The sequence below is a fragment of the Neovison vison genome, chromosome 11 (genome assembly GCF_020171115.1).
Source record: "Neovison vison isolate M4711 chromosome 11, ASM_NN_V1, whole genome shotgun sequence".
Lineage (NCBI taxonomy): Eukaryota > Metazoa > Chordata > Mammalia > Carnivora > Mustelidae > Neogale > Neogale vison.
Genome location: NC_058101.1, coordinates 194,121,420 through 194,193,508, shown reverse-complemented (window position 1 = coordinate 194,193,508; position 72,089 = coordinate 194,121,420). Strand labels below are relative to the sequence as shown.

At 39.6% G+C, this 72,089-nt stretch overlaps 1 protein-coding gene across 2 annotated transcripts; it reads right to left on the bottom strand.

The window, feature by feature from the left end:
* Positions 1–37,538: 37,538 nt before the first annotated feature.
* ERI1 (exoribonuclease 1) lies at positions 37,539–65,167 on the bottom strand. 2 transcript variants are annotated; one of them, XM_044225543.1, is made up of 7 exons: positions 64,918–65,167; positions 60,146–60,324; positions 56,410–56,620; positions 52,722–52,805; positions 51,305–51,414; positions 49,252–49,366; positions 37,539–39,800 (listed from the first exon to the last, which is right to left on the bottom strand). In XM_044225543.1, the coding sequence occupies exons 1-7, from the start codon at positions 65,023–65,025 to the stop codon at positions 39,558–39,560; spliced, it is 1,050 nt and encodes a 349-aa protein (XP_044081478.1). In that variant the 5' UTR covers positions 65,026–65,167; the 3' UTR covers positions 37,539–39,557. The 2 variants fall into 2 exon arrangements, with proteins under 2 accessions (XP_044081478.1, XP_044081479.1); XM_044225544.1 differs by lacking the exon at positions 64,918–65,167 and adding an exon at positions 62,531–62,751.
* Positions 65,168–72,089: the final 6,922 nt, after the last annotated feature.

Sequence of the window (72,089 nt, the reverse complement as noted above, 5' to 3'; positions counted from 1 at the left end):
CTCAACGCCTTAATGCCTGTAGCTCTCTCCCTGAGCAAATTTCTTCCTCATTTTTAACTCTAGAAACTCAGAAACATTAATTAAGGGTCTATTGTGCATAGAGTGACCTAAGTAGTCCTTTTTTTTTTTTTTAAGATTTTATTTATTCACATGAGAGAGAGAGCACAATCAGGGGGAGAGACAGAGGGAGAGGGAGAAGCAGACTCCCTGTGGAGCTGGGAGCCCAAGTTGGAGCTGGATCCCACAACCCTGAGATCACGACCTGAGCCAAAATCAGGAGTCAGTTGCTTGACCAACTTGAGCCACCCAAGCACCCTGACAAGTGTGATTTCTAAGTGTGAACCCAAAAAGTTTTGGGATTTCTGAGATGTTTGCTGGCTCTTCCATGCAGCTGCTGAAGTGTTTGCCAATCCCAATGAATTCTGCATTCATTGACCTCATTCTGCAATTAGAAGTTATGAGGAGAAGATCAGAGCTGAGAAAAGTATATGAAAAGAAGAAATAAGTGGTTAATAAGCACATGAGGCAAGAGTGTTTAACTTCCAGAATAATTGAAGAAATATATATTAAAGCAGTAAGATCATTTTTCAACTATCATATTAGCAAAAGTTTTTAAAATTATAATACTCAGTGCTGGCAAAGGAGCAGAGAAAAATGTACTTTTAGACATTGCCCTTTAGAAAATAGAGCCCCTCTGGAAAATTATTTGGCAAATGTGTCAAAAGCCTTAAAATATTCAGGAATTAATTTGAATAATTTTATCCTAAATGTGGAAAAAACTTTATGAGCAAAGATTTTATTACAGCTGTATTTACAAAAGCAAAATTTGGAGGCAACCTAAATGACCCCCAATAAGAAAATGATTAAGTAAACTACACATGGCTCATCAACTCCATTCCATTTTTAAAGAATCATTAATACTTTAACAATGTGGAAAAGTCCTAATGTGATACTACATAACCTCACCCACCCCAGTCAATTAGGGAAAAAATATGGGAAAGAGGCAGGTGAAATATGGACAGAGCTGGTCTGGGTCCCAGGTTGTCTGACCCCATCCCTCGAATCCCACCCCCTCAAAGATTGATGGGGATTTCCGCTCTCCTGCACCTGAGGATTGTAGTTTCAATGTCTAGAAACCCTATAATTCCAAATTCTTATTCACAATCTGCCCTTGCAGCTCCGGGCACCCTAGCTCCTCCGAGGCTCCATTGTTGCCAAGACACATTATGAATTAGGGCCCCCGGGGTGAACTCACTCCAAATACATAAAAAATAAATACAACCAAATAGATAAGAATAGAAGAGTAAAAGAGATAAACACATGTATTTGTAGAAGAGTAAAGGTGAATCCTATTAAAAAAGTAAATCAGAATCAGGACTAACTGGGCATATAATGGTACATCTTGATGGGCATCATTTGGCCCTCGGAACGGCTAATGGGAGTCGGCCACACAGATATTTCAGTCACGGGCTATCGTGAGCACACTACAAAATGGCCTTACCACATCCATTCGTATTACCTCGGATACATCTAATCCCATGGTATTGTTTTTACTCAGGAAGATAATTGGATCCACTCTGAAATGTTTGGGTAGAATGTGTCACAGACGGGATCAGCTACATTTGTGAACATGACAACGGAAGTGTAATTACACCAGGTGGCCCACTGGGCCTTCAATGCCACTTGGTGTTGCTTACTCACCGATTGCGCATATATTTAAGAATAGAACGTCACTTTTCCCAAACTAATGGTGTTCTAGATTCTTTTGGTGGCAAGAGACCGAAACCTGACTCAAATTTGCTTAGACGAGATTTATTTTTTAAAAAGGTGGGGGAGGGGTAGCTCACAGAAGAAAAAGAACTCTTTGTTCGACCATGAATGGAAAAGACAAAAAACAAAAAATTTCTGGGACTCCAGACGTGAGAACCATGCCTCCAACACCATCAGGTCTGTGTCTCTTTGTCTTTCACTGTCTCTCTCTTGTCTCTGCTCCCCTCCTCAAATATTTCTTACTTTTCTATGTCAGCTTTCTCTCCTGTTGCTTTGCTTCTTCTCTGACACTGGTAACAGCTTTGCAACCAGAGGGGGAAAGGGTCTTCCCCCTCTTAAGACTTCAGTAAGAAATATCCAAGGCTCGGGTGCCTGGGTGACTCCGTTGGTTAAGCCTCTGATTCTTGGTTTTGGCTCAGGTCATGACCTTGGGGTTGTGGGATCCAGCCTTGTGTGGGATTCTGGGCCCTGAGCTTAGTGCAGAGTCGGCTTGAGAGTCTCTCTACCCCCTACTCAGGTTCACTCTCTTTCTCTCTCTTAAAATCAATCAATCAATCAATCCTTAACAAGAAAAAGTAGGAAGGAAGGGAAGGAAAGGAACAGGAGGGGAAGGGAAAGGAGGGGGAGGGGAGGGCTGGGGAAGGGGAGGAAGGGAGGGGAGGGGAAGGGAGGCAAGGCAAGACCCAAGGTTCCCACTTAGATTCACACTCATATTCTTTTTTTTTTTTTTTTTTTTTTTTTTTTATTCATTCATTTGACAGAGACACAGTGAGAGAGGGAACACAAGCAGGGGAAGTGAGAGAGGGAGAAGCAGGCCTCCTGCCAAGCAGGGAACCTGATGTGGGGTTCGATCCCAGGACCCTGGGATTGTGACCTGAGCAGATGCTTAATGACTGAGCCCCCAGGCGCCCCATCACATTCAGATTCTTACTCTTTAATCAATTGTTATAGTTGGGGAGATGGATGGAGAGGGGGGTCACACAAGCAGAAACAATTAAAATTTGTAACATTTATTCAAATTTACTATATGCCAGGCATCTAACCCTTTATTTAGCAAACATTTATAAAGCATTCAGTATGTGCCCTGTTTTGGATACATTATACATATTAACCACTTAATCCTCACAACAACCCTTCCCCCGATGCTGTATTTTTCCCATTTTATAGGTGAGCCACCTGCCGCATAAGAGCTAAGAAAGGGGTCCCAGGCCACATGATTAGGAAGTGGTGGAGCTGGAATATGAAGCCAAGCGGTCTGGTTCCTGAGTTTTTGCTTTCAACCACGCCGCCCTACAGTCTCTCCACTGCACAGGGTTTAACCTACACGAGGTGAATAGTAAAGTTATCGCCATTTTACAAAGGGAGAAATGAGACACAGGACATGTCCATTAAGTGATTGCTCAGAATTCACAGCCGTAGTGTCTGAGCCCAAAGCCCAGGCTTTGGACCGTTCTGCTGCGTTGCAGAGTCGGGGGGTGAGGCCTGGGTGTCTGGAGAAGAGGGAGAGGTTTAAGGAGACAGTGTATCCACTGCATTTAGTCAACTGTGCAGAGCCAGTCAGGCTGAGAAATCCTTACTAGCCCCACCCTAACCTCATAAGCCAGCCAGGCGTGCTCAGCAGGAGAAAGCTGTGGTCAAGGCCAGGTAGAGGTCAAGGTCAAGGAAGAGGAAGCCAAGAGCCAAGCGAGAAAGCCAGGCCTGGAATAAGGGTCTGAGGAAAGCTTCTACAGTGTCAGCCTGGGACACTGACCCTTCTCTGTGAGGGTACAAAGTCAAAGAGTACAGAAGGTTGCATTCAGGAAACAGCTGGAATTCTTCTAGAATTCCTACAGCACTGCTATGTCCTTGCCCTAGAAAGTCACAGGACTGTGTCAACTTAGATTTCCTCAGAAATGCCTTGACTGAGCTATGATTCCATGTCATGCTCTTAGCTTTTATCAAGCATTCAGTTAAGTAATGTCCTTTTAAGGAACATTTCATGGTCTTCAGAAAACCTGCAACTGAATACATTGTTCTCACTTTATGTAATGAGCTTAACATTCTGCCCATGGTTCAGAGTCAGAGAAATATTGGTCTCTCCAGGCAAACGTGTGCTTATTTTTATCAGGCAATAGGAGTTATATAGTACAACATGTTTGCCATTTTGCACGGGGGGGGGGGGGCCCTGGGAACCATAAGTTAATTTTTATGCTTCATTGTTCCAACATCATCCTGGGTTCTTGGATGCGTCCTAATGAATTCTGCTTTCCCTTTTCCTCTTGAACCATCTTGGTGGTGGGGTTGTTGTTGTTGTTGCTGTTTTACTTTTTCATTGTGAGGTAGAGCATACATACAAAGGAGTGTACAAAACAAAAGCATACAGCATAATGATTATCTCAAAATAAATACCCATATTAAGCACCACCCAGCTCAATTAACAGGAATTGCCAGTGCCCCAAAAGCCCTTCCATCTTCCTCCCAAACACCCCCTCGCCACCCACCTGCTCTCCTCCTCCTCCTCCTCCTTCTTCCTTGTTCTGGCTGCTTCAGTTCTCTTTATATTCCCTTATCTAACCCCGGTGTATTCCTCGGTACTGTGGTTTAGGGCTGCACTTATTATTTTCACCTTACCTGAACGGAATCACGCACTAGGCGGTCTTCTGCGACTGGCTAAATTTCATTCACTGGCACATCTGAGTAGATCTACAACCCATGTCATTGTTTCTATTGGTAGTTAAATCATTTTCATGTCTGTATAGCCTGCCATCATGTGACTAGACCACAATTTATTTATCTATTTTCCTATTGATCGGCATTTTTAAAATTACCATTATTTCCCTTGATTGTTAATGTGGCTGAGCACCTCTCTGTATGTTTAGGAGTCATTTGGAAATCCTTTTTTGAGCCATCTTTCTGAAACAAAGAGACAGATTCTCACGTGAACCTCTAGAAGGGACTCGGCCCTGCCAACACCTTGAGTTTAGCTCAGCAAGACCTATTTTTGACTTCTGACTTCCAGAACTGGGAGGCAATACATTTAGGTTGTCTCAAGCCACTAAGTGTGTGGCGATTTGTTACAGTGGCCACAGGAGCCTAAATATGCCAGGAAAAGGAAGATGACCACTTTGATAATTAAAATAGTTTACATGAAAAAAATTAAAAATAAAATAGTTTATATGAAATAACCTGATGATATTTTTGCCTTATGAAGAAATTACAGTATTGCCCATGTTCCATACTATATATCCTTACACTTAAAATAGAAAAGTGATTTTTAAAGTTGAAGTAGAATAGGCATGCAGGGATAAGTACAGATCTTAAAAGTATAATTTGATGAGTTTTGACAAATGCATACATCTGTAGATCCAAGTACAGAACATTTCCACTCCTCCAGAAATGTCTCGTGTCCCTCTCTCTTCATTTCCCAACACCTCCCTGCCCCCACCATCCAGGCAGCCACTGATCTGACTTCTATTCCCATGGGTTAGTTTTGTCTCTTCTAGAACTTTATATAAAAGAATCATACAATATCTACTCTGCTGCGTCTGGAAAGAATATTGAGTGTGAACTTTAAGACTCCAGCACAAACTCTGGTTCTTGCACCAGTTCTCTGAACTTGACCAAGTGTCAGCCTTTCACGGCTGAGTTTCCATTTAGAATTTAAACTGCCCACCTCAGAACTGCTAAGATCACAGGATATCATCTGATAAAAATGCATTGTTGTTTCTTAAATGGTATGTACTTGCACAGTTATTCCCAACTCAGAACAGAAATTGGAGGTTAACAATCTTTGGGTAATGGAATAATAAGGGATTTTTAAAAATTTCCTTAACATTTTTTATATTTCTCAAGTTTGTACATTAACCCACATTCCTTTTAAAATAAAAATGTTATTTTAAAATACTAGCACAAGAGTGTTTATCAGCTCTGATTTCATATCATACATTGTTTTTTTGTTAGATTTTTATTTTAAAATTCTGATTCAATTAATAATTCTGATCTTCAACTATGTATTGGTACAATTCGTGGTAGAGTTTTATTCATTCCTACACAGGAAACACCAGAAAGTAAGATAATAAGGATCCTATCACCTATTTTCTCATTTTATAAATCTAAGGAAAGCCTGAGACAGCAGGAAATACATTGCTGCAACACTGCACTTAAGAATCAGCCATATCGGGGCACCTGGGTGGCTCAGTGGATTAAAGCCTCTGCCTTTGGCTCAGGTCATGATCTCAGGGTCCTGGGATCAAGCCAGGGGCTCTACACTCAGCAGGGAGCCTGCTTCCCTTCCTCTCCCTCTCTCTCTGCCTGCCTCTCTGCCTACTTGTGATCTCTGTCTGTCAAATAAATAAATAAAATCCTAAAAAAAAAAAAAAAAAAAGAATCAGCCATATCATTCCTACAGCATGTCTGACTATTCAGATGTAAAATCCAGGGACAAGGTCTCTGACCTATTCTTGTCTGCTTCTCCAAACAAGCCAGCACATAGCAGGTGCTCAAAGAATACCTGCTGGATACCTTTCTTTTCCCCATCAATTACGTCACGCTACTAACTTGGTCATCCTGTTATCAGCTAGCCCAAAATGTTCATGCTCTGATTTGCCAGAACTTTACAGCACCCTCCATTTCTCTACTTACCAAATACAATGTAGAATTACTTTTAGACAGGAGTACGAATCCCTTAGTTTTTATAAAAATGATTTAGCTTCGAAAATTGCATAAATATCTAAATAATAATGATACCAAAGATCAACTATTTTATTACAACTTAGTTCTTCATAATTTATTTATTTAAATTCAATTAGCCAACATATAGTGTATCATTAGTTTAGGTTTTTTTTTTCCCCAAGATTTTATTTATTTATTTGAGATCAACAGAGTGAGAGAGAGCATGGGAATAGAGAAGGTCAGAGGGAGAAGCAAACTCTCCATGGAGCTGGGAGCCCGATGTGGGACTCCATCCCAGGACTCCAGGATCATGACCTGAGCCAAAGGCAGTCACTTAACCAACTAAGCCACCCAGGTGCCCACATCATTAGTTTCGGATGCAGTGCTCATTGATTCATTATTGCGTATAGCTCCCAGTGTTCATCACATCATGTGCCCTACTTTATGCCCATCACCCGGTTACCCCACCCCACCACCGCCCTCCCCTTCTGCAACTCTCAGTTTATTTCCCAGAGTGAAGGGTCTCTCATGGTTTGTCTCCTTCTCTGATTTCTTCTTGTTCAGTTTTCCCTCCCTTCTCCTATGCTCTTCTGTGCTATTTCTTATATTCCATATATGAGTGAAACCATATGGTAACTGTCTTTCTCTGACTGACTTATTTCACTTCACGTAATCCCCTCTAGTTCCATCCTTATCGATGTAGATGGTAGGTGTTCATTCTTTCTGATGGCTAAGTAATATTCCATTGTATATATGAACCACAACTTTCTCCATTTGTTGGATAAAGATGTTAATAAAGATGTTGAAGGACACCTCAGCTCCTTCCAATGGCCATTGTGGCCATTGCTGCTATGAACACTGGGGTGCAGGTGCCCCTTCTTTCCACTACATCTGTATCTTTGGGGTAAATACCCAGTAGTGCAATTGCTGGGTCATAGGGTAACTCTATTTTTAATTTCTTGAGAAAACTCCATTCTGTTTTCTACAGTGTAAGAGGGTTTCCTTCCTACCAACAGTGTAAGAGGGTTCCCCTTTCTCCATGTCCTCGCTAACATTTGTTGTTTCCGGTCTTGTTAATTTTAGCCATTCTCACTGGTGGAGTATCTCATTGTGGTTTTGATTTGTGATTTCCCTGTATTCTTCATAACTTATTGAGTGCTATTGCAGATGATTCATCATGGATGTAGGACTGCCAAATGACAGACTTGCCAGAGGCTGCAGCCAGTGGGTGGGTTAGGAGGGAGGACGAGAGATGATGTATATTCGGTACCAAGAGGGAAAGACTTCCTGGAATAGCCAGTCTCTATAGTCCTTCCCATTGCCATTGCAAAGAGAGGAAGAAAGCGAAGAAAGAGACAACAATCTTGAAGGAAGTGTAATAGGGACAGTATTTGGAATCACAGGCACCCACCCCGAGGACAAGTTTAAGTTTTATAATGTCACAGATTGGTGTAGCAGCGTATGCAAAGTGAGGTCAAAACGATAACGGTGAACATTTATTAAGTGTTTACTATGCGCTAGGCACTATTTAACTACTTCATAAGCAATAGTTCTTTTATTTCTCACTACGATCCTATGAGATCAAGGATGTGGTGCCCCCCCCCAACTTACTTAGTGGCATGCATAGCATGGTATCAGGGCGCATGCTCTCAATCATTACACTCACTCCATAACCATGACTAGAAAAACAACTGCATTTACAGTTTGAATTGTAAATAATTCCAGTTAAAATGACAAAAACTTCTCATGAATTAATGAAGGACCTTTGAGAAAAAGAAGTGATCATTTGAACAGGCACCCAGGGAGGATGTGTAACTACGTGGGACATTTGAGAAGATCAAAATACACAAACTTGGGACAACAGAAGTAGTTCTAGGCAGGACAGGAAGGAGACATTTCCCCGAGTCACGCTTCTTAAAATTACTCCCAGTTCCCTGTCAGAAAGTAAGAGTACCAGAGCTAAGGTCTTATCTCTCTGTTTGAAGTAAAAATTTAGCAGATAATATGCAGTTCACTCCATAGTCCAAATTCTGTTCCTTTCAATCCTTCCTGCTGTCATTTTAGAGTCCCAGATAAAGAATCTATTTCCGAGGCTTAGTGAGGTTCAGTACCAGAACCATGTCAACCAGCCGGAAGAAATGAGCTCACTTCAAGAATGACACCTTAAAGCTTATTTCCACCTGAGTGTGCAACTGTGAATCACTTTTGCACAATCATCATTGCTCCTCTTTGATCGCACAAGAGGAGAACAATAAGAAAGATACTATTATAATCCTCCTTTAGTAAAGAAGGAAGAAAGAGGCCCTGAGATGCGAAGGGGTAGGCCTAAGTCCACACACTTAGCAAGTCCTACATGGAAGACTAGAATCTAGGCCTCTTCAGGCCGTCTCTAATCCTGACCCATGTTAGTGATAACTGCCCAGATTTATTAACAAGCCACGAACCTGACTGATTTGGCCTACTCTCTGATGAGTTATCCGTGAGCAGAGGAATGTTCCCAAAGTGGACTGAGATAAGAACTAGAGCTCCGAGAACAGACTTAGAAAATGGAGTCATCATCTTCTAACAAATGCCCTGTTTTAGCACTGAGAATGTACCAGGCAGCATGCAAAATTCTTTATAGATATTACCTCATCTATCCCCAAAATATCCCTGCGAGGGATGTATTATTAGCTCTATTTTACAGATAAGGGATCTGAAGGTTAAACAGATTAACTGACCAAGGGGACTGTTAGAATCCTGTGTGACGGGCCGTTGTGTTCTCCTAGCCAAGTGAGCCAACAGACAGGAACACCAGGCCTGCCCTTAGCACAGGGGCTGACCCGAGTCTCCCCGTTGGTCCTCCACTCTTCCCTCCCTCCTTACCTGCTGGCTCTGAACAATGGGGCTCTTTCTCTGGGGACGTCTTCCTGGTGCAGGAAATACCATCAGGCCTCTGAGAGACTAGTGTCCTGATACTTTTGCGATATTCTCCTCCCTCAATTCAGAAGCATCTGAATAAGCCAAAAAGAGGGTTTACTCCCCTTGCAGGAATGTTTACTGGGACTCATGGTGGGGCAAAAAAAAAATTAAGAAAAATAATGCTTTCATGCGAAAACTTTAACACTCAAGATCAATGCCCAAAATTCCATTTTAAATAAAGATAGGAGGGCGCCTGGGTGGCTCAGTGGGTTAAGCCGCTGCCTTCGGCTCAGGTCATGATCTCAGGGTCCTGGGATCGAGTCCCGCATCGGGCTCTCTGCTCAGCAGGGAGCCTGCTTCTGCCTCTCTCTCTCTCTCTGCCTGTCCCTCTGCCTACTTGTGATCTCTCTCTGTCAAATAAATAAATAAAATCTTAAAAAAAAAAAAAGTTCTAAAAAAATAAATAAATAAATAAATAAATAAAGATAGGAGATCCAACCCTAAACTTACTTGCACCACTTCCTCCAACCCTCATTCCCCACGCCACCCCAGCCCCATCGCAGTCCTGTTGGATCCTGTCTGTATTGAAATTCTTGACCTTTTGTTCACCATGGATATTTTCTGCACGGATTTTTGTTTTTAAAAATATGCCACTAAAACATTCCTTATCTTGATAACAGATGAGTTTTTTGGTTTTGTTCTGAGTCCCCTTAAATTTTGTGCTCAAGGCCTCATCCTCCTCAGCTTGTCCTGATCCTGGACTGAGAACATAAAAGTGGAATCACAGACAGTGGGCCCTGCTCTCCAGTTTACGGTTTCTCCATCCTTCCTAGTCTCCTCTACGCGGTCGCTACCCTCGGTGTCAGCCCCATCAAGTAAGGGAGCACGGAGTGCACTCAAGTTCACAGTGGGCTGTACAGAAGGAGAAAACAAGTCTTCCCTCTGCCTTGCTCCAGAGCTAGAGTTTTACAGTGTTTCTTTCTACTTCTTAAAGGACACTTTTTATACCATCAGCTGAGTAATCTGCCCTGAGGGAAATTCCTATCTCTGATACTCTCAAATCAGTGTTGACAATAATTAAAATAATTTTAATTATTGGATTCCTATCACTGTTTCTTTAAGGCAGTGGCTCTCAATCTTTAAAAACAGATCCCTATGTCCAGGCTGCTCCCCAGATCCATTAAATCAGTATCTCCAGGGGCGAGAGCCTGGCATTCGCCGTCTTTAGAGCTTCCTGGGAGATTCTAATGTGCCGGCAAGGTTGAGAATGACCGCTCTGGCCAAAGGCTCACTTTTTTTATTTTCCTCCCTCTGATGGTTTTTTCCCCGAGGTTTATCCCAGGGGCAGTTTCAGTCAAGGCTCCAAGGTCTGAGGAAGCTAGATGCAATTCCTGGCTTTCCCACGGCGTAGCTCTGTGACCTTGGACAAGACCTTTTTTGTTTCCTCAGCTATGCTCTGGAGATAGTAACAGAATCTACCCCTCGGACTTGTTGGACGGAATGGAGCTGCGGCATCTGAAACAGGCAGCAGTGTCTGCGGTGCATGTGGCTACGTGCCCTCACGCGCCCACACGCTGGGGATGAGCTCTCAGTACTATTAGCTCCACAGCCGGCCTGCAGACAGGGCGGGAAGCCCAGCGAGTACACAGACAAAGGCAGAACTGCTCTGTTGGGAGACCAGGGCGGGAAGGACACTCAGACCCCACTCTCTTCTTCCAGTGTGTTGTGAACCGCTGATTCTGGGACGAAACTTGAAGACCACCAGCATGGCGTGTAACGACACTTTGAACCCAATTTTTCTCCGTTGGGGTGGCTTTTTTTTTTTTTTTTGCCTCAGAACGGTGCTGGCCCATTTCTGATCTCATTTTCAGTGGCAGGCATCCGCCGGCTGGGTTCTGGGGCTGCTCTCAGGCTGGAGGCCCTGGAAGCGCAGGGCTGCTTGGCCCAAGGGACTTTCCCAGCCTCAGGCTGACGAGTGAGCGATATTCCCAGTCCCCTGGCTGGGTGAACGTCTCTGGTTTTTAGGTATGTGGTGGTGGCCAGTAGGGCTGAACGTGATTCCTGTTAGAGAGGAGAGGAGCAGCGAAGCGCCCGGCGCAGGGACACTCTCATGGAGCCCGGGCTTGGCAAGGCCGACTCTCTCTGGGAAAGAGTAGGGGCCTGTTTTCCCGTTTGAGAACAGCCACGCTCTATTTGTGTGTGCGTGCATTTTATGCTCTATTTGTGTGTGCGTGCATTTTTATGCATTATTTATTTGACAGAGAAATCACTAGTAGGCAGAGAGGCAGGCAGAGAAAGGGGGAAGCAGTCTCCCTGCGGAGCAGAGAGCCCATGTGGGACTCCATCCCAGAACCCTGAGATCATGACCTGAGCCGAAGGCAGAGGCTTAACCCCACTGAGCCACCCAGGCGCCCCGCTCTCTTTGTTTCTTAGGCAGTGTTGATTGTTTGAACCCACCCGGGTTGGTTTCAGAGACCGGGCCGGGTTCAGAGACCTCTGCCAGCCGCAGGCTGATTTGGAGAGGCGGAGGCAGAAGGTACAGACTGGGGTCGTTGTAACTGAGGTTGGCTCTGCCTCAGCGATCATCTGGGGCCCCAAATTTCCTTTTCCCTTAGGGAGGCCCATCTGGGCCTTACTTGTTCATGTGCTTTCCGCCACTACCTTTCATTTCTTCTAATCAATGCAGTGTCTTTTTCTTTTTCTCGTAAAGGAGTACGCCTTGTACCAAGGTAATCACTGAATAAGCTACTCTATAGTAAGAGGGTTTTGTTTTTTCCTCCCCTGAGCCCATTTCCAGACACATTCGGGAAGAAAGTTGAGATTTCATACCATGGCATGTTTGAAGTGGGCGCTTTGATTGTTCTCCTATCCGAGAAGTGATTTTCGTCGGACTGGTAGTTGGGCTCTTCAGCTGCAAGTAACAGAAACCAACTTGAGTTGACTTTAGCCCGAGAGGGGAATTTATTCCAGCATAAAGGAACACCTCATAGAAGCAAAGACAGAGGGTGCCAGGCTTCAGGAAGCCAGGGGGAATGGAAAGCTGCCAGCACACTTCTGCTCCATCTCGTCTCCAAAGCTCTGAGTGTTTGCAGCTCCTGTCTCTCTGCAGACCGGTTTTGACCACCTCTGCGTACAAGCAGAAATGCTGCTGTCCCTGAGCACGGCGCTCATCACTTCCATGCAAAATGTGCCCAAAGTGACTCGTGGCTTGCAGTACCGATTCTCAGGAAGGGTGACTGGTCAGATTCTATCAGCTCTGGTCAAAGGACAGATAACCCAGGGGCTGTCTTCTCAACCAACATTCCCAGATCCGGCCGATGACTAGGGTTCCTGGTGGGAGACTTTTTTTTTTCCCCCTACAGACTCAGGCTCCACTGTGAACCCGTTCACTGTAGAACCTGTAGGTGTAGCGCCTGGGACTCTGCATTAAAAATTCCTCAAGCAATTCTGATGATAAATTAGATTGAGAGCCACTGGGACGGAACTCTCTGGTATCTATTAATCTTTCTACAAAGGTCTAATGAAAGACTGCCTTTTAAGATAGCTGCTGTTTGTTGGAGGCTAGGGAGAGCAATTCATTTCGGTGCGAATATACGTGAGTGGGATGGGGAACTCCCTACCCTACAAGCGCTTGCTGCAGAACAAGTCTAGTGGAAATCTGAGAAGACAGCTCAGGGCTGGATCTGGTATCACCATTTTTAAAGGCTTTGTGGTCAGGACTTTGAGACAAAATTTCAAGTACCCTTCTGACCAGGGATAATCTGGGTCAGCGATAGCCAAGCCTGTGATGCAGCTACCATGGTCAGTGTGAGAGTCCGAACCAGGTTTAAAACCTAGGACTTTATGCTAGGGGGCAAAAATAGAACTCCGTTGGGAACAAACACCATCCTAGGGAATCAAGTTGGTTTTTGGTCCCCATGTCTTTGTTTCTTACAACATGCTCTCTCTGCAGCTTGATGAACTATTACCTCTTCTCTTTTTAAATGTCTATTGCTTTGTTCTTTAAGATTTCACTTGTGTTTCCTCTTAGAGGAAGTCTTCTTGGCTCATAATCTCTTTATCTTGGATTCTGCTCCTCTAAGATCTTCTATGTACCATGATCATAGCATGGACTATAGCCGGGTAACTTCTCCATCACCTCCACTTCATGGGTAAATTTACTGCTAAATCACGGGTAACTAAATCTACTACTAAATCTACTTCTCTGGGGGTTGGTGTAAACCAGCCTGTACTGAACGGATGTAGCCATGTGTCTGCTGATCTGGCCCCTGGCTTCCCTTCTGTCCCTCGCATGTCCCTTATTTGAACAGTCAGAGCCGCCAATCTCAATGCCATTCCAGGTTCCGGAATCACTCATCCCTTAGTCAGAAAATTAAGAAGCCCTAAACCTGAGGCCCTGCATCCAGTAGGCCATGCTTAAGACACCCTTAAGTACCATCATGAATTCCAAAGATGTTTTATTTGAGTTTTACTCTATGATACTCGAGCTAAATCAGCCATAATTCACCAGGCATGATTCAGATTCAGATTCAGATAGCTCATTTAACTCCTACAACAAGCCTACAAAGAAAGCTTTATGGGAAAACTGGGAGTAGAAAGATGAAGTAATCGGCCTCGGCCACACCACCAGTGTCAGAAGCAAGATCAAAACCCAGATCTGGGAGGGAGTCAAGATGGTGGAGAAATAGCAGGCTGAGACTACATCAGGTAGCAGATCAGCCAGCAGATCAGCTAGATAGCTTATCTAAAGATTGCAAACACCTACAAATCCAATGGGAAATCGAAGAGAGGAAGAACAGCAATTCTAGAAACAGAAAATCAACCACTTTCTGAAAGGTAGGACTGGCAGAGAAGTGAATCCAAAGCGACGGGAAGATAGACCGCAGGGGGAGGGGCCAGCTCCCAGCAAGCGGCTGAGCAACGGAGCACAAAATCAGGACTTTTAAAAGTCTGTTCCGCTGAGGGACATCGCTCCAGAGGCTAAACCGGGGTGAAGCCCACGTGGGGTCAGCGTGGCCTCAGGTCCCGCAGGGTCACAGAAGGATGGGGGATGTCTGAGTGTCGCAGAGCTTGCAGGTATTAGAATGGGGAAACGGGCTACAGAGACAGAGCTGAGGAGTGAGCTCTCAGCTCAGGGTTACCTTAAACAGGTTGCAGGCTTGGTGAGTTTGGAGAGCGGCCAGAGGCCAGGAAGATGGGAGTAACTGGGTGCTATTCTCTGAGGGTGCACTAAGGAGTGGGGCCCCGAGCTCTCAGCTCCTCCCGGCCGGAGACTGGGAGACCGCCATTTGTATTCCCGTCCTCCGGAACTCTACGGAAAGCGCTCAGGGAACAAAAGCTTCTGAAAGCAAACCCGAGCGGATTACTCAGCCCGGCCCCTGATAAGGGTGGTGCATTTCCGCCTGGGGCAAAGACACTTGAGAATCACTAGACCAGGCCCCTCCCCCAGAAGATCAACAAGAAATCCAGCCAGGACCAAGTTCATCTACCAAGGAGTGCAGGTTCAATACCAAGGAGGGCAGCGGAATTCCAGAGGAGGAGAAAGCAAAGCACAGAACTCATGGCTTTCTCCCCATGATTCTTTAGTCTTGCAGTTAATTTAATTTTTTTTCAATTTTTTTTCTTCTTCTGCTGAATTTTTTTAACTTTTTCCCTTTTCTTTTTTAATGTTTTTAAACTAGTTTATCTAATATATATATATATATTTTCTTTTTTATATTTTTTCTTTATTCGTTTTCTTTTTTTAATTGTTTCTTTTTTTTCCCCTGAACCTCCTTTTATCCCCTTTCTCCCCCCCACGATTTGGGATCTCTTCTGATTTGGTTAAAGTGTATTTTCCTGAGGTCTTTGCCACCCTTTTTGTATTTTACTTGCTCCTTCATATACTCTTATCTGGACAAAATGACAAGGTGGAAAAAATCACCACAAAAAAAAAAAAAAAAAAAAAGAACAAGAGGCAGTACCGACGGCTAGGGACCTAATCAATACAGACATTGGTAATATGTCAGATCTAGAGTTCAGAATGACGATTCTCAAGGTTCTAGCCGGGCTCGAAAAAGGCATGGAAGATATTAGAGAAACCCTCTTGGGAGATATAAAAGAACTAAAATCTAACCAAGTTGAAATCAAAAAAGCTATTAATGAGGTGCAATAAAAAATGGAGCCTCTCACTGCTAGGATAAATGAGGCAGAAGAAAGAATTAGCGATACAGAAGACCAAATGACAGAGAATAAGGAAGCTGAGCAAAAGAGGAACAAACAGCTACTGGACCATGAGGGGAGAATTCGAGAGATAAGTGACGCCATAAGACGAAACAACATTAGAATAATTGGGATTCCAGAAGAAGAAGAAAAAGAGAGGGGAGCAGAAGGTATATTGGAGAGAATTACTGGAGAGAATTTCCCTAATATGGCAAAGGGAACAAGCATCAAAATCCAGGAGGTGCAGAGAACCCCCCTCAAAATCAACAAGAATAGGTCCACACCCCATCACCTAATAGTAAAATTTACAAGTCTTAGTGACAAAGAGAAAATCCTGAAAGCAGCCCAGGAAAAGAAGTCTGTAACATACAATGGTAAAAATATTAGATTGGCAGCAGACTTACCCACAGAGACCTGGTAGGCCAGAAAGAGCTGGCATGATATATTCAGAGCACTAAATGAGAAAAACATGCAGCCAAGAATACTATATCCAGCTAGGCTATCACTGAAAATAGAAGGAGAGATAAAATGCTTCCAGGACAAACAAAAACTGAAAGAATTTGCAAACACCAAATATTTGGAAATACTGAAAGGGGTTCTCTAAGCAAAGAGAGAGCCTAAAATAGTAGGTCAGAAAGGAACAGAGACAATATACAGTAACAGTCACCTCACAGGCAATACAATGACACTAAATTCAAATCTCTCAATAGTTACCCTGAATGTTAACGGGCTAAATGCCCCAATCAAAAGACACAGGGTATCAGAATGGATAAAAAAACAAAACCCATCTATATGTTGCCTACAAGAATCTCATTTTAGACCTGAAGACACCTCCAGATTTAAAGTGAGGGTGTGGAAAACAATTTACCATGCTAATGGACATCAGAAGAAAGCAGGGGTGGCAATCCTTATATCAGATCAATTAGATTTTAAGCCACAGACTATAATAAGAGATGAGGAAGGACAATATATCATACTCAAAGGATCTGTCCAACAAGAAGATCTAACAATTTTAAATATCTGTGCCCCTAACATGGGATTAATAACAAAATCAAAGAAACACATCAACAATAATACAATAATAGTAGAGGACTTTAACACTCCCCTCACTGAAATGGACAGATCATCCAAGCAAAAGATCAACAAGGAAATAAAGGCCTTAAATGATACACTGGACTATATGGACATCACAGATATATTCAGAACATTTCATCCCAAAGCAACAGAATGCACATTCTTCTCTAGTGCACATGGAACATTCTCCAGAATAGATCACATCCTGGGTCCTAAATCAGGTCTCAACCAGTATCAAAATATTGGGATCCTTCCCTGCATATTTTCAGACCACAATGCTCTGAAGCTAGAACTCAATCACAAGAGGAAATATGGAAAGAACCCAAATACATGGAGACTAAACAGCATCCTTTTAAAGAATGAACGAGTCAACCAGGAAATTAAAGAAGAATAGAAAAAATTCATGGAAACAAATGATAATGGAAACACAACGGTTCAAAATCTGTGGGACACAGCAAAGGCAGTCCTGAGAGGAAAATATATAGCAGTACAAGCCTTTCTCAAGAAACAAGAAAGGTCTCAAGTACACAACCTAACCCTACACCTAAAGGAGCTGGAGAAAGAACAAGAAAGAAACCCTAAGCCCAGCAGGAGAAGAGAAATCATAAAGATCAGAGTAGAAATCAATGAAATAGAAACCAAGAAAACAATAGAGCAAATCAACGAAACTAGGAGCTGGTTCTTTGAAAAAATTAGTAAGATTGATAAACCCCTAGCCAGACTTATCAAAAAGAAAAGAGAAAGGACCCAAATAAATAAAATCATGAATGAAAGAGGAGAGATCACAACTAACACCAAAGAAATACAAACAATTATAAGAACATACTACGAGCAATTCTATGCAAACAAATTTGACAATCTGGAAGAAACAGATGCATTCCTAGAGACATATAAACTACCAAAACTGAACCAGGAAGAAATAGAAAACCTGAACAGACTCATAACCAGTAAGGAGATTGAAACGGTCATCAAAAATCTCCAAACAAACAAAAGCTCAGGGCCAGACGGCTTCCCAGGGGAATTCTACCAAACATTTAAAGAAGAACTAATTCCTATTCTCCTGAAGCTGTTCCAAAAAACAGAAATGGAAGGAAAACTTCCAAACTCATTTTATGAGGCCAGCATCACCTTGATCCCAAAACTAGACAAGGATCTCATCAAAAAAGAGAACTACAGACCAATATCCTTGATGAACACAGATGCAAAAATTCTCACCAAAATACTAGCCAATAGGATTCAACAGTACATTAAAAAGATTATTCACCACGACCAAGTGGGATTTATTCCAGGGCTTCAATGTTGCTTCAAAATCCACAAATCAATCAATGTGATACAACACATTAATAAAAGAAAGAACAAGAACCATATGATACTCTCAATAGATGCTGAAAAAGCATTTGACAAAGTGCAGCATCCCTTCTTGATCAAAACTCTTCAAAGTGTAGGGATAGAGGGCACATACCTCAATATCATCAAAGCCATCTATGAAAAACCCACCGCAAATGTCATTTTCAATGGAGAAAAACTGAGAGCTTTTCTGCTAAGGTCAGGAACACGGCAGGGATGTCCATTATCACCACTGGTATTCAACATAGTACTAGAAGTCCTAGCCTCAGCAATCAGATAACAAAAGGAAATTAAAGGCATCCAAATCGGCAAAGAAGAAGTCAAACTATCACTCTTCGCAGATGATATGATACTATATGTGGAAAACCCAAAAGACTCCACTCCAAAACTGCTAGAACTTGTACAGGAATTCAGTAAAGTGTCAGGATATAAAATCAATGCACAGAAATCAGTTGCATTTCTCTACACCAACAACAAGACAGAAGAAAGAGAAATTAAGGAGTCAATCCCATTTACAATTGCACCCAAAACTATAAGATACCTAGGAATAAACCTAACCAAAGAGTCTAAGAATCTATGCTCAGAAAACTATAAAGTACTCATGAAAGAAATTGAGGAAGACATAAAGAAATGGAAAAATGTTCCATGCTCCTGGATTGGAAGAACAAATATTGTGGAAATGTCTATGCTACCTAAAGCAATCTACACATTTAATGCAATTCCTATCAAAATACCATCCATTTTTTTCAAAGAAATGGAACAAATAATTCTAAAATTTATATGGAATCAGAAAAGACCTCAAATAGCCAAAGGAATATTGAAAAAGAAAGCCAAAGTTGGTGGCATCACAATTCCGGACTTCAAGCTCTACTACAAAGCTGTCATCATCAAGACAGCATGGTACTGGCACAAAAAGACACATAGATCAATGGAACAGAATAGAGAGCCCAGAAATGGACCCTCAACTCTATGGTCAACCAATCTTCGACAAAGCAGGAAAGAATGTCCAATGGAAAAAAGACAGCCTCGTCAATAAATGGTGTTGGGAAAATTGGACAGCTACATGCAGAAGAATGAAACTGCCCCATTTCCTTACACCACACATGAAAATAGACTCAAAATGGATGAAGGGCCTCAATGTGAGAAAGGAATCCATCAAAATTCTTGAGGAAAACACAGGCAGCAACCTCTTCGACCTCAGCCGGAGCAACGTCTTCCTAGGAACATCGCCAAAGGCAAGGGAAGCAAGGGCAAAAATGAATTATTGGGATTTCATCAAGATCAAAAGCTTTTTCACAGTAAAGGAAGCAGTTAACAAAACCAAAAGACAACTGACAGAATGGGAGAAGATATTTGCAAACAACATATCAGATAAAGGGCTAGTGTCCAAAATCTATAAAGAACTTAGCAAACTCAACACCCAAAGAACAAATTATCCAATCAAGAAACGGGCAGAGGACATGAACAGACATTTCTGCAAAGAAGACGTCCAGATGGCCAACAGACACATGAAAAAGTGCTCCACATCACTCAGCATCAGGGAAATACAAATCAAAACCACAATGAGATATCACATCACACCAGTCAGAATGGCTAAAATTAACAAGTCAGGGAATGACAGATGCTGGCAAGGATATGGAGAAAGGGGAACCCTCCTACACTGTTGGTGGGAATGCAAGCTGGTGCAACCACTCTGGAAAACAGCATGGAGGTTCCTCAAAAAGTTGAAAATAGAACTACACTATGACCCAGCAATTACACTACTGGGCATTAACTCTAAAGATACAAACATAGTGATCCGAAGGGGCACGTGCACCCGAATGTTTATAGCAGCAATGTCCACAGTAGCCAAACTATGGAAAGGACCTAGATGTCCATCAACAGATTAATGGATCAAGAAGATGTGGTACAGGTGGCGCCTGGGTGGCGCCACCTTAACAGTGGGTTAAGCCGCTGCCTTCAGCTCAGGTCATGATCTCAGAGTCCTGGGATTGAGCCCCGCTCAGCAGGGAGCCTGCTTCCTCCTCTCTCTCTGCCTGCCTCTCTGCCTGCTTGTGATCTCTCTCTGTCAAATAAATAAATAAAATCTTAAAAAAAAAAAAGATGTGGTATATATCCACAATGGAATACTATGCAGCCATCAAAAGAAATGAAATCTTGCCATTTGCGACGACGACGTGGATGGAACTAGAGGGTATCATGCTTTATCATGCTTAGCGAAATAAGGCAGTCGGAGAAAGACAACTATCATATGATCTCCCTGATATGAGGAAGTGGAGATGCAACATGGAGGGTTAAGGGGGTCAGAGAAGAATAAATGAAACAAGATGGGATTGAGAGGGAGACACCATAAGTGACTCTTAATCTCACAAAACAAACTGAGGGTTGCTGGGGGGAGGGGGTTTGGGAGAGCGGGTGGGGTTATGGACATTGGGGAGTGTATGTGCTATGGTGAGTTCTGTGAAGTGTGTAAACTTGGCAATTCACACACCTGTACCCCTTGGGATAAAAATTATTATATGTTTATAAAAAATAAAAACTTTTTAAAAAAATACCCAGATCTGACCTCAAACCTTCTGCTCTTAAACACCAGGCTGTCCTTTGAAACTTATTTCACAGTTAGTCACTTGGCTAGCTAGTTACATATTTGATATAGTCATTTACCTTTCCACGTTTATGCCTTATTTTCTGAATTAGAATGAAATATTTAGTAAGTATTTGTTGGCTGAATATACACAATTATGGATGATATATCACTGATCTGAACTTAAATAAAAAGTGGCTAACCTATCAATTATCAAGTACGAATAATTTTTAGAAGTAATTTCTCTAAAAGTTTCCAATAAACGTGAGACTCTGCTTCCTTGCACCTCCTCTGCTGAACACGGCTGAGGAGATTTCTCCACTGCTGTCCACAAAACAACAGAACTCTAAGGAAGCCCTCCTTCCACGGAGCTCTTTGGTTTTCAGGTGTGGACCCTACATGGCAGGGTCTGCATGAGGTCTGTGGGAGTGCTGGATGAGGACAGTGTGACGGGGCCAGCCACAGCTCTCAGAATATTCATCATAACTGACTCATGAGAGTCACACAAGCCAATCCTGAAATGGGGCCGTTAGAGGGGAGCACTGCATACACAGCTCCCCCAAACATACCATCCACACAGCGGACAGCCCACACAAGAACACAAGCATCATTTGCCTTAAAGGAGGGATCGAGAAGAAGATACAAGAATTCTAGGGGCTATCAGAAAGCGTTTGTGCTAATTATACCTGAGGAAGTAGAAAGTTTAATCAGAATTATGTACCACCGCCACGCTCAAGCAAGAGATGCACTGGACATAAAGCACACCTGAAACAAATACTACACTGCATGTTAACTAACTGGAATTAAAAAAAAAAAAAAAAAGATTTTATTTTAGAGTGTGTGCATGCTGTGAGGGGCAGAGGGTGGAGGGAAAGGGAAAGGAAGAGAGAGGATCTCAAGCAGACTCCCCGCTGAGCGTGGAGCCCGAGGCAGGGCTCAATTCCACAACCAGCCCCTACCTCCTTGAGACCATGACCTGAGCCAAAATCAAGAGTCTAACAGTCTACCGACTGAGCCACCCAGGTGCCTCTAAGTAGACTTTAAACAAAAACTTTAAAAAAAGAGTAGAGACAAAGCTCATCTATTCCAGCAAATGAGATGAAACATAGGTGGCAAGGAGTCTGTGGCCAAGCCTTTTCTCTCCAGGGGCTACGGCAAACTAGTCCAGAGCCTTGTAGACATGACAGATGCATGAGGCAGACACATGACCCTGTATACTTGGGAGCAACAGAGGGCAGGGCTGCTTCAAGTAGGCTCTGGTGCCACCTCCTAAAAGCATAACATTTTCCTCCAGCTTCATTAACAAACTTTTCATTCCCGATGCAAAGGGTAATCAGATCTAGGCTTCCTCCCAGAGCAGAAAGCCACAGCACACTGCAGTGCGACACGGGGAACATCCCCACAAGCAGGAAGAACAGGGAACCGGCACCTCTGCCACCGATTTGGAATGTGAGTGATGAGCAGGTGACAGGAGCACAGGCTGGAGGCTAGAGATGGGGATAACCACGTTTTATGTCTTAATGTATTAGATTTAAGATGCTGGTGACACTCATGAAATACCCAGCAAGCTGGTAAAGAACTTCTGGAACTCTAAGGAGGGGTTAGGGCAATAGATTTTAGGAACTTTTTGCGGGGAGGTGATAAAATGTTGTGCGTCTCCAGGAGGCAGTAAAGCAAGGCAAGGACCAAGGACACAAGCTTAGGGAAATAGACACTGGCCGAGGCATTCTGCTTGTACGGTCCCCAAGTTTTTCCTCTTTTTTGCATAGAGATTCCTCTTAGCCTTGAGAAATTCCTAATGCTTCTCTTATTCTCTCCCCTTCTACCTTGAGCAATAGTAGTAAATTTTCTCCCCAAACCTGACAGTCAAATAGAGCCTTGCAATAAATGACTTTACTCAGCAAGGCCATAAAAAATGTTGTAGTAGAGGGCAGCGTTTGAATGCATTAATAACCTTTCTCAAGAAGAAAGAACTACGGTATCTGAGACAGTGTTTAAGATTCTTACTGCGCTGCTCTTATCATTTGAGCCAAAAATCGCTTACATGAATGTTTTAAATTGCAAGTTGGAACTTTACTACACCTAATTTTCAAAAAGCTCCCCTCCCATCATGTCTCCCCAAACCCTGACAGAACACAAGGAAGTTGCCTGTACAAGGAATGCAGGATTTAGCACAAATGTTAGACTTAATGTTTAATTTATTACATTTTACCTGTCTTTCCTGAATTTCTTGAATCCTCATTAAGTGACTGTTTGTAGTTCCCACATTTTTCTCGCTCTATACACAGAATGAACAAGTCATGGTCATTGTTCCCTGAGGGGCCCCTTATACATTTTAAGCAAGCGAGCAGAAGCACAGTGTAATCGCTCAAACACTCAACAGAGAAAGTGATCGGGTTTCAGCTGTCTGCACTGAAAACTGTTTCATAACATTCTACCTAGTGTGTGTGCAGTTTCAACACAGCTCAGGACTGAATAAGCACTAGACTGAGGTGGGAAGAACGCTAACCCAGGTGTTCTTGACATTATCTGATAAAGGGAACTCAAAAGGCTTGGTGTTGGCTGGTTGATGGATAAGCTTTATGACATTAATGAGGCAAGAAGCAGGCTAGTTTGTTTTACACCCCCTAACAAAAGATTAACCCAGTTTTCTCGTTTCTCGGCCTTTTGGCTAAGATCAAGTGTAGAAGTCCTAAATAAGAACTTTTATCAAATGTGGACTCAAAAAAACCCCACAGTATCACTGATGGAAATATTTTATAAACACATAGATATAAGGGTAGGACTTTTCAACTCTGGACCAGAGGCCTTCATACGGGCTATGTTTAAACTGAAGAGGGGTGCCCTAAAACTTCTCAAGGAATCTTCTTCCACATTCTCTCCTCTCATACATACCCTTCCCTCAAACTGAGCAGTCCGAAAAACAGCAAAATACTATATTCACTGTATTTCTTCCATTTAGAGGCACACAGCTCACCTTCCCCACCTACACCAAGCTGTACCGCCCAACACATTAACGTCTAAGGCATACACAGTGACGGTCCTTGGGGCTTCCTGACTTTTCCTATTCTATATTGCAGTTGGAGATTTAGAGACAGGGCATTTGGGTAATTAGAATGTGTTCAAAATTTGGATATGTGGTGAAAAGCGGGGTACAGTGAAAGTAAGGAGGATTTTTATTTAACAAACTTGCCACTTTCTATCTTCAGATTCTTGCCAAGGAAGAAACAGATTGTTCTAGGAAGTCCCACCAGCAAAGCAGGAAGTACCTGTAAGAAACACCGAATGCTACAGATTTTCACACAAGTAACCTTTCTTGCTATTTAAAATACTCTTCTTTAGAACAATCACTGACTGGAAAGTAAAGTACCTTTGAGAAGTCAAAACAAGAATAGTTTGGTGATGCTTATCATTTTAATTGTAACTTGAAATATTTTTCAGGATGACTAGAATTTTCACGATGCACTGAATAAAAGACTGCAAAGAAAACTTCTCCTGATCATATCATGAAATATTTACTCCAAATATAGTCAAACCTCAATTTATTTAATCTCATGAGATGATTATTTCCTACTACCAGTAACACAAAATAGGTCCTAGCTGCCACACCAGTTAGTTTTTAGCAGACTATTAACATTTTACATAAGTCGGGTCCTATCTAATAAGTTTAATGTTATATTTTGATTCCTAAAACCAAATACCTATCTTCGTTCAATATACACAGTTTATTGAAAGAACATCTTATCACCCTACTTGCTTTGTATAACTTTTAATTTTAGCTTATAGATAACTGATTGCTACAAGTTAAATAATGAGAAATAGTATATTTATCTTATTTCTTAAAAAATTATGTTAAATCTATATAATTTTAAGCCTTGACTACTTTTGGTAGTCTCTTACAGTAAGTGTTCAGTGGCGTTCGTCTTCAAAATTCATTAACACAACATTTGAGTTTTCAAGTCAGACTTTTCCAGACAGAAAGGAAGTCTGATTTGGTTGTTTGATTTAATGATGAAATGGTAGATCTCTGACTTGAATTTATATGTAGTGGACATTCACCATAAACTGATTAAATCTTCAGTCCCAAGGTCTTCATGAACTATATATTTAATGAACCATATATTATTTAATGAAACATAAAGAAATATGAAATGAAAATATATTTAAAGCACTAATTCTATCAAAAGAATATATCTGAAAGGTGTTTTGAAAGTAACAGCCTGGATTTCCCAACTAGGTTAAACATACTGAATTAAATATTTCTAAATTAAAGAATAAAAATTACAGCTAACAGTCATTTGATAGTCTTGGTAAAGCCTTCTGGGTTTATATTCCCAAATTTGAGAATAACAAACTCTTTTAAATATTAGACAGCTAACAATTTTCTGTTTTCAACAAAAAATGAACAATAAACTAATCATGCGGTTAGTTCTGAAGGATGATTAAAACCACAGTGTGGGGTGTCTGGGTGGCTCAGTGGGTTAAAGCCTCTGCCTTCGGCTCAGATCATGATCCCAGGGTCCTGGGATGGAGCCCCGCATCGGGTGCTCTCCTCAGCGGGGAGCCTGCTTCCCCCTCTCTCTCTCTGCCTGCCTCTCTGCCAACTTGTGATCTCTGTCAAATAAATAAACAAAATCTTTAAAATAAATAAGTAAATAAAACCACAATGTGATTTTCGGCATGGAATTTTAAAAACTGAGTGACATTTTTTTAATAAAGCTACTTCCGGAAATTTATTTCCGGAACATCTATTTAGGGGCTGTTCTCAGCATTGACATAGAAATGAAAGACGGAAATAGAATTAATGGTGACCCCTCCTTCATTCTAGCAACGCCATTTACCCAAGGATAACCAACCTAATCAGGAAAATGATCTCATTAAAAGAGGACTTCCGTAAACTTTACATTAAATAAGTATCAAATTTTAAATGTATTTATATTTTGATCAATTACATAAACTAAACTCAATACAGAAGAAACTTAGCACAGCTTCAAGATCATAAGAAAATAAAAATTTAAGCATATATACCTATTTTTGTTGCAAAGATGTGTGACAGTGTGATTGATATGACTTTCAAGCCTAAGAATATATAGTAAAGGGGCGCCTGGGTGGCTCAGTTGGTTGGACGACTGCTTTCGGCTCAGGTCATGATCCTGGAGTCACGGGATCGAGTCCCACATCAGACTCCCAGCTCCATGGGGAGTCTGCTTCTCCCTCTGACCTTCTCCTTGCTCATGCTCTCTCTCACTGTCTCTCTCAAATAAATAAATAAAATCTTAAAAAAAAAAAAAAAGAATATATAGTAAAATTCTAAGGCAACCAACCAACTGCAGGAATATGAAAATCTGATCTAATGGAATTGACCCCTGTTCCTCAAACCAGCCTCCTATTTCCAAACATTCTAAGCTGCCTTGGGGAAGGCATGTGCTGGTGCTGGTGGTTAGAAAGTGATCGCCTTGTGATCAGATGGGACTTCGCTTAGTGTTGGGGCAGTTTGTACATGTCTCATTACTTTTACTTTTGTCCTGTGTGACAGTACAGATTAAAACATACACTTCCCCCCACACCCATTATTATTGCAATAATATGATCTCACACTTTCACAATTCCATTTTTTGGGGGTCCCATCTAGGTATTACGGTAGGGTTTTGCTGTGTTGCATTATAATAAAATCTTGTGAGGAAATTGCAGTGAAGACACATGTTCAAGAAAAAAGAAAGATTTAAATTTTTAAATATTTGTGTATTTTCCTTTATGTATTTACTATTGTGGTTGATGGTACTGAATTTCTTTCTTTTTTTTTTTTTTTTTTTTTGATGGTACTGAATTTCTATGTCTCCACTCCACTGGGCATTTCTGAAAGAGTAATGAACATTTGTTTTAAAATGTCAATATTTATACTGTACTGGAAATTATGTTCCTTTGCCAACATTTAAACTTAGGGACAGATTTAAATATACACTGTTAATAGTTTCCTTTTAAACTTAGCTTTTAAAAAAGTATTAGGGAGTACTTGTGCATAAAAGTTTGCAAAATCACTGCTCCAGACAAAGGAAAAGTAAGCAATGACCTTTTCAAAGCCAAAGATAGTTGGAGCACGTTTTTTTAATCAGCAGTGCATGGTCTGAACTAGGAAGGACAGCTTAACATTCGTTTGCTTTTCCTGGCACCTAGAGGGAAAGCCAAGTATAGACAGGGCTTAACCATTACTGCTACTGAGTCGGTTTCTGAACATGTATTTCTGGTGCATAGTAACAGGGAAGGGAACAGCTCATGTCTCTAACTCTGCGTCTACACAGCAACTCCTTTCTCAGAGAAGTCAACGCTTAAGCTCTCCACCATTTGCAATTTCAGCAAAAGTTACTGATCTTATGGAATGCAGTTTACCACCATTCATTATTTTTAACTGAGCATCCCTATGTGTTAGGTTCTGGGGCTACAATATGTAAGAACCTGCACTTGAATAATTTATAACCTTGTTGGAGGAATGGAAAAAAACATGGAGATAAATATGAATCTGTGCAATGAGTGAACGAATAGAGGAACTTATTGCCAAAGGTCTGGGTAGTTGGGGGAAGGAGAAGGCTGGAATCAAGGTAGGTCTTAAAAAAAACCAGAAGCGAGAGCACAAGATTGATGGTCTCATTTGCTGGGGACTGAAGCAGGCTGGTGTAAGTGTTGCAGGTATGATGGTGAGTAGAATAGTGATTAGCCCAGAGCAGATGGCTGCTCAAAAAGTTGGAAGATAGCTGGAAACCACACTGTGGAGGGGCCTAAATGCCAGTGGAAACCTGCATTTTACCCTAGGAGACACGGGAAGGTTTCTGAGATCAATCTGCAACATTTTAGGAAGCTTTTTTAATGACAGTAGTACATAGGAAGAGAACGCAAGAGAGAAGGGTTTGTTAAATTTTAGCAATAATCTGGGTAGCTAGGATGAAAGCAGGCTGGGGTAAGGATATAGTGACAGGAAAATATTCAAAGGACATAATGCTAAGTAGGTAGGGGAAACAAGTAATTCCGAGGCTTCAAGCCTACATGACTGGGAGAATCATGGACCCACTGACAACAATAAATCCTAAAGAAAAGGTTTATGTTCGAAGGAGCAGGGTCAGCAAGCAGGAATGGAGACACGGAGGAGAGGGTCCAATCCCTAATTCTGCCATCACTGGCTACAGAGAGAAGCATATCTTTTCCCCTATTTTGTTTTCTTGTTCAATAGGAGAAAAAAGGACTCATTCTAAATTTGTTGTTGATCATACTATGTGACTCCACAATGATTCTTCCATAGTCACCTAAAGAAATCCAGACAAATTTTCCCTGATAACACTCACTTAGAAGTCCAGAAGCAGATTCAACTTAAGTCTCGGAATCATCAGCCTTTTACTCAAGTACTAATATAGGATCCATAAAAACAATTACCTCTACCTCTCAGCCCCTCGCCAGCCTCATTACAGCCCTCACCTTGAGAAAACATTGAAAATTTTTAAAAATAAAACCTTTAATTCCCCCCACTGACTCCCATCCCCAACAACCCTGGAAGCCTGTTACCTTTGAAGTTAACAGTATTTCATACGTGCCATTCAAAAGGAACATCATATTATTTCCTGACATGTAATATCTATCAGGAAATATTGAAAACGTCTAGTTTAAACTGCAGCAAGGGGACATTCATACTATCTAGGATAACCTTTCTGTTCTTAGAATCTCAAATGAGCTGAGGTCTCTAAGGGGAGGTGGCACAGAAGACAGAGGGGTAGTTGGTATGCCTAAGTGTGAAATTCCTGCTATTTAGTCTTGGCCAACAACGTAAGCTCTCTAACCCTCAACTTTCCCATCTGTAGAATGGAGATGATCAAGACTTCCCTACAGGATTCTTATCAACAATGGATTAAGGTGCTTTCACGGTGGTCACAGATAGGTGCAATTCTCATTGTGCCTGACCATCCAGCTCTGGGTTATCATGTTACCACAGCTGATTTCTTATGGACTGATGGAATGTACATATTTCTATAGAACAGGGGGGAAGAGTTGGCAAACTTTTTCTTCAAAGGGCCGGGCAGTAATATTTTCAGCCTTCCTGGCCAGATGGCCTTTATTCCAGCTATTTAACAATTCTGCTAGTGCCAACACGAAAACCGCCCGAGAGAATATGGACACAAATGAGCATGGTAGCTGTGTTCCAGTGAGGCTTTCCAGAAACTGAAATTTCATATTATTTTCACATTACAAAGTAATATTGATTTTTTTCCCCCAACTATTTAAAAATGTAAAAACTGTACTCAGTTCATAGGCCATACAGAAACAGGCAGCAGGCTGAATTTGGTCCATGGATGGTAGCTTGCCAACCCCTGCTCTAGGCTCAGAAGTTTATGGGCTTTGGAAGCTTTGTGAGGGCGAGGAGTTTTGAGATACAGGTTTGTGATGCAGAAGAAAGAGGGGACTTCTAAGTATAATAGAAGAAGAAAAAAAAAATGAATGCTGCCATTCACTGACTAACACTGGACTCATCTATGTGCAGAACAGTTGTGGGATCCCACTGTGTTGGAATCAAAAATGGAGACGTCCCAGTTCCTGCCCTCAAGGAGTTTGTACTTCTCCACAGTAGCTTACAAACCGGAAGTCTGCCTTCAAACTACAACACAGCCTATCAGCGCTCCCAGCAAGCGGTTTCTTCCGTGACCCTCCTGCGGCCCACACCAAACAGCAATTTGTCTCTACTGCTTCCTCTCAATAATTTCAACACCCACCCCTTCCCTCTCCCCCAAGTTACTGTTTTGCATGACCACTTTAAGGGTAACAGTCACGATGATGTGCTAAAAAAGGCAAGTCAACTGGTCCTATCTTTATAAAAAATGACAGCTTAACCTAGTCTTCACTGATACATCTGCCTCTTAATACGTAATGCATTAGTGGCTCCTATGGTTTTTCATTTCAGTCCAGGTACAACTTGTCCCCGGGAGGCAGATTAAACAGGACTATCGTTAGGCAAAAATGACACTTCAGAAAAACACTTTTTCGAGCATATGTTTTGAAGTGTTTTATCCAAAAGAACATGAAACAAATAAAATACAAAATACAGTTGTTCTGGCATATATCTCAGTTCTAAAGACTGTGGATCTGAAATAATACAGCAGAATCCAGTATGGCAATATGTCCTAACAAGTGGAAATCAGAAAGTGAAGAAATTAACATAGCTAACGATTAAGGAAAAAACAGGGTTGTTTGTAAATAATAATTATTAATAAATATTAATATCATGACAGTATATATTAAAACAATGTTATTAATAATAAAATGACAAGAATAAAATACTACTAATATTGCTGATTTGGGGGAATACGAAATGGCATTCACCTCTTCAACATTTTCCTTGCAAGAATTAGCAAAACTGAATACCTCAAAGACAACAGAACACAACAAAACGCAAACAGTGGAGAGCAGTACTCCTGGTGTTCAAGATCATCTCATCAGAACAGGCAGGATTAGTCTCAGCAAAATCCAAACACAAAGTCCATTTGATCGGAGGAGTATCACACTGGAGAGGAGCGCGGAGACTGACCAGAGAGCAATGACAACTGGTTAGGAAGAGGTGGTATCTGCAAGCCGGGAGGGCCAGAAGCAGCCCCAGACTCATCAACTCCACAAAAAACAACAAAAATGATAAACAACTACAAAATGACAAAAATAGGGAAGCTCTGTTTCCCTGAAACAGGGAAAACTCTGGACGGCCAAACAGCAGCAAAACCCCCGCAGAGCTGCAACACCAAGGGAAGCCGCCTGGAGAGGCACAGGACGCACTCAGGGGCAGCTCCTCTCCCTCTCCAGAACGGCGGGGTGCCGGGAGGGATTCCGGAGACTTCACGCCACAGGAAGAAGAAGGGAACCCCAGCGAGCCTCACTGCTGTGGACACTTGCAGCCTTGGCTACTGAGGACCCCACGGTCTTGACCAATGCGGATTCCAGCGGCTGCATCTCCTCCTCGGGGCTGGTGTGGTCGCTGCGGTGAGACCTGTCCCCAGATGCCCCAGTTGTGGCTACGCCCCATTCTCAGAGATCGGGATGCCACAGTGACCCACCACATATAGGACCAGAGCACCTACTGCTCTGTGCAAACCCCATCTCGAGGGTCACAACTTTGTCCCACCATTATTGGGACACCTGTTGCTGCTCTGAGCCCTGCCCTCGAAGTCCCACGGCACTCTCTTCACTGCCATCCCCGGGGGCAGGTTGCCACTACTGAGACCCGGCCCCGCAGGTCCCAACTCACGGCTCTAACATTATTGTCGCCACCGAGCTCCCACTCATCTGCAACCTTCCCCGCAAGTCCCGACATGTGGCTTTGGTGGGCCTCCACAGGACTGTGCTGCCGCTATTCTGAGACTGCTCCCCGGGACCAGAGGGAGGACTCAGAGCCCATCCCCAGACTGTGCTGCGGCTGCACGCTATCCCTTGGGCCCAAACCACCCCTGCACCCTGTCGTCCCCGGGCCTGTGCTGCTCTGTCTCCCCACGACCACCCCACCTGAGTCACTGAGAGGAGCCACAGAGATTCAGTCTGGTTTCATGCAGCAGCCCGTATCTACACATCAGACACCTGTGCCCGCAGACCCAGGCACCGTGGTGGTTCCACACACACGTGACCCCGGGACCCCACCTCACTACTGCTCTGAGGGCCAGTATGCCAGGCCAAGTGCCAGAAGGTAGCCCCTCAGCTAGAAACTTCTCCCACGGGCAAAAAAGGAGAACCGAAAGACCCCAGTAGCCTTTGCCTATGAGGATCCCAACAACCCTCGCCACCCACGGGACCTTCTGCAGTCTTGGCCACAGAAGACCTCCTCAAGTCCATACCAACACTAACTTCAGCTAACAGGGCTACATGGAGGGTAAGCCACTGCGTTTCCCCAGGAACCAAAGACACTGCATCCCAGCCAGCCAGGTGCTCATAGGACCTTCAGGTAAAAGTCTTTCCCACCAAAACTGGCCAAAAAAAAAAAAAAAAAAAAAACAAAGGCTGGAAGAGGTTAATGATCTCTCAAAATGTATAGACCTCGATGCAAAGCTATCAGAAACATGAAAAAACATGGGAACATGACACCACCAAAGGAACACGAAAACCTTCCTGTTACTGAGCCCCCCAAAATACAGATCTGTGAGTTACCTAAAAAAAAATTCAAAATAATCATTTTAAGGAAGCTCAGCAAGATTCAAGAGAACACAAGTAGGTAACTCAATGTACTCACGAAAGCAACATATGAACAACAGTTTGACAAAGAGATGGGAATCATAAAGAAGGACCAAACAAATTCTGGAGCTGAAGAATACAGTAGTCCCCCATTAGCCATGGTTTTGCTCCCACAGTTTCAATTATCTGCGGTTAACTAAAGCCCAAAAATATGAAATGGAAAATTCCAGAAATAAAAAATTCCCAAGTTTTAAATTGTGCCCTGTTCTGAACAGTGTGATGAAATCGTGAGCTGTCCTGCTCTGTCCTGTCTGGGGTGTGAATCATCCCTCTGTCCAGCATAGCCACATGGTACACCCTACCTGCCCATTAGTCACTGGGTAGTGCTTATTTTCCTTATTAAGGTCCCAAAGGGCAAAACTAGTGACAGTAGCAATTCAGAGAAGCCAAAGAAAAGCCATAAAGTGCTTCCCTAAGTGAAAAGGGGAAAGTTTTCAATTTGAGAAAAAAGAATATGCTGAAGTTGCTAAGATCTACGGTACAAGTGAATCTTCCATCCGTACAGTAGCGAAGAAGGAACAAGAAATTTGTTAGTTTTGCTGTTGCACCTGAAACTGCAGATGTTGCAGCCACGGTGTGTGACAAGTCCTCAGTTAAGATGGAAAAGGCATCAAGTTCATGGGTGGAGGACACGAACAGAAAGTAGGTCTTGGCAGACAGAGGCATATTGCACCAGAAAGCACTAAGCCTGTAGAAGGCTTCAGGAGACCTGGAGGACCCCAGCAGCCTCTGCCTCTGAGGATCCCAGCAGCCCTCACCACCACTGCCCCCCAGGACCTCTGTAGAAAGAACAGCAGGAGCCTGGCCCCTCCAATGATGGGGGATCTCTTAAAACAAGTGACACCAAGCCTTTTACTGCAAGTAACAGATGGTTATTACGGATTCAAGAATAGGTTTGGACTAAAAAATATAAAAATTACTAGAAAGGCTGAGACTACCATTGAAGAGGCAGCTGCTACATTTTCGGCAGAGTTGAAGTAGTTGATTAAAGAGAAAGGATAGTTGGGGCTCATGGGTGGCTCAGTCAGTGAAGCATCCACCTCTTGATTTTGGCTCAGGTCATGATCTCAGGATCATGAGATTGGGCCCACATCAGGCTCCACACTGGACATGGAACCTGCTTAAGATTCTCTCTCTCCTTTGCCCTCTACCCCCACCCCCCCCAACAAAAAAGAGAAAGGAGCCACCCAAAGAAAGTCTTCAACTGCAGTGAAATCAGGCTCTTCTGGAAGAAGATGCCCCAAAGAACGTATCTTCTTAAAAGTGTAAGAGGGGTACCAAGGCATAAAACATAGGAGGGCAGGTTAACTCTGTACCCACCAAGTACACTTATACAAGGCATATGATACACCCAGGCCGAGGGTACAGAGCAAAGAACACATGCACTCTCAAAAACAAAAACAAAAATTATCTGCCCATGTTCTGGCAACATAATCAGAAAGCATGGGTAAGAGCCATCTTTTTTCTGGAATGGTTCCACTAGTGCTTCATCCTGAAAGAGAAAAAATACTTGGAAAAGGAAAGGCTGGAATTTAAAGTCCTATTAATAACAATGCCAGTACCTGGCCATCCTGAATCTGTTTGCTATGAAAATGAAAATGTTGAAGCTGAACTGTAACCTCCAAATATCTCACAGCTTCAGGCCCCATGGCCAGGGTGTCATTTGCTTTGTGAAAGCTGCACACATTTGCCTCCTATTTGATTGCATTCAATCATCAGTTGGTGCAGACCCTAATCTGAACACGATGCAGGGCTGGAAATCATGCACTACTACTGATGTAGTAACATTCATCAAAGCTGCAGTGGATGAATTAAAACCAGAACCTGTATATGCCTCCTAGAACATAGCAAGTGAAGTCGTGGACAATTTTAAAGGCTTCCCAGGGGTTGATGAAGTTAGGAGAATCATTCACGCAGAGAGAGGAAATGCCAACACTCCTGATGAAGTGGAAGAATATGTTGAAGGCCATCAAGGGGGGTTAACAAATGAGGAATTAGAAGAACTTCTGGAATCATGTATAGAAGAGGAAGATGAAGAAGAAACTGAAGCAGAACCAGCAATGTAGACATTCCCAAAATTTGCTGACGTATATTGAACTGCACAAACATTAAAGGATAGAATTATGGAATACAATCCTCAGATGGAATGTAGCATTCAAGTCACCCATAGGATCACCGAAGGATTACTACCTCTGAGCAATACTCTGATGAGTTACAAAGACAACCATTTCTGATTATAATGCTCTTCCAAAAGATCTCAGAAGAAAAAACCTTGAACTATGGAGGATCCCCAACCATGGACATCGTCTGCTCCTGACATCCAACCACTGACACTGTCATGGCTCAATGATTCAGGATCACCCAAATCAGATGATCCTCCTTCTGACCTACTGTCAGAAAGCCAACAGTGGCTATGACTACGTCACAGTGTTTACGTCATTCATCTCGCTTCATATCATTTAGGCATTGTATCACTTCACATCATCATAAGAAGCAATATGAGTACAGTATTTTCAGAGAGACCACATTCATACAACTTATTAGAGTGCTCTGTTATACTCCTTCTACTTCATTATGAGTGACTGTTGCTAATCTCTTACTGTGCCTAACTTAGAAATTAAACTTCATCATAGTAAGTGTGCATAAGAAAAAAACAGTATATATAGGGTTCAGTACTATCTGTGGTTTCAGGTATTCACTGGAGCTCTTAGAATACACCCTCTGGACAAAGGGGGGACTACTACACAATGAATAAAATTAAAAATGCAATAGAGAACTTCGACAGCAGGCTCAGTAAGATAGAAGGAAAAAAATGAAAACTGGAAGACAGGTCTCTTGATATTATCCAGAGAATAAAAACATTAGCAGAAAAAGAGTGGAGAGAGGACAGCACAGACTCAGCCCAGCAGAGAGTGAAAGAGCCTATGGGCTGGACGGTAGGCTCACCCACAGGGTGGAAGGTAAGCAAGGACTACCGCTGCTGGGGAGAGAAAAGATGTTTGGAGTTCATGGCTTAGGCAACCTACACCTCCTCCTGCAGTGGAGCCGGCACTAACCACCAGAGACCAGCCGTCTCAGCGACCCTGCACCCAGGTGGGTACCCCAGAGCAGAGTGCTCTGCCCTCCTCAACCACCTTGGGCAAGATGTCCTCCCTTCCAGGTCCCTGAGCTCAGGACAAGGGCCTGCTGGTCTGGGCTACAGAGCAGAATGTGGTGGGAGTGCAAAACCCTTTGGTGTGCAGACTGGTGTGCATACCGTGCTAGGTAGGGACAAGGTGCAGAAGCTGCTGCACTGGGGATTCTCCCATTTGGGTCTCACTGTCCCGCCCCCACATCCTTTGCTAGAGCTGGGCACCAAGGACTTTGGAGAAGCGGGAGCACCCTTAATCTCAAGAGTGTGCAGGTTGCCCTTCTCTTTGCAACCCACACCCAGCAACCCCTGGATGCCCCTGCTCTGGGCCCACAGGACTGAAGGACTGAAACTTTTTTGTTCTTATAGGCCCTAAAACTTGGAAAAAGGGACCTGGATTTGATTCCTACCAAACAGTAGAATGTCTTTGGTTCAGCCACTAATTTAGCTTCACAACTCAGCAAGTACCACTGTTAATGCCTTCCTCACCAGCTTTAAATGGTGGTGAAGCTTTTAAAAAATAGCATTTATAGGGGCACCCGGGTGGCTCAGGCAGTTAAGCAGCCGACTATTCTTGGCTCAGGTTGTGATGCCAGGATCCTAGGATCAAGCCTTGCGTTGGGCTCCACACTCAGTGGGGACTCTGCTTGAGATTCTCTTTCTCCCTCTGTTCCACGCCCAACTCTCACTCTCTCTCTCAAATAAATAAAACCTTAAAAAAACTATCATTAGTATAAACACATTTAAAAAAAAAGAGTAAAAAAAGCTTACTTGAACTATGGGATATCAACTGAAACAATATTTGCTTTATGGGAGTCCCAGAAGGAAAGAGAAAGAGACAGAATATTGATTTAAAGAAATGATGCTGAAAGTCTCCCAAATCTGAGGAGATATGGTCACCCATGCACCCAGGTACATGAAACTCAAAGATCCCCAAACAGATACAACCCAAAAAAATTTTTACTGAGACACACTGTAATAAAAAAAATCTCAAAAATCAAATAAAAAGAGAATTTTGAAAGCAGCAAAAGAAAAAAGTCTGATACCAGTATACTTTTTAGCAAAAACCTTACAGGCCAGGAGAATGTTGGATGATATATTCTAAGTATTCAAAGAAAAAACGGTCACCTGTCAACCAAGAATACTTTAGAAATGAAGGAGAGATACAGACTTTCCCAGACTAACAAAAACTGGGGGCATGTGTCACCACTAGATCTCCCTTAGAAGAAATGCTAAGAAATGTTTAACTTTTGAGTTCAGTTGTTGCTTGCTTATACAAGACTGTTGTTGTAACTGTGAGGTATATTATGAAAGCTTCATGGTAATCACAAAGCAAAAGCCTATAATAGACACACAAATGATAAAAAGAAAGCACACCACTATAAAAAACCATCAACGCACAAAGACAGAAAGGAAGAAAGGAAAAAAGGAACTACAAAACAATTACAAAATGGAGATACTGAGTCCATATCTATCAATAATTACACTAAAGGTAAATGGTTTAAATTTTTCAATTAAAAGAAAGAGTGGCTAACTGGATATAAAAACAAGACCTAACTATATGCTGCCATTAAGAGACTTACTTAAGCTTTCAGGGCACTCATAAGCTAAAAGTAAAGGGATAGGAAAAGATATTCTACGCAAATGGAAAACAAAACAGAACAGAATAGCTATACTTACACTGGACAAAATATACTTTAACTCAAAAGCTGTAAACAAGAGGCAAAAAAGATGATTATATAATAATGAAGGCCAATTCATCAAGAGGATATAACAATCATTTATGTACCCAGTATTGAGCACCTAAATATATTAAACAATTATTAACAGATCTGAAGACAAAAATAGACAGCAATGCAATAATGGTAGAGGATTTCAGTACTCCACATTTAACAATGGACAGATCATCCAGATAGAAAATTAACAAGGAAATAACAGATTTGAGTGATACTTCAGACCAAACGAACCTAACAGACATATACAGTATATTTCAACCAACAGCATCACGGTACATGTTCTTCTCAAGCACACATGGAACACTCTCCAGGAGAGATCATATATAAGCTCATGAAATAAGTCTCAAAAAATTAAAGAAGACTGAAATTATATCAATTATTTTTCTGACCACAATGGTATAAAACTACAAATCAATGACAGGAAGAAAGCTGGAAAAGCTCACAAATATGTGGAAATTAAACAAAACACTTCTGAGGAACCAATGGATCACAAAAGAAATCAAGAGAACTCAAAAAATGTCTTAAAACAAATAGTACATATACAATGGATTATTACTCAGCCATGAAGAAAAAGGAAATACTACCATTTGCAACAGTGTGAATGAACCTGGAGAGCTAAGTGAACTAAGGTTGATGGACAAAAACAAATACTACAGAGTATCACTTAGATGCAGAATCTTTAAAAAAAAAAAAAAAAAAAGCTAATATCATAGAAACATAACAGAATGGTGGTTGCAAAGGGTACAAATTTTCAGTAATAAGAAGAATAAGTTCTGAAGATGTAATGTACAGCTGTGTTGACTGTGATTAATAATAGGGTATTATAAACTTGAAAGTTGCCTAGAGTAGACCTGAAGCATTCTCACCACCAAAAAAAAAAAGTTGACTATATGAAGCGGTGTGATTTTGATAATCATTCCACAATGTACTTCAAATCATCACATTTACACTTTAAACAATTTAAATATGTACACTTACATTTGTCAATTATTCCTCGGTAGTTTTTTAAAAATAGAGAACAGTAAAACATCACCAAATGAAATACCTGACAGCCAAAAGGACGTTGACAGCTTGTAAGGCTGAAGATCTTAAAAAGAAATACAGTAGGACTTAGGTACTTGGGTTATTTCATAAAAAGGACAAACTGGTGCAGAAATTAGAAGTCTGATTTAAGTCTGATTATGTGTTGTTACTCGAGAAGCAATATTTCCTTGCCATTTTCAGATTTCTCAACTGCAATTTCAGCTGTTAAGTAGCAACTACAGAAGCTGGCAAGAGATAATTAATGGTTTTGCTGGGGCATGAATTTGATTTCTAAGGTTAAGGTGGCTACGTGGAAAAAAATCGCCTAAAAAGAGTGCCAGTGGACTTCCTGGCATCCACATCTCAACAGTGATTTGCTGTTCTCTACAGCTCTGCCTGAGCCCAGCAACTCAGTAAGGATTTGAAGGAAATTCCCTGAAACTTAACAGCAATACTTTACAGTATATTTTATGGTGCTATTTAGGATTCACAAAAATCTCAGCATACATCCATTTCACCCCCAAAGTTTACTGCATAAATATAAAACATCTAGATCTCCTTGTTTTACTATAATCCATATCAGTTTGTGTAAGGGCATCACATCCCTTGTGCCTTCTGTTATCCACTTGTTAGTCTTTATTCTTATTCTACAACTACCGCTCAAAGGCAAAATTCATTCTTTTTACAGCACTGGGGAGAGAATTCCCAAACCAAGAAAAATGCCTCCTTTTTTCCTATGCACCAGGGTTGGAAGCCTCTATAAAAGTCATTTAGTTAATATGTAAATCATTAAAATAAAGTAGCATCACAACTACTAATAGAAAGGAAAAGAGAAGAGGCAAATTGTTCATGAAAGCTATAGGGGGAAATTCAATTCAGAAAATGTTTTTAGCATCTAGATAAGAGTTTTGCTTTTTCAACTCCATAAACCCACTTATGTTTTTAAAATTAGTTAAGAATTAACTATCAAGATTTAGTGGTCACTCACTATGTAAAATCAACCTTTAATAAAAACATTAGATATTTAAAAGCATTATTTGACTTTATTAACCTTACTCATAATGTTGAATACAAATGCAAAATTAAGTGGCGACCCTATTCTTAGTCTATATCAAAGCACGGTCTCTTAGATTTAAGAATTAGGGTAGATGTATGTCACAAGAAGGAGGGGAATCAAAAAATAAAGTCCAAAGAACCCCAGTGATATGTTTATGTATGATAAAGTCTGAGCTACAGCCCTTATATTCCTTTAAATGGTATTTTCTTCTGACTTTCCATTAGCCTCATCAGTAATTGACTTCTTAACAGGACCCTATAATCTACCACAAGTCTTCCAACTACAAATTGAAAAGAAATGTAGGCAGATATGTGTACCAAGTACTTTATGAAATTCACTATGCACAGCTGAACTTCACATACAGAATTCAAAAGTCAAAAGGACTGTGATAGTCTTAAAACCCAAAGCCTAGATAAGGCTTTCCAATCTTTCCTGCACTGTAAGAAATGACTCGATCTAATGATGTTAATGTAGAAATACATTATATATCTTAACATCAGTAAGATATTACATTCAAGGAGAGCGCCAGTAAGCCTTTGCATTTTAAAACCAAAAGGAACACGTCTTGGACACCTTAAATTAAAAAAGTCAATTCTAAGCAGGAACTGTTACTGTGTAACAAATACTGCTCATATCAAAAGTGCTGGTGACAAAAAATTCAATATGCCCTCCCCACAGAATCTGTTCACACACATTTATATATAACTGTAGTAAGACTGTAAATGTTTAAGGTGCTTAAATATTGCACCACAGGACTAATTCAATGAGTATTCACCTGCTACCTCTTTGTAGCAACTCCAGTTAGAGTGAAGGATCTGTGGGCAAAGGGCAAAAATGCTGTTATTTTCTAGAATGCGGCATTTGTGGAGCTGGAGTGCCCTCTATTGGTAAAGAAGAAGACACACTCATTAGCTGTCCTGCGTGCATTTTCTCATTAATTCGGAGTTCACATCCATCTTGAAGCATTCGAACTGCTATTCGGGCAATGTTCTTAGAGTCGTCAAGACCACTGTGAGGCCGCCCATCATAATCCATTCCTAGCTTTTCAAGCATTATTGTCAATTTGGTTTGGCTTCTAGGAACCTGGAAAATAAACAACTTCGTAAATAATTCTTTAGTTTTCTGTAAGCCATTGTGAAAAATAAGAAAATAAAAATTAATGGTAACAGCTAAAGTTAGGCAAAGGGCAAGTACTCTTGGTCAAATGAAGCAAATAAATAATTTAAACCTTCAGAACTTTAAAAAAATTCTCAAGTTATAAATGAAAATACATATAAATTGGTAGAATCCTCAAGACATCTAAAGGGTTTGCAGTTCTGTAATTTGACAAATCACATTTATGAAAGGAAATGTACTGTTCTGGATATCTAAGTTGAAGCTCTACCATTTTTTTTTAAAGTAGGTTCCCCGCCCAGTGTGGAGCCTAACATGGTGCTTGAACTCACAACCCTGAGATCAAGACCTGAACCAAGATCAAGAGTCAGACACTCAGCCAAATGAGCCACCCAAGCACCCCAAAGCTCTACCATTTTAATCCAAACATTCTTTTCCATGGTATTTTACTATAATGTATTACAGTGTATAATACATATACATATACATAATACATATACACATATGGTGTATAATGTATTGACAGATTCCTTAGACACATACACCAAAAACAAACAAACTCCAGCCTTTCTATGACTAAAGATAATGAAGATCCAGCATGAAAGAAATTATCATGTGGTGTTCTTCAACCTATTTAAACACCGGCTCCAATTTGGTAAATGTAAAAATCTCACTCCCCAAATTCCAATATGCCCCTCCACTTTTGAGAACCACTATTCTATCTATTGTACATGTTAAGTTTTACATTCTGTAGTTTGTATAGCTATATGTCACCTATACACCTTAGGGTCTTGGCTTCTTCATCTGTAAAATAAGACTAACAGTTATACTCCTTGTTCACTGGGTTATTGGGAGAATCACAAAGCAAATGATATAAAAGCACCATGATAAAAATTAATAATTATCCTAAACTGTAATACCATAATGCATTCTGGTCCTTTCATTAAGTATCACCTAGAAAAATGTACTTTTCCAACATGTTGGACAACTTAGGTCAATTGGACTATTCCTAGACACACACAACCTACCAAGACTGAATGCTGAAGAAAACAAAACCTGAACAGACCCACAGTAAGTAAAGAGGACTGAATTGGTAATCAAAAACCTCCCAACAAATAGAAGCCCAGAACTTGATGGCTTTGATGGTGAATTCTACAAAAACATTTAAATAAGTCTTAACACTAATCCTTCTCAAACTCTTGCAAAAAACTGAAGAGGAAGAAACATTTCCTAAATCATTTGATAAGCTTGGCATTATCCTGATATCGAGGTCAAAGACACTACAAGAAAACTTGAGACCATTATCCCTTAAAAATATTGACATAAGGGCGCCTGGGTGGCTCAGTGGGTTAAGCCGCTGCCTTTGGCTCAGGTCATGATCTCAGGGTCCTGGGATCGAGGCCCGCATCGGGCTCTCTGCTCAGCAGGGAGCCTGCTTCCTCCTCTCTCTCTGCCTGCCTCTCTGCCTGCTTGTGATCTCTCTGTGTCAAATAAATAAATAAATAAAACCTTTAAAAAAAAAATATTGACATAAAAATCCTCAACAATACTAGCAAACCAAATTCAGCAGCATTATACACCACAACCAAGTGGTGTGAATTATACACCACAATTAAATGAATTGAATTGTTAAATGAATTATATTAAATGAATTATACACCACAACCAAGTGCAATCTATTCTTGGAAAGTAAGGATGGTTCAACATACAAAGAATAATCAATGTAACAAACCACATTAACAGAATGAAGGAAGAAACACATGATCACCTCAAATGATGCAGAAAGCCATTTGACAAGATTAAACATTCTTTCATGATAAGATACTCAACAAACAAGGAATAGAAAAAAACTACCTCAAAATAATAAAGTCCATATATAAAAAAATTTAGAGTGAACATCATATTCAATGGTAAGAAGGCTGAAAGCTTTTCCTCTAGGATCAGGAACAAGATAGGGATGCTCACTTTTACCACTTCCATTCAAAATAACATCAGAAATTCTAACCAGAACAAGTAGGCATGAAAAAAAAATAAAAGAGATCTGAATCGGAAAGGAAGAAGTGATCTTTGTTGGCAGCTATCATGATCTCATATGCAGAAAGTCCTGAAGATTCCACCAAAAAATTGTCAGAACTAATAAGCGAAGACAGCAAAGTCACAGGATACAAAATCAACACAGAAGAATCAAGTGCATTTCTAGAAACTAACAATGTAGAATCCAAAAAGGAAATTATGAAAACAATTCCATTTCAGTAACAACAACAAAAAAAATTTAACCAAAGATGTGAAAGACTTGTACATCAAAAACTAAAAAATGTTGCTGAAAGAAATTAAAGACAGTATAAATAAATGCGAAGACATCTGTGTTCATAAATTGAAAGATTTAATATTGTTCAGCTATCAATCTAACATAATCTACAAATTCAAAACAATCACTAATAAAACATTAACTCAAAATGGATCAAAACCTAAACCTAAGTCCAAACTATATTAGTCTTAGAAGAAAACCTACAGGAGAAGTTTCATGACACTGGATTTGGCAATGGTTTCTTGAATATAACACCAAAAGCAGAGACAACAAAAGAAAAACCAGATAAACTGGACTTCATGAAAATTTAAAACTTTTGTATCTCAAAGGGCACACTATCAACAGAGAAAAGCAGCCAACAGAATGGAAAAAAATATTTGGAAGTCCTAGATCTGAAAAAGGATTAATATCCAGAATATATAAAGAATTCCTGGGTGGCTGAATAGCTCAGTTGGTTAAGCATCTGCCTTCAGCTCAGGTCATGACGCCAAGGGTCCTGGGATTGAGTCCCGGCCTTAGGCTCAGTGCTTGGCGGGCAGTCTTTTTCTCCCTCTCCCTCTACGCTGCCAGTGCTCATGCTTGCTCTCTCAAATAAAATCTTTAAAAAAAAGGATTCCTAAAACTCAATGATAATAGTTAAAAAAAAAAAAAAAAAACTACTTGATTTCAAGCAGGTCAAAGGACTTGAACAGATATATCTCCAAATATGTACAACTAGCCAATAAGTTCACAAAAAGCTGCTCAACATTACTAATCATTCTGGAAGTATAAATTTATACCACAATGAGATACCACTCCAAACCCATTAAATGGCTATTATTTTTTTTAAAAAAAGGGGGGGGCAAGAAAATGGAAACTAAGTGTTGGCAAGGATGCAGAGAAACTGGAACCCTTGTGCGTTGCTGGTGAGAATGTAAAATGGTGCTGCAGCTGTGACATGGAAGTTCCTCAAAAAATTAAACACAAAACTACTATATGATCCAATTCCACTTCTGGGTATGTACCCAAAGAACTGAAAGCAGGGACTCAGTTATTTGCGCACCCACATTCACTGGAGCATTATTTACAACAGCCGAAAGGTGGAAGAAACCACATGTCTACAGAAGATGAAGGGATAAACAAAATGGGATATAAATCTAATGAAATATTATTCCACCTTCAAAAGGAAGGAGCTTCTCAAACAATGGAATTATTATTTAGCTTTACAAAGGAAGGAAATTCTGACACATGCTACCACATGTCTGAATCTTGAAGACATTATGCTAAGTGAAATATGCCGGGAACAAAAGGACAATATACTGTATGATTCCAGTTACATGAGATACCCAGAGTGGTACAATTCAGAGACAGAAAGCAGAATGGTGGTTACCAGGGGCCAAAGGAAGGGGGAACAGAGAGTCACTTTTTAAAAGGTATAGTTTCAGGTCTGGAAGATTGAAAAAGCCCTGGAAACGAATGGCGGTGATGGTTCCATGACAGTAGGAATGCTCTTTTTGACACTGAACTGTGTACTTAATGGCTAAATGGTAAATTTGTTATGCATATTTTACCACAAAATGAATCAGAGTTAACATGAAAAGTCCTGGACAGTGCCAGCAAAGTGATTAACTCTGTTAAACAAAGACCAATTCACTCAATCATGTCTAAAATTTAATAGCTGTGTGAAAACCTGGATAAAGAACACATAAACTTCACACTTCCTCTGGCCTGGCAAGGAAAAGTTCCCGGCAAGATGCCTGACTTAAAAAGTGAATGGTAGGAAAACAGTAGGCCAAAATTGCTGAGTGGTTTGAAGAAGGGCTACAAAAACTAGCCTAGACATTTTCATTACATAAACCAATTGAAGAAATCTCTATAAGATCCTGTAGAAAACATTTAACTTCCAGTGACAAGATTCTTAGATTTTGAAGAAAATTAAGTCTTTGGAAAAATCACATTGCAAAAAAAAAAAATAATAATAATAATAATAATAATCATCATCTGAAATGTTCACACTTTTGCTTGGGCTTGGCAGTGAGAAAGTTATTTGCAAGTCTCAAGACCTACTGAAAGCCATCTGGAAAAACTGTAGAAAATTAGACAGTATTTTTCTTTCCATTGAACACAGAGTACAGCTAGGTAAATAAATAAATAAATAAATAAATAAATAAACTTTCTCAAAATCTTCTGCTCGGCCACAGAACCTGACTCTGAAAAGAGCTTTGTAATGTACAGTCTGATCATACTGTAGAGATGAGATTTACTCATCTGCCTTTAGAATAGCTGCAATTTCTGCAAAAGAAGAGGGTCTAGTCACTCACAGAAAAGCAATGGACATTTTTCCATAGCTTTCAACCTTTTGTATGTGTAAGTAAGCCTCTTATTTAACAAGATGAAGAGCACAGGCAGAAGTTGTCTGTTTTCAGTGGAAAACGAAATCCATGAGACCTTACCTCAAACCCAACCCAGAACTGAGTATTTGTACAGGAAAATAAAAAGACAAAAACAAAAGAACAAAAACAAACATAGCTTTCAACTTCCCAAAGCATATTTCATTCTTTACTTATACTTCAAAAATGACATTTTAATGCATATACAGAACTACTAAAGAAATAAACATGTTTGTATAATTTTGTAAATGCTAAACCTACATTTGAGTATGATCATGCCATAGATAAGTAAGTTTATTTCCTAAAATCTGGTATAAAATTGCATCTGTAACCTGTATTTTTATTCATATTGTTTCAGCTTACTTACAGAAAAATCAAACCCACTGTAAGTTTAAGCCAGCTATTAAAGAGTAAAGTATTATGCTTGCCCTGTAAGTTTCTTAAACTTATGAAAAGGATAGAGATAATTTCAAATTTAATGATCTATCTCCACTCCCAAGAAAGAGTGGGTAAAAAGTCATTTCTATAGTTTTAAAAAGGAGAAAGAATACTTTGTACATACTGAAGACTATACACTGGTAGCATCCTATACAGAAAAAAACTGTGTTATGACTTTTAGGCCTACTTAAACAAGGAAAACAAAACAAAACAAAAGAAGGCAACATTTTAAAAAGAAAAAGGTTACATTTTCTCAACTTCCACTAACTGGCATTAAAGTTGATAACTATCACGAATACGGGAAAACCATATAGAAAGAGCATCCTATCCCTTCTGAGCAGAGAGACCCTGCTTCTCCCTCTGCCTGCCGCTCCCTTTGCTTGTGCACTCTTGTTCGCTCGCTCTCTCTCAGGCAGATAAATAAATATAATCTTTAAAAAAGAAAAAAGAAAAGAGCAGCCTAATAAATTGGTCAACATAAATAGATCCACCAAAAAAAAAAATACTATATTCAAAAGAGCACTTGACAATGTTATTGTCTTACTATATATCTACAATTTTCTGAACACTCCATGTATTGTGATGTACTGTGAGCTGTGGATGTTTTTATGCAGACTTAAAAATTATTTTATGGCTTTATTAATTATTAGTAATTATCCTTAAAATAAATAGAGTTAAAGGTTTGAGAAAGACACCCTAATGTAAGAATGCATTATTGCCTGGGAGGTATAGCAAAAAAAAAAAAAAAAAAAAGCAAACCTAAAGATGACTGAGCCCCTACAATTTACATGAAACAGAGGATATGGGGCACCTGCATGGCTTAGTCTTAAAGCATCTGCCTTTGGCTCAGGTCATGATCTCAGGGTCCTGGGACTGAGCCCCACATCGGGCTTCCTGCTTGGCGGGAAGCCTGCCTCTCCCTCTCCCATTCCCCTGCTTGTGTTCCTACTCTCATTGTGTCTCTGTCAAATAAATAAATAAAATATTAAAAAAAATTAAGAAAGAAATAGAGTAGAGGCATCTGAATTAATATCACAGGATACAATTAGCAAAATCCAGACTGGGAAAATGGAAAAATGGCTCCATTTCTTTCTTTCTTTCTTTTAAAGATTTTATTTATTTGTCAGACAGAGAGAGAGAGAGAGAGAGAGCACACATGCAGGGGGAGTGGCAGGCAGAGGAAGAAGCATGCTCCCTGCTGAGCAATGACCCCCCCCTTCCCAACTTTATGGGACTTGATCACAGGACCTTGGGATCAGAACCTGAACCAAAAGCACCTAACCGACCGAGCCACCCAGGCATCCCAAAATGGCTCCATTTCTTAAAAAAATAATAATATTAAATTGCTAGAGAAAAAAAGGAGGTGGAAAACAAATTTAGAGATTAAAAAACTTAAAAGAGACATGTCAACCAACTTTAAATGTGTGGACCTTATTTGGATCCGGATTCAAATCACAAAAGGTAAAAGGAAAAAAAAAAAGAGGTGAAGGGAATTAAGAGGTATAAACCCCAGTTATAAAAAAAGGCAAGGGAATAAAAAGTACAGCACAGGGATACAGTCAATAATAACTGTAACAATATATGCTAGCAAACAGTAACACACTGTGGTGAGCATGGCATAATGTAACAGAATTGTCCAATCACTATGTTGTATGCCTGAAACTAATAAATGTCAACTACACGTCAATTTTTAAAATTAACTAATTAAATTAAATTTAAAAAGAAAGCTATAACCACTTGCTGATATCAAGGAACTATGGTTGATTATTTTCTAAGTGTGATAATGGTGTGATGGTTATGTTTTTAAAAACGGTTCCTTGTTTTTTGGAGCTACATAATGAAATGTTTACAGATCAAATGAAATAACATTTGAGGGGTGCCTGGGTAGCTCAGTGGGTTGGCCTCTGCCTTCGGCTCAGGTCATGATCTCAGGGTCCCGGGATCAAGCCCTGAGTCGGGCAGACTCTCTGCTAAGTGGGGAGCCTTCTTTCCGCCTGCCTCTCTGCCCACTTGTGATCTCTGTCACATAAATAAAATCTTAAAAAAAAAAAAAAAAAGGAAGTAACATTTGAGATTGGCTTCAAAAGAGTAAGGAAAGGGAGAAGTGGGTAGAGATGCAGATGAAACAACGCTGGCCATGAGCTTATACCTATTAAAACTGGCTTGTTAAAACTGGGTCATGAAGGCTTATTACACCTGTCAACTTTTGCATATATTTGTAATTATACATAACAGATTTTTTTTTTAAAGATCACAAAAAAGTGAAAAGATAAATTCACAAAAAAGGAAAAAAAAATTTACCAAATATAATCAAAGACTATTATCCAAGATAAATATCTATAAACAATCACAAATTATAATCTACAATTACAAAAGGACAGACCACCCAATTTTTTAAAATGGGAAGACTTAAAAAGGGACTTCACAAAATAAATTCGAATGACTAAGAACCATAAGAAAACAAGCTCAGGCTCCAAGTCATGAGTAATTAGGCAAATGCAAATTAGACCCTCAATGAGACGGCATCCCACATTCACCAGATATATAAACATTTAAAATGTCTGGCAATACCAGATGCTGGCAAAGATGTGGAGCAATTTTAAGTTCATCCACTCTTCTGGGGAGAGTACAAATCAGAAAACTATTTTTGCATTACCTAACGGCAATGATGCACATATCCTACGAACAAGCAATTCTACTAGTAGGTTTATACCCTGGAGCAATGAGTGCATAAAGGTGCCAGAAGACATGTGCAGGAATGTTTATAGCAATACTATACCTAAAAGTCCTCAAAATGGCCAAAGCAGGACAGATAAATAAACTATTATGTATTCACACAATGAAATTCTCCACAGCAATAAAATAAACTAAGCGTAGCTACATACACAACATCAACAAATCTCAAACATAATCTTGAGAAAAAAAGCAAAACGAACAATATAGCCAATACAATGTTAATTATACCATGTTCAAAAAGAAGCAAAAGTAAACTACATAGTATAAGATAGACACATAAGTATTAAAGCATTAAGGAAAAACAAGAAAATGATTTCCATGGAAGTGTGAACTATATGCGGGGGGGGGGCAGGGTGGAGGGCTCTGGGAGAAAGGAAAGGAATTAAGAGTGGAACTTACAAGGGATTTCACTTTTAAACAATCAAACTCCACTTTTCTGTATGTATATTTCTCAGATTTTAAAAAAATGGAAAAATTACAAAAAATGTTTTTAAGGGACAGTACCTTTTCTCATGAAATTGCTTTAGGATTTGCTTCACCAAGATGAGGTTGTAAAAGAAGATGACACAAAGTCTAAAACATGACAGAGAAGCAAGGAAAGAATCTCTTAGGATGACTTTAGAAGAAGCCTGAAGAACAAGTAGTTCAGATTAGAACAGAATTAAAAGCTATAGGAAGGTAGCCTCCAAGGAAAAAGGAAAAGGAAAAAAGGAAGGAAGGAAGGAAGGAAGGAAAAAAGAAAAAGAAAGAAAGGACAAAGAAAGAAAACAGACCACTGAGTGTTTTGAATACGGAGAATGATGTACAGTTTGAATGGAAAGTAACAGGACAAGAAAACAATTAAAGGCGCTTATAAAAATCTTGGGAGAAGTGGTGAACACTCTCCATTGCTACAAGAATGTAAGCATTGTATAATGATTTGCTTATAAAAATAATGTAACTAATTAAGAAGACACGCAGAGGGGAGGACATGCAGGTATGATGGCTTTCATACAGAGCTAAATATCACCTTCCATTGTAGGAATCCATATATAACTCAAACTGAAAATTCAAGAAATAGGATAAACATATCATTTAGAAGTATGAAGGTAAATACTGGAAGAAATAGCTACAGAAAGTTCAAAGTGTTTGCCTCAGGAGGGTAAGGAGAATAAGGACCAGTACTGGTGAAGGCCATGGTGGATGAATGCCATTTTTCATAAGCTTTGTAGTACTACTTGAAAAATTTACACTACACTTATGTATTAACTTTGATAAAATTAAAGTTCAGTGGGGAGCATTTGTTCCACAAACAATTCACATACTGAATACCCCCACAATTTCAAGCCTCTCTTAAAGATCATGTACTTACAGTTAACCTATTCAAATAAAGGTAACGGATTAAAAGAAAAATAGTTCAACTTCCTAAATTCATATAATCATCCTGGTGTTTGGATTATAAAAACTTAGAACGAAAGTATATGGCCTTTTCCTGTGAAGAGCACCTAGTAAATCACAACTTACCATAAAAGCAAAATGTAATAAATTTATCATTAAGAGCACTACAATCAATAATATAGAGAAATTTTACCTTGTAAAAGTTTCCATATGACTTTCGAATATTGATCCACTTTTTAGCAAAAGGAGGATATTTGAGCCTGCTTAGCCGGCACTGAATGTTCAGGAACTTACTCATATCCCACGAACTTGTAAAATCAAAAACAGGGGTAGAAAAATGATAAAATAAATGCTCTACTGTTCTACTGTTTTAAGTCATTCTAATTGTTTTTTATTTACATGTCACCTTTCTGATATTCACACACATCAACAAGCTTACAAAATTAACCTACTTCTAAAATACTAATTCAAAAATAAACAACAAAGGAAAGTAGAAGTCAGGTATACCGAACTTTTTTTCATAAACAAATCTTACGAGGCTAATCATGATCACTTGCATGGTTCTGATTACTTGGGCAGACCTCTATCTTGTTAATTATTTTTTCACAATCCTAAAATAACACTGCTAAGCTTACTTTTAATGCTAGATATATTGTATTAGGAAGTTTTTTGAGGGTATGCTTTGAAACAAAATAAAACAAAAAACAAATGAACAAAATATTTGAAAGACGAAAGTAGCTGGTATTAAATGGTGAGAATACAATTTGCTCTGTTACAGCGTTATGTTTCTATAACACTAATCAACTTACATAGTTAAGTAGGAAAATACTGATTGTATAATATGGAAATCATGTTGGTTCATACATGGTTTTTTCCTAGGGAAGGGAGGTGACACAACAGCCGTACAAATTATAACCTTCAGCAGGAAAGAAAAAAGTTCTCAATTCAGCTGCTACAGTGCTAAGAGTACTTTCAGGTATATTTTTTAAAAAATTTAAAAACGAGTGCTTGTTCCCAGGATCCTACTGCTTCTGTGCATTTATAATATCCTCTGAGGTAACTTCTACACATACATAATTTATAGAATCACACATACTGTGTTATGACAGAAACACTTATATACCTGACTAGGAGCATTGCTCATTCACATTTAAAATCAACAGATTTCCAAAGAGGTCCTCTGGTTTCACCAGATTTCTATTTTTAAACACAATTATAATGTGACTACACTCAATGCTTTTTCCTATGTAAGGGTCACTAAACTGCAAGTGATGTAAGAGATTTAAGTGACATCTCAGTTTTAGTGTATAAATCTGTCCAGTTTGAAAAAGAAGTTGATCGGGACTTCCTTCTCCAATCTTAATAGCATCCTGGTATAGGAGTTGCCCTGGCACAGTGCCTGTAATCCTCGTTTCAATCCTCCCGGTCTTTCCTCTAAGCTTTCCATCGAATGAATGCTTCTGAGCACACGTTCTGAGTCCAGACTATAGGAAGTGTTACGGAAGACAATAAAGTAGCAGAAGCTCTTACTCTGAAAGGATTTTTAATCTCCCTGCAAACAAGTCTTACATAAAGTTTAGATATCAGAATACTTAGATGACAGCACAAATGGCTCAGTCAGATATACAGACTATAAGACATCAAAAAAAAAAAAAAAGATCAGTATGAGTTGTAGTATGTGGAGTAAAACAAAAGAAAGGCTTTGAATAATAATACAGTAGTAGGAAAGGAAGAGAGCCTCCAGTAGAGAGGAGAGCATAAGTATGTGCACAGAGAAAGGATACACCACGTGATTCATGGCCAGCATGCACAGAGTGGACAAGAATGGCAGGTGGATCAGGCTACCCAGGTGGGTGGGTTAGCTCAGAGAACGCTGAAAGCCAGACTGAAGAGTTTGGACTTCTTTGAGCAAGGAAGTGTCACGACAAAAACTGACTTTAGTAAAGTCATTTTAGTTTTACATAGTAATATTTATTTTTCCCTAGGACTCTAGTTCTGGATTAAACTATTATCATTCTTTCCCTCCTCTTTTTTTGATCCTTAGGATGCAAAGCTTAAGTAGAAAAAAGAAAACAACACAAAGCTGAAGTGGAAATAAGAATGTGAAAGGAAAAATACGGTCTCTTGTGGGAGACCCCAGAATTATCAGAAAATTTTTTTTGTGGTTATTCTAAAAATTAAATGGATATGAACATCTTTCATCTTTTAAAAAGTAGATAAAAAAGATAATTTTCCTATATACTCACCCATCTGTCAATATGCAATATTTATACTTTGTTCCTAATTCCTTCAATTTCATCCAGTCAATTACTTTTTTTAGTACCTGAGGGAAGGTATCAGCTCTGTCTACCTGATCCTGAGGATATAAAAGTAAAGTTTATAAAAATAAGAGTAGCTACATGTAGTCCTGCAAATACCCAAACAGAAATGTCGAAAGGAAAACGAAGAGAAAGTCTTATCTATGATATTTTAAACACTACATGATTTCCTTAGCTGAGGTCCACCTAACATTTCATTTTTAAAATAATAAAAACTTGTTCCCAGCCAGGCAGTAGGGACGCTTTCAACTGAAGTATACAATCCTCCCAAAATTAAGATCTGAGGTCATCCCCGGTGTTTCTTTTCTTTCTCTCTCTTTTTTTTTTAAGATGTCAATCCAGTGGCTTACTATTTCTCTAGAGTGGAAAAAAGGGAAATCTCCCAGCTAAAAGCTATGGCCCACTAACATGGTCTCCCTATCTCAAAGCTCAGATCTTTCCGCAGCAGATGACACACCGCTGCCAGACTCCTTTTCCTAACATGATCCATCACATCACTTCCATACTTAAAATCCTCCAAACGTCCCCCAAGGCTTTCAGGATAAGACACATAGACTCTTCATGGTGTGGCCTCCCTCTGCCTACCATTTTATTTTCAACCACTTTCTTACCAGCCCATACACAGTAGAGCCATCGGTAGTGTACACCCGAAATGCCTCGCGATGCTTTCCTGCCCACTGACCTATCATGATTCAGCCCAAGTTCACTAACTTGAGAAATCTGACACTAGCCAGCTCTCTATTTCCTCTGCCATCAGATACCCATAATACCCAGATAAAACACTGACTTGTCAGTCTTCCTAACCATATTGTCACCACTGGTTTAGTGTGTCTGTCCTCCTGATTATAAGGAGATTGACTTGACCACCTCTGTATCCCCAGTACCCTGGCAACTACTGTAGTAAGCACTGAAATACTTGTTGAGTGAATGAGTAAATGAATAAAGGAACCAAATTAATGAACAAAGAGCAATTAGACTACAATAAAAAGTCAGAGACTTAAAAAAAAAAACCATTAAACTATGTATCCAGTCAGGTTATAAAGAGATACATTTCCAAACGTCTCTCCAAATCCATCAAGGTAACACTTGGTTTACTAATGATCTAAATAAATGCAACCTTCAGTTTCATCACTATAAGTCCTTAAGAGGAAAGGCTGAGAAAGATTTTACCAGGTATAAGATTTGCTTTTCTACTTTTTTAATAGTATAATCTGAAAAATCTTTACCAAGTAAGGAAAGTACCATATTAATTTGTTTACAATAATAATGATTTTTTAAACTATGAAATAAAACCTAATTTCAGAACTTCTTTCAAACTCTAGAAAAAGGAACATAGAATTAGAACCTGAGTAATTCCAGTTAGGTTGATGCAGAAATCAGAAAGTTGTGTGTTAATCTCTGGTCTCACATACTGCTGGAATGTATCTTCCTACAAGGGAAGAACAAGGAGAACAAGTTAAAGTATTTTCTATGACTTAAGAAACAGGACACAAAATACATGAAACATTAAGCTACAGAAGACTTTAATTTCATAGGTGCTCATGGTATAGCCCTTTCTAGAATTTTAACATTTTAAGGATAATTCTCTGCTCCCAAAGCACTTTAATTTTAATTACTTCATAGTTTAAAAAAATTTTAAGAGTGGCACCTGGCTGGCTCAGTCGTTAAGCATCCAACTCTTGGTTTCACCTCAGGTCGTGATTTCACGCGTCGTGAGATCCAGCCCCAAGTGGGGCTCCGTTCTCAGTGAAGAGTTTGCTTGAGATTCTCTCCCTCTGCCCCTCTCCCCACTCACATGCGCACACACATTCTCTCTCTCTCTCAAATAAATAAATCTTCAAAAAATAAAAAAAATTTAAGATGGGGTGCCTGGGTGGCTCAGTTATTAAGCAACTGACTTGTCATTTCAGCTCAGGTCATGGTCGCATGTGTCGTGGGACTGAGCCCCATATCAGGCTCTACACTGAGCATGAAGCCTGCTGGAGATCCTCTCCTTCTGCCCCTCCCCCACTTGTGTGTGCACATGGGTGCACTCTCTATCTAAAATAAATAAATCTCAAAAAAAATTTTAAGATAAGGCAAGTGTCTAAAAGCAAGTCTTCAAACCAAAGGTTAAATATTTTCTTGAGGAGCAAAATGTTGATAATTTTGCTCATAATATTTGAAATCGTAAAGCTTAATAATACAACCTCAACTTCAAGTTACAGCTTTTTAAATAATAATAAATTCTTTGAGGAAACACCAATCTTTGGTTATAGAAAATTAGCTCTAGATTACTACTCTCTCATTTTCTCTTGACTACTCCTTATTTTTATTTTTTTATTTTTTTTACTCCTTATTTTTATATTGATTCTAATAAACTGAATACTGAATAGTCAAAATTAAACATGAGATGGAGTAGTTTAAAGGATGATAATATTATATTTCTGTAGCAACTTTAACGTCTTCGAGAAGCCTTCACGCTTGCCTTCCCGTCTTCCAACCACGACAACTCTATGAACTCGTAGGCCAGTATTGTTATCACCAAGCTCAGATCTCAAAGTGCGAATTTTACTCTAACCTAATACTGCCTCCCTAAACTAGAACATGCTAAGTCACTTGTTAAAACTTAATGACAATTTCAAAGCCTAAAGGCAGCAATCATTAATACCAGGTAGATGCAGAGAAAAAGACAAAGAATATTTTTTGTGACAGAAAATTAAAAAATTAAGAGAAGTAAATGTTTTATTTCCCAATAATAAATTCTTTCTTCACACAAGTGTATGAAGCCAATGAGTTATAAAGATTATTATTATAAAAGAGCAAAATTAAAGAACGAAGAATGTTTGAACTTCAAAAGTCAGATGCTCTTTATTTACCAAACACGCTGCAGAAGGAAAAATTTTACTTAATTGAATTTCATAGATAAATGGAAGCTTTATCTTTTTAAATATCAATATTTTTATGATTTTCAATGAAAACCTTTCAAAACGATGCTGCAACTTCCCTTACCAATACAGGCAGGTAATATTAAACACACTATTAATAAAACTTTAGTCAGTATTTAACCCTTTTATCAGAATGATGTTATAGAGAAGAACTATGCACTTGTTGACCAAATATTTAGCAATAACTTAAGTAAATTACATAGTAAATTAACAGGTGATAAGGGTTATTAAACATTAAAGTAGAACAGGTAAATGGGATCAGAAAATGGGGGGGCGGGTTCAGCTACATTATTAAATAGGTCATCAGCTTTATACAGAAGGTGAGAACTAAGAAAGGCCTGGAAGGAAGAGAGGGAGGAAGGAACTAGCAGCAAGACCTCTGGAGGAAAGGAATTAGAACTAAAGCCCTGGAAGGTGAGGGGTAGAACAGGCCTGGCATTTCTGAGAAATAGCAAGCAGGTCAATATGGCATGATCAGAGGTAATGAGAAGATAGCTCATGTTAAGGAAAATGGCTTTTACTGAGTTGAATGGAAAGCCACTAAAGGTTTTAAGCAGAGAGAGGAAATGATTTGACTTTTTTAGGATCACTCTAGCCACTATGTTGAGAATTGGCTGTAGGAGGCATGGAAGGAAACCGAGACCAGTTTGAGGGTGAATGCAGTAAATCCAGACAAGAAATTATGGGGGCTCAGACTACAGTCACAGCACTGCAGTTAAGTGGCTGGGGTCTGTATGTATTCTGAAGGCAGAGCAAATGGGAGTTGCTGTTGGTCTGGACATATGATGGGAGAGAAACAGGAGTCAAGGATGATTCCTCGGTTTTGAACTGAGTAACACTGGAGACAAATCAAGAGAATGAGGTGTACTGATAGTCACTTGCAAAAAATGTTTCAAGGACAGAGTGGTCTCTTACACCAGGACTTAGGTAGAGATCCAAGATGACACTAATAAGAGATTTTAATGGAGTGATGAGATTGAAGACTGGATTTAAGAAAGAATGAGAGGAAACAGACAGCAGTAGGTACCTTTTTCAAAGAACAAACGAATAGAGTAGCTGGCAGGGAAGTGGCATAGAGTGAAAGCTTTTCATGGTATGAAAAGTAAGAGGTCTGTATGTGATGGGAACAATACAGTAGAAAGCAATAAATCATTACTGTCTAAATGAGAGAAAAGAATTGCAAGAGCAATGTCCTTAAGTAAGAAAGAGAAAGTGAAATCTGGTGAGTTATACAAGATTATTACCTTCACAGCTGTCATTTTTCCTTTTAATTTATTGACTTTAATCTTCTTTGGACAAGGAAATTCAATTAATAGTCTGATTATAACTAAGAGGCTCTGAACAACACTACGAAAAAGATCTATGCATTTTAATACAGAAGCCTTTTTATACTTGCTCCCAACGTGTTGGTGCCAACTGGGGAACAGCACAGAAGTAACTTCTGGATGGATGAGATGCTGATACAACATTGCTCAGATTTTACAGGGCAAAGAGTAGTATCTGGGGAATTCCTGCTGACTTCCTGAACTAACACTGCAGTGACAGTAAGTACGTAAAGCACATACATTATAAGTCTTGAGGCCAAGGTTTAGGAGTGTCATTGTACCCTAGACTTCTCACTAGAAAGATGGCCAGTTCTAAGTTGAAAGGTGATTTCCGTAATTTGCCATTTTTAGAGATCACAGCATACAGTCATCTATAGTACCGGTTCTCAACCCAGACTGCATGTCAACTAAGAAGTTTAAAAACATGCTGATATCAGGGGTTCCACCACAGGACAACTAAATCAGAACCTCTGGGATGAGGGCCAGGCATTTCCCCCCACTCCCTAGGAGATTCTGACGGCCAGCCAAGTATGTGTTCCAAGCAAACGGGAAAAAAAACAAAAACTATAATTTTAGCTATTAGAAAAGGAGAGAAGTAGCCTCTGAAATTATTTCATTACAACTTCTCTATCAATCAAGCTGATACGAAGTACACAAGAGCGAACAGCCCACTTTAGAATTCTCATTCTAGCTTTAAAATAGCAAATGAGATGCCTGCTCTACTGAGAACCCCAGGAGAGTTGCTGCTAAGAATAAAACTGAAATACAACAATTCACTTACTATTTCTAAGGTATGGGTATTCAGTAAAACCACAGGAAATTCAATTATTTCATGTATAAATTCAGGTGGGTTGCCCTCTTCACAAGTGGCTTCGAAATCAATGATACAAATGTAGTCGTAGTAGCTGTCAACACAACTGCCCTCTTTCAACATGAGCTTCTGCTTCTTGTAATAGTTTTTCAGCCTTTTCTTTAGCACATCCTTTACTCCTCTAAGAAAAGAAGAAGAAAATGAACTCTCAGGTGAATTTTACAATCACGAATCTGAAGTCTTCCCTGCTGGCACTGTGTAGAACACTGGCAGTCACAGCACAATTTAGCAAACATTAGCTAAAATAAATGTAAAGAAAGCAAGACTTAAGGCTAAATTAGCAAAGAATTAAAATCAAATGTAATACAGCATCAGTATTTTCCTTCCCAAGTAACTTTTCATTTTTGTAGTACATAAGAGCTTTCTCCTATTCTAGTATTTCAAACCATAAGCCTTGTTAGCATACACCACCTACAAAGCCGCATTGCCTTATTCACCAAGATGATATACACATTACAAAAACTGAAATTAATGTTGAACTATTCTGTGGGCCAAAACACCTATTTCAGAATAAGAACATTCAGGTATATGGAACATTTATGTTGTCTCATACCTTTCTTTTGGCTTTTACAGGTTAAACAACTAAGATATTCATATGAATATGAAAGCTCTATGGGCCTAGTATGTAAAGTTGAATGTCTATTAGCTACTTAACTAGGAAAACTCATTTAGAAGATATCCTAGTGGGACGCCTGGGTGGCTCAGTTGGTTAAGCCGCTGCCTTCGGCTCAGGTCACGATCCCAGGGTCCTGGGGTCAAGTCCCGCATCGGGCTCCTTGCTCAGCAGGGAGCCTGCTTCTCTCGCCGCCTCTGCCTGCCTCTCTGCCTGCTTGTGTGTACTCTCTCTGTCTCTGGCAAATAAATAAAAAATCTTTAAAAAAAAAAAGAAGATATCCTAGTATAAACCACTTCTAGAAGAACTTTGTCATACCCTGTAGGTTCTTAACTGAAAGTTAGGTTTCTTCATGTACCATGAGTAGAATTTAATTCAGGAAATTATAGGTATTTTCAAAATATATGTCTCACAATTGGTGGGTGGAGAAAGGGTTGCTCTATATAGATAACAATGGTTGGTAATTGCGGCCATGTTCTTCAAACTATATGTACTAAAAATTAAAAGCCATGACTGGTGCTGAGTTGTTTCAGTGTTACTTGTTAGAGTCCTTATATTAACAGCTTATATATACAAAATGGCAGTAAAAATAAGCAGATCTAAATTGCAATTAGTGCAAAGCAACAACTCGGGAATTTTGGTCACATCACTGATTAGTGACTATTAAAAAAAATTTTAAGCTTTTATTTTCCTTTCTAAACTACCAATGAAAAGGAATCCTATTCATGAGAATACTGACAACCAAGTGCTTTAAGGTAAAATGTTTTAATATGTTTATTTGCTTGAGATTTTCTAAATTACCAAAATCTAGGAGGGAAATCCCTTAAGCCCCTTCATATTAAGGTACTGTGAGTGACCTCTGTGTCATGGGGCAGCTCTGGATTCCTTTGTCTTAATTTCTCTTTCTTTCTTGGAGAAGCTGCACTTACTTTAAGGGGTGCCCGCAAACCTAATGGCAACAGGAAAAATAACCAGGTGCTCCAGGGAGAGACTTGTCGCCTTTAATACCTCCTTTGCCATCCACATCCAAATAATCACCACTTTTGCCAATTCTAACTCAGAAAAGAATTCAGAATCTGCTTCTCCTGAATTGTCTCTGGTGTGGCTCCCATGAGCTCCCTAGACTCTGTCAAATGCTTCTAACACCACAACCCTCCTTTTCATTCTTTACCCCACTTTGAGAACTATCCACTAACGCCAATTCCCTGCTATAATACCCTGAGTGGCTCCCTTGTGCTTATACGTTAAACAGACTTCGGCATACAGTTCCTTCACAACTTGCCTACATCCTATCATTTCTGTATCATCTTCAGATGCTCCCGCTCCCCACGGTACATCGAACACTGCAGACAAAACACTGCATGAGCTACTGTCTAATATGTGATACGCTTTCTTGTTTTGTAACTTTGGTCATACAACAGCTGATGAAAAAGCACGATTATTTAGCAGAAAACATACCTACAGAAATTAGTTTTGAGTTTCTTCTGCCTCAACTACCCTCCATTCCTTTTCTGTATGGCCTATCAATTCAATCATCACTCCTGAATTCCTAAGACAGACTCTCTTCTTTATTTGCATGCTGTGCTTGGCCAGACCTCCAACACAGCACTGGTCACACTGTACTGTGATTGTCTGTGTGTGTTCCCAAAAGACTGTCTGCTTTCCAAAGTGGGGAACGTACATATCCATTTTACTTTTATAACTTTAATGCCCAGTGCAGTGCTTAGAAATCAGTAAATGCTAGTTGAATAAATGTACAAACATATAATTAGATCTCTAACTGCCATGCAAGGTCACAAGTAAGCAAGTCATCTTCACTTCTGGAAACAAGAAAAATTTTGCTCAGAAAATATTCACAAACTATATCTTCATCATAGAGTCAGGGGGAAATGAAGTAAAATCTTTCTTCACAAGTTATATGTAGACAATCTAAAAGGGAAAAAAGTACATGTGTGCTCTTTTGAAAAGTAGTGAAGCTCTATTTCAAAGCAAAGAAGAGGAATCTTGCCTAAAAGAGAAAAAGGATACAGGGGGACCCAGAAACAATAACTTTTATTGCATGCAATAAAAAATAACTTTTACTGCATGCAGTCAATTTTTTTTATCAATGCCTGACAACTGAATTGTCCATCAAAAATAAGCATGCTTTTCTGGATTCCAAAGCTCATTTTTACCTCATGCCCCAAGTTGAAATAAAGTGATTTAATTTGCAAAAAATTACTAAAAACTGAGTATAGGGGGCATCTGGGTGGCTCAGTGGGTTAAGTCTCTGCCTCAGCTCAGGTCAGTTCTCAGGGTCCTGGGATCGAGTCCCACATTGGGCTCTCTGGTCAGCAGGGAGCCTGCTTCCCCCTCTCTCTCTCTGCCTTTCTGCCTACTTGTGATATCTCTCTCTCTGTCAAATAAATAAATAAATCTTTAAAAAAAAGAAAAACGAGTATGTATACATCTCACTGAACACACACACACACACACACACACAGAATTTGCTAAGCTACATTATTTTCTCTTTTAATACACAGTTAAACACAGATATACTATCATTCTGCATACTTTCAGAAACTAAAACAGAAAAAAATATTTCCTGGTAAGTGATTTTTTTTAAATTACCTAGTTTCAAAGAAACCCTCTTTATAAAAATAACACAAAATAATACACACACACACATACACACACATACATCTCCAATCGCATTAATGAGATGTAATTAACCATCAATCAAATGAGTAACTAAAAAGATTTAAAATATATGTAGTAATAAGATAGCTACTCCTACACATTATTGGTAGATTGTCAAAATATTCAGACTTCAACTCAGCAATCTTAGTCTATCACCTAAGAGACTGTCAGAAATAATCAGAGTTGCACATAAATATACTTTAAGAATATAAATTACAGCTGTTATCTGAATTGTTAATAATGACGATCTCTTTATGGTAGGATTATAGATGACTGTTAATTTTTCAGTGTTCTCAAGATTTTCTACAGTGAACATGTACTACTTTTAAATTTTTAAAAGTTATTTTTAATTACCTGGTTTCAAGCTTGAATTCTGAAAGTTTAGCTCTGAGTTCTTCCTTACTCATTCTATTAATGCATCCATTTGTAATAGCAATCTCTTTGTAAACTGGGTCACTGAAATCACTTGCACTGGAGGTAATGAACATAGACTCTTTTGTTTCTTGGCCATCGAATCTACATCGTTGCTTTTTCTACAAAAAAAAAAAAGGTACAGCACATAATTAATACAAACAACTTAAAGATTCAAACTCCTTAGGCCTATTCATGCTACATGTGCAATGAAAAGTACACAGAAAGAAGAAAGACGTGTTTCCAGTACAATTTACCCTGCTGTTCTAAGTCATGAGATTTCTTAAAGGAAATGAAGCTAAGTAAAAATAGCACTGGTATTGGGAGCACTTCAAAACAGAGCCCTAGCTGACCATTTACTAGCAGCAAGACCTTGGATAGTTACTTATTAGCCTCTGATCTTCAGTTTGCTTATCCATAAAATAAAGAATAATAATAATAATACTATTCCAAGTGACACTTGGCATTTGGTAATGGTAAACAGCATTTAAACAAGGTTATTATAGGGGTACCTGGGTAGCTCAGTCGGCTAAGCATCTGACTTCAGCTTCCCTGTGTCCTGCTCAGCAGGGAGTCTGCCTGTCCCTCTTCCTCTGCCCCTCCCCACCGTAAGCTCTCTCTCTAATAAAGAAATAAAATCTTGGGGCGCCTGGGTGGCTCAGTGAGTTAAGCCGCTGCCTTCGGCTCAGGTCATGATCTCAGGGTCCTGGGATCGAGTCCCGCATCGGGCTCTCTGCTCAGCAGGGAGCCTGCTTCCATCTCTCTCTCTCTCTGCCTGTCTCTCCATCTACTTGTGATCTCTCTCTATCAAATAAATAAATAAAATCTTTAAAAAAAAAATTTTAAAAAAAAAGAAATAAAATCTTTAAAAACTGTTTTAAAATAAACAAGGTTATTATAAGGATTAAATGAGATTATGTATATCAGCTCCCAACACCATACCCACTGTGCAATTAATGGAAATTTTATTACCGTATCATAGACTATAGAACAGACCTTTTCACAAATGACAATCTACAATTTACAAACAAATTTTTAAATGACCTTTTACAGCATTATGCATGTGTAAGTCAGTGACTTCCTGAGAATTTTTTTAAAAGATTTTATTTATTTGAGAGAGAGGGAGCATGAATGAGCATGTGTGAGAAGGGTAGGGGCAGAGGGAGAGAGAGAATATCAAGCAAAGTCCTCCACTGAGCACAGAGCTTGATACAGGGCTTGATTCCACAACCTAAGATCATGACCTGAGTGAAAATCAAGAGTCTGACACTGAAGAGACTGAGCCACACAGGTGCCCCCACAGAAGTTTTTAACCTGACTTCATTTCACTAACTTAACAGAAATTGCCCAATATAAAAACAAAATGGGCTAGATAGAAATCTAGCTCAAAACTTCCTAGAACCCAAAGCAAAGGAGGAAATATATTCGGTTTCAAAACACACAATTTCTAAAACTCACATTGTACCAATTATTCAGAAGAACTACAGTTACTGTATCATAAATCCTCCCTCTTTTCTTAAATCAAAATCTTTGTATAAAAAAACATAACTATAATCACTCCACACGTAGTCCCAAATTATTAATATGTTAAGTAACAGAGTTCCATTTATAAGTTAATTATTTTCTAAATGCAATGTCACAAATATTAGGTATGTTTCAGAATTTCAAAAAGACTTTGGAACTTACCATTAATCTATTTTAAAATTTGTTAACTTAGTTATAATTTACCACATTGTCCCCACATGAACTTTAATGACAGATTAAGAAGGGATAGCCATGGTCAGGCCAAAGACCCTGACTTAGCACTAATCCTAATGGTCAGGAACTACTTCCCAAACAAAGTTCTCAATTTAGTATAACACACATTTACTAGAAATGCAATGCTTGGTATTATGCTAGAGTACTCAAGAATTACTCCTATCTCGTCAGAGGAAGATACCAGCAATCCCAATATCCAAATTGTCCATAAATAAGAGTAACTATATTGAAGTTCCTTGTTGACAAATTCTTTAAAAAGCTTTATTACACTGATCTTTGACTAAAGCTGAGGAAATAACTAGCTTTTGATAATATGTTAAATTTATAATACCTAGCTATTTTATCACTAGAATTTAATCAAGATAATTTATCTTGTGTCTTTAAATTTACATTAAATTTTAAACTTCATCTTCAGTCAGGTTAAAATTTAGGTCAACAGCGAGTTAACAGTTTGTCTACCAAAACAGAAGGCTCAGTCAATTTAAGCAAATTTACTCTTTGGCTAAGTCCTCTCTCTCTGATTCGCCTGCTTAATTCTTATCTAAGATTGTAGCTACAAAAATTACCTACAAAGAACACTAAGACCTCTTATAAATTTGCTATAAATCATGGTTTCCATAACAGAAGATCTGCTTCCTCTCCCAGATCCAACTCTGGCTCTTTCAGTGAAGCTCAGGGCATCGGGGTCCAGTTCTCAGTGATCAGTGCCTTCTCCCAAATTTAAGCTCTACACTAATGGTTTCCAAAGGTGCTGAAGTCAATCCACTAAGGAGCAGAAAGAAAATATTAAAAATCTCATCTGTATTATTAATCTACTAAAATGCATAATTAGTTTACTAAATAATAGACTGATACTAAATAACGCATGGATTGATATACTAAGTAATACATAGGTTGATAATACATAGATTGATACTAAATAATATATAGATTGATACTCCCCAATGTCTATGTCCACCTGAAACACTTCACATAAAGTCCTGGACATACAATGAGGAAAGGGTGAACAGATTCCATAGTATGGGGAGGAATATTCACTTTCGGTGTTGTGGCATTCTGCAATTTTCCTGTATTCAAGTAAATGGCTGTATAATTTATATTATCCCAAATAAGAAGATATTTATATTATGGAAAATGATTATAAAAATCTTTTATACCAAAAAGAGGCTTACTATCTTGTCTTAAGTACTTAAAAATGTTTTTCGACTTCAAGTGACATATTTTCATTTAAAGACAGGTATTCCAAAATTGCTGTCATTTTCTGTGATGAGAAAGGGATTAATAGTTTGAAATTCAGAAGATTCCTTTTAACAAACACAACTTGTTATTTCAACATGAAATAAAATATGTTTTCATAACAAGATAAAAAGAAACTTTTCTCTGTGGCCAAGAACATTTTTAAAATAGTTATTTTGGGAATGTTTTCATTATTTTATTGCCCAAAACTGCATTACCCACAAAACAAACAAAAAAACTTCTGCAACTACACACACACAAAAAGACCTTATAAGTATAATTTAGCTTGATTAAAATTCTTCCAAAAGAAGAGTTCTGATGAAATTGGAACCTACTTGCTTAAAAACATAAAAAATGCAACCCCTATTATTTTACAAAAACAACGGATATTAGGGATAATGAAAATGTACTTAGCTGAGTTCCAACAAAATGCTCTGAGATTGAAAAAAAAAACCTGTATCACCATTTATTAATGGTATCCAACAATAGGTTTTTAACAAATATGAGTCACTAAAACCAATTTGGAAGATAGACCTAAGTTTTAAGTCGCTATATCTCAAAGTTTTAAGACTTTCAAATATAATGAAGTACAGTCAATATTTCTAAAGCAACTTACATGATGAAGATCTCAGACTGAAGAGGGAGGTGGGTGGAAAAGTGTTTCTTTAGAGAGAAGGGGACTGGAAGGCCTCTTTGAAAGTAGTATCTTAAAGAGAATGCAGTAACGATGCTAAGATCCCAAAGAAGAGCATGCAGGGCAATGGGAAAATACAAAGATCCTTAATGGAAAAGACCATCCACCATAAAAAAAAAAAAAAAAAAAAAAAAAAACACAAAAAAAGAATGAAGCCAGGAGCTCTGAGAGCAAAAGGGAAGAACTGTGTGAGATGAATGCAGCACTGGGGGCAGGAGCCAGGTCTTGCAGGACAGCAAACTGAAAACTTAGGAAGGGAAGAAACCCGGTCAGATTTATGTTATTAAGATCATTCTAGTCGCTATATGAAGACCTTAACCAGATCCAAGAGCGAGAACAAGGACGCCTCCTGCAAGGACCCATTCTAGGAAGTGCTCAAAATACATTCCTGAAATTTAATAACCAATTTTAGTATTATTTACAATCTGCAGCGCTGGTCAAACAATAATTTATTATCTCTGTCCAACAGGACGAATAAATAAGTTTGAAGGCCGTCTTCACAATTTTGCTCTGTAACGAAGATCTACCAATGATCTGTCAAAATCATTATGGAAAATAAGTCACACGATAGGTCGATATGAAATTGTAGCAAATGGGCAAAATCTCCAACTAACAGGTACAACCACTTTCTGTGAAGTCTGGGAGGCTAAGGGCTTCAGGTCTTAAATGACATACCTAGAGCACAGGCTGCGCTTTTTAAAAACATAACCTATCAATTACCTATAAGGGCTGGAGAGAATGACCACAGCGACAGCGCGCACAGAATATCAGAGCAGAATTCCCAGCAGAACTTAGAAAAACCCCAGTTCACACACTTCTCTTCCAGACTATTTCCTCACATCCCGAGGGTAATTCCGGCGAGAGGGGGCTCAGTGACAACCATGGTACCGGAGGTGGGGACAGGGAAAGCTGCCGGGGCTGGGGTGGAAGGGCACGCAGGCTGAGATTTCTGCGGGACACCCTCCAAGACAGGGACGCGGGCATATGGAAGGGCCGGACACCGACTGCCGGGCGCGGGCGGACTCACCTCGGGATTCGGATGCTGCGGCTCCTCCCCACACTCCGACCCCGGCGACTCCAGCCGCGCGGGAGCCACGGCCTCGCTGCTAGGCTGTTTGCTCCGCTCATACTCCATGTCGGCTGTCACGTAAAAAGAGAGGGGCTGGAGCCCGACAGTCGCTCACTCACTCTCACTCGGCCAAGCCCGAAAGCCTCGCCTTTCTCCGTTGAAAAATTACCGGGCTCGCGTTCCCGCGGCGGCGGCCACACAAACTCGAGCGGACACCTCCCACTTCCGGGAGCGTGTGGCGTCCACACGCCGCGCAGGCGCAGTGAGCAGGCGCGCGGGGAACGCTCGCGCGTCGGCCGACGCGGGAGGGAGGAAGAAAGGGAGGGAGGCGCGCGCGGGACAGTATGGGTGTTGGTGTCGCGGCGCGGCGAGCCCGCGAGTGTCTTTGGTCATTTCGCAAGAGCCTAGACTAGTCACTGGAAGATACCGCCGGAGTACACGGTCTCATCGCCGTATTTCCTAAGGAGAAAAACGAGGCGTACCGTGGAGAGAGGTGAACTTTAACCGTGGCAAAAAAAGTCTCTACAATTTTACATTTTCCGTGAGGAGTTTAAGAGGTCCGCACCTGGCAAAAGAAGATGGGACTGGACTTAGTAAAAAAAACAAAACAAAACATATATTTGAGCAAAATATATTAAAACAGCTGTTCTCAGACATTGGGCTATAGGAAGTTCTGGACTGTTGGACCTGAGAGAAAAGCAAACAAGATGAACCTTATATGGCTTTCTGCCCAAAGGCAATTTCGGGACTCCGAAAAAACCTTGGGTTTCCGTAGGAAGACAGACAAGAGGCCTTAACTGAGTTGAAAAGACAAGGACCGGAGTTTAGGGAATCGGGGGAGGCCAAGCTGGTTGGAGTGTATGAGGCAGAGTTCATGGAGAAAGAGCTTCAGAATCTAGCGAGGAATAATACCCTTGAATCTTCAGCTGAATAAAAATCCGCGGGTAGGTCATGTGACACTCCACAAGGCCCAGAAAGAGCAGTTAGGAGGAGCAGTCAGCCCAACAATTCTCAAAGCTCACCCAGCACTAGGACTCGTTGGAGTGCCCCGCAGCCAGAGTGAAGAAACTCTTGAACATGTGTGTAGAGACCCCAGAAGTGTCATGCCTTCGTTGTGAGGTAGACTAGCCTTAGACTCTGGGGTCTGGAGTGAAAGCTGTTGTAGACCCTTCAAGCCCCCAAAGGATCAAACTGCTCAGTAACTCACCGGACTGCCTACCAGAGCAGAGGCTAATTCTAAGAGACTACAACAAAACTCAGGACTCAACAACATTACGTTGAAAATATCAGGCATCCACCAGTTAAAAGTTAGTAGACATCCCAAATAAGGAGGAAGATAAATTGAAATAAATCAGACAATAGAAACATACCCAGAAATGACACAAATGGTGGCACTGACAAAGACTTTAACCATCTATTATAAATGCACCCAATATGCTCAAAGATTTAAAGGGGGAAATGATGGGAGAAGAAAGAGTTGTTGTTGTTGTTGTTGTTTTTAAAGCAAATAGAATGTCTGGAGATGAAGATGATAATGTCTGAAATTTAAAAAAAAATCTCTAGAGAGGGTGGATAGCACATTTAGCACTGTGAAAAAAAAAAGAAGAAAAAAAGTAATGAAGATCTAGCAGGAGAAGCAATCCAAAAATGACACACAGAGAAAATAAAATGGAATAAAATTAACAGAGCCTCTGTGACCTATGGGACAATATTAAAAAAATAATAATTTTTGAAAGAGGACTTCAACTGCCTCCCTTTTGTCTAAGTAAGTTCTTGCCAGCTTGCCTCTTAACTCAGGCAGAAAACCCTGAGGGCAAAGTATTCTCTGGTGGGAACTGAAAGTACCCCCTCAAGCAGGACTACCTGGAGCCAGCAAGACCCCACCCATGATTGACCCCAAGACAGTGGCTGACTTGACCTTCACTGCCCACCTTTGTTCCACATTTTCCTTATAAACCTAGAAGTATTTTCAGCACTTGGAAGACATCTTTGAGATGCTAGTCCACTGGCATCAAGACTCTGGGAAGACTCCCTGTTGGCCTCACTGAAATAAATTTCCTCCTTCTTTTACTACCTCTAGTTTCTCTGCCTTTGGATTTTGTCAGTGGTGAGTGGCCTAACCTGGTCTGTTTGGGACCCTCTCCCACCCCCAGAGCCAGGTGCTGATAAATACAAAGACTACAGCAGGCCACATCATAATCATACTGGTAAAAGCAGTAATGAAAAGAAAAATCTTAAAAGTAGCTAGAGAAAAAAAGGTGTAAAGCACAATAAGAATTTTTATAGACTTCTCATTAGAAACTCTACAAACCAAAAGTAATGAAACGGTAACTTTAAATTGCAAAAACAAAGCCAACTGTCAGCTTGGAATACTACACTCAGCAGGGTGAAACAAAGACTTTTTCCAACAAACCCAGGAAAGCCACATCCTGAAATAAGAGTCCTCTTAGCCGACTTGCAGACCTATGAGGAAGAAAAATAAATGCTTTTTGTAAGCCACTGGGGTGGTTTGTTTTTCAGCATTCTTATAGAAATAGTTGAAGTACAGCATCAATTCAAGTTACTTGGCCTTGGTGAAGACAAAATTTCCTAACAGAAAAAGGGACACTATTGGAAGTCTACTACAAATGTTTTATTTCTGCTATCACCAGCTTCCTCCTTCGTGGACTGCATGTTTTTCCTCATAACTACAGATCTACCTTTGTGTTTGCAAGCTAAAGTTAGAGACTCGGAAATTATAAAGATCTCTAAGATACAACTAAACCAATACTCTTTTGCCAGATTTGTTCATTTTCTCTTTAGATTATGACTGAGTTTTGACACACAACTGCAGAAATTGATGAAATTTACTAATCTCTCTGTCACCTAGAAAATGTTTTTTTCTCAAAGGAGAAGAAAACCCAGTAAACATGTCAGGATCCACATTACATTAACATAAATAAGCACTAATTAAAACTGTTCCACTTGAACTTTTTGATATATGTATGTCAGCTATTAAGAAGTTTCATCAAGGAGTAATAATTTATCTACATTGCAAATGAGGTGCTTATACCTCAGTACAGTTGTCTGTATGTATGGGAATAAGATACAATAACCATTCAATTATTCGACAAATATTTATTGAGCACCTTTTATGTGCCAGGAATGAGCATTGAACAAAATAAAAAAATATATGAACTAGTGGAGTTTATGTTCAAGAAGTGGAATTAGACAATAAAAGAAATGAGTACAATGTTTAGTCTATGGAGAAAAATTAAGCAGGTAAGGGGATCTGGGGTTGTCCTTGGGGTGGAGGGCAGGAGATGGTTGCAATTTTATTTTATTTTTATTTTTATTTTTGGTGCTTGCAATTTTAAATAGAGTGGTTATGGGAGGTTTCCCTGATGATGTGCTTTTTAAGCAAAGACCTGAAGGAGGTGAGGAATGAAGGAGTGAACTGTGAGGATATTGACTAAGAGAATTTCAGGCAGAGCAAGTAACAAGTAAAAAGGCCCTGAGCTGAGTATGTGCCTGGAATGTTCAAGAAATACTACAGTGTCCCATACTTTTCTTTGATTATATAATATCTGCATGTAGGAGACACAGATGTTTTTAAATGTTGACTTTGCTGTTACTTTCCACATAGCACTGAGGTAGAAACATCAGTGATCCTAGTGCTTTCAGCCTAAGAAGATGTGTGCTATAGTTGGATAGCTACGGAAGAAAGCCTCCCTGAATGTTCGAGGTATTGCAGAAGCTAAAAGAGAAGTTTTAGAGTTGGCTATTCTCTTATTAAGCCCAGCCAAAAAAAAAAAAAAAAATGTACCTGCTCCTGGATTACCCACTGTCAGTGACAGATCTGTGTATAGGTATTGTTAGATAATGGAGTTTGTAAATTGTCCTAGACTGAACTAAATACATGAACTTTGCAGAATTAATTGTTTCTAAGTCATTTGTTCATTGCTGCCTGGTGCCACAAGTTGTGTTTTTTGTTCTATGTTTAGGTTTGTATCTGAGCACCCTTCTCTGTTCTCTCGGTGGTATCTGTTCTTATACCTTTCCCTGTACCTTCTTATACCTTTCTTATGCCTTCCCATGCTGTTTTTATGGCTTGGGTCTGTTATGTCTTAATATCTTCTAAAAGAAATTACTCTTTTTTTTCAAGATTGTCTTAGCTATTTATGGATTTTTGATGTTTTACATACATCTTAGGACAAGTTTATTGCTCCTCAAAAATTCAGCAAAATTTTTTATTAAAATTGAATTCACTAGATTAATTTGAGGAGAACTGACATATTAGGTCATCCTATTCGAAAGGATAACTATTTATTCAAGTAACTTTATAATGTTTTTATTTTGTCCATAAAAGTCTTTATATTCTTGGTTAAATTAATTCCTTGATACATTATGATTTTTCTTGGTATTATGAACGGTGTAATTTTTTTTTACTTTAGGTTGGCTATTTGTGGTGAAAAAAATACTACTTATTTTTTATAATTCCTAAACTTTATTATGAATTTTGATAATTTTTCAAAATTCTATTGGTTTTTTCTACATTGGATGACTATTTCTTTTTTTTTTTAAGATTTTATTTATTCATTTGACAGAAAAAGAGAGATCACAAGTAGGCAGAGAGGTAGGCAGAGAGTGAGGGGGAAGCAGGCTCCCCACTGAGCAGAGAGCCTGATGCGGGGCTCCATCCCAGGACCCAGAAATCATGACCTGAGCCAAAGGCAGAGACTTAACCCACTGAGCCACCCAGGTGCCCCTAGATGACTATTTCTGCAAAAAATGTTTTAGCTTTCTTTACTTGTCCTACACTTAGACCGCTTTTATCTTTTTTTTTCTTATGGCATTGGCCAGAGACTTGATAATTTGTTAACAGTAATGGCACTAGTGCTGATCTCATGGGAATTGCATATAAATATATCTTCTCTATTTAGTATTAATATTTTCTGCAGGTTCCAAGGTCTTTTCCTTCAATATTTTAAGTATACTACTTTATTTTCTTCTTACATCTAATGTTGCCTTGAATATCAACATGATTCTTGCTCTTTTTTAAATGACCTGTTCTTTCTCTGGAAATGACACATATTTTATTTTTGTCATTGATGTTCTTTTTTTTTTTAAGATTTTATTTATTTATTTGACAGAGAAATCACAAGTAGGCAGAGCAGGAGGCAGAGAGAGAGGGGAAAGCAGGCTCCTTGCTGAGCAGAGAGCCCGATGTGGGGCTCGATCCCAGGACCCTGAGATCATGACCTGAGCTGAAGGCAGAGGCTTAACCCACTGTGCCACCTGGGTGCCCCCTGCCATTGATGTTCTTAAATTTCTCCACAATGAGGGCATTTGGGTGGCTCATTCAGTTAAGCTTCCAACTCTTGATTTTGACTTAGTTCCTGAGATCCAGCACCCCCAACCCCCGCCAATTTGGCTCCATGATGGGTGTAGAGCCCACTTAGGAGTCTCTCTCCAGCTTCCTCTGCTCCTCTGCCACCCACCACTCACTGGAGCACTTAAAAAAAAAAAAAAATTCTCCACAGTGAATCTAGGTAAGAATTTTCTTTCTTTTTTCTTTGTCTATTTTGTTTTCTGTGATTTCTTTCAACCAGAGGACTTTCATTTTTCCTTAATTTAGGAAAACTAGCCTCCATTATTTCTAAAAATGTATCTTCTTACCCATTTCCTTCCTCCTATCTGGGACTCATAATGTATCCGGATATTGGCATTCTGCTTCTACCTGCCATGCCTCCATGTCTGTTATCTTTCTTTTTACACTTTCCATATGTATATTTTTGCTCTGCCTTCTCGGCAAGCTCCTCAATCTGATTTTACAAATCTCTAACTTATTTTCCATCTGCATCCACCCTGCTATTTTTCCTATTTTTGTTTTTTCCCTCCTATTATTCTATTTAGTCAAAGATTAATGCAGTGGGGGACCTTCAGTTCATTTGCTTCAGGAATTTAGTTATATGAGGAAAGCGGACATTAGACTATTATTAACAACATATTATATTAACTTATTATTAGGTTCAACAAAAACTGAACTTAAAAGACTAGAGAGAGGGACAAGGCCAGAGACATACTGGAAGGAGTGATTGGTACACATGTCTGGGAGTATATGGTTAGCCAGCAGCTTGAATATAACAGTAGAAGAATCAAAGAGAACAATTTTAGTGGCTTGTGGATTTTTAGAAAACCTTGAAAATTTTAGTCAGGAGCCTATATACCAAGCCATCTGTCATGCCTGCCAGTGTCTTTGTGGCAGCACCCCCTCCTTGTCGAGGCCAGAACTGTACTATCTCCCTCTTCAGAATTTCTCTTTTTTCATTACTTATTTTTCCACTTTCAAATGATATCTTATTCATATTGCTAATATCTTCCTTTATCTCCTTAAGTATACTCATCATGCATATTTTAAATTTTGGTTCATCTGTTCTAATAATTATGATTCAGTTTGTTATCTTCATTTTATGGTCTCTTTGCTCCTCCAAAATAACTTTTACAAGTTATTTGGGCTTGTGAGCTCATGTGCCCATGGTAACTTCCGGTAATGTGAAATTGGGGAAGAGGCATGTGTGACCCTCCAGGTGAATTTAAGAAGAAAGTCACTGAGCTCTAATCACCACAAAATTAGTGCTAATCACTTCCATTTATTGCCACTCCACTGGGCAACTATTCTTTGAAAGTTTTACCTTTAATCTGTTGGGAAGAAATATCTTTGAGAGACCAACTTCCCAGTTCATAATCCATCAACTCTGGGACTTGGGGTGCAAGAAAAGGGTGAAGAAGTCAATGTCTCAAGTGAGCTGGACTGCGTGTCTTATTTTCATCAAGTCTATTTCCCTGCCAGGTGCCCTAATGCTTCTAGCCTGATGTAAGACATGGACAGGCTTAGGATGTTGCTGCTGGTGTCGTCTAAGCCTTCCATGGCTGCTCCCCCTTGCCTGCTACCCCAGTATGACCCCCCCCACCACCAAATAAACACATGTGCCTCCCACACCATTTCAAAACTACCTTCAGACTCCCAAGGAATTTCTCCTTTTGTTGTAGTGTGATTGTTCATTTCTCAGATCCATGCATTTTTCTTAATTCTAGAATTTTTCTGGGGTTCATGGGAAAGGAAGGAAGCTAATGAGTTATGAAACTAC

Bases quoted from the DNA above. Each gene is read 5' to 3' on its own strand.
- ERI1 (XM_044225543.1), bottom strand. From the start codon at position 65,025: ATGGAGTATGAGCGGAGCAAACAGCCTAGCAGCGAGGCCGTGGCTCCC. The intron at 60,325-64,917 runs GTGAGTCCGCCC...TTTTTTTTGTAG, and splicing joins CGCAGCATCCGAATCCCGAG to AAAAAGCAACGATGTAGATT. The intron at 52,806-56,409 runs GTAAGTGAATTG...CTTCCCTTGTAG, and splicing joins ATACCCATACCTTAGAAATA to GAAGATACATTCCAGCAGTA.